The sequence below is a fragment of the Lithobates pipiens genome, unplaced genomic scaffold (genome assembly GCF_037356315.1).
Source record: "Lithobates pipiens isolate NorthernLeopardFrog02 unplaced genomic scaffold, aLitPip1_a1.2 Scaffold_8, whole genome shotgun sequence".
In the NCBI taxonomy this organism is placed as follows: domain Eukaryota; kingdom Metazoa; phylum Chordata; class Amphibia; order Anura; family Ranidae; genus Lithobates; species Lithobates pipiens.
This window is the reverse complement of record NW_027507903.1, coordinates 691,208,440-691,263,834: the sequence shown is the minus strand read 5'-3', so window position 1 is coordinate 691,263,834 and position 55,395 is coordinate 691,208,440. Positions and strand designations below refer to the sequence as shown.

The 55,395-nt window shown below is 47.3% G+C and overlaps 1 protein-coding gene across 2 annotated transcripts; it reads right to left on the bottom strand.

Moving 5' to 3' along the window:
- Window positions 1–306: 306 nt before the first annotated feature.
- Window positions 307–54,287, bottom strand: LOC143962386 (asialoglycoprotein receptor 1-like). Of its 2 annotated transcripts, none has more exons than XM_077471672.1 (10): window positions 54,100–54,287; window positions 48,932–49,032; window positions 46,951–47,064; window positions 41,264–41,359; window positions 41,127–41,183; window positions 40,836–40,907; window positions 38,697–38,771; window positions 30,060–30,211; window positions 1,517–1,623; window positions 307–871 (listed from the first exon to the last, which is right to left on the bottom strand). In XM_077471672.1, the coding sequence occupies exons 1-10, from the start codon at window positions 54,270–54,272 to the stop codon at window positions 724–726; spliced, it is 1,095 nt and encodes a 364-aa protein (XP_077327798.1). In that variant the 5' UTR covers window positions 54,273–54,287; the 3' UTR covers window positions 307–723. The 2 variants fall into 2 exon arrangements, with proteins under 2 accessions (XP_077327798.1, XP_077327799.1); XM_077471673.1 differs by having other exon boundaries at window positions 48,932–49,022; window positions 54,100–54,242.
- Between the last annotated feature and the right edge of the window lie 1,108 nt (window positions 54,288–55,395).

Sequence of the window (55,395 nt, the reverse complement as noted above, 5' to 3'; positions counted from 1 at the left end):
TTCCTCCAACAGCTCTCACTGCTGATTGGACAGTCTACCCTACCTGGAATGCAAAGGGGGGGGGGGGGGGATTGCCCAGAGTATTACCTGTCTTTTCAATAAAACAGTCCATGTTCAGCAACCAAACGAGTATTGTCTTGTTTTGTGGTTGTCAGTGGCTGGAATATCTGATATCTATATTCAGACTGGGAGGAAGCGGTATATGACGAAAGTACTCAAGCGGAGTGTGGGGACGTTTCGTTACAGGCTGTGATAGGTGCTCGCCAGAACATTAATATTAACAGAATGTTCAGCCCTTCCCAGACATCACCAGACAAATAACTTTATTAATACTCATCATCCACACATAAAGTGCTTTGCATATTGTTGCCACTATATAAATCCAGTATATTATTAATACAGAAAAACAACACATTTCCAATAAAAGAGGTAAGGGACGTTATCAAGAATCTCCACCCCCGAGGAGTTCAGCTCTGCTCAGAATATTCTCTGATATCCAGAAGGTGCAGCTGAACTGTTGCTGCAATAGAACGCATGACAAGAATCCCTCTACTTATTACTGTACTGTGATTGGACACCTGGAGATACTATTGATCGTCAGGCACTACAAGCTCCAGCATGTCCTGCATTTTAGTATTTTATTAGTAGAATCATCACTGTAATGTAGCAGAGGAGAAGAAGTGATTAGTAGATGAAGATGTCAGATGTTCTCCTCCGAGCAGGTCAAGGCATTTTCTTCTCGCAGATGTATGGAAAGATCCTGGAACAATGATCATCATTCCAACCATTTGAGTGTTTCACTTGAGCGCAATCTTCTCCTCCTTCGAGACCATGACCGAACCAATTATCAGGCTGATCAGGTTGCCAGAACCTGCAGGAACCAAGGGAAACAGTGACTGGGCCAAGCTCTTTACTGACCAGAACTGACGGCACGACCTATACAGAAATGAAGTCTAAGCCCTTATACACACGATCGGAGATTCCGACGACCAAATCCGTCGGATTTTGTGCGTCGGATTTTGTCCGAAACTGTTGTATACACACGGGTTGGACAAAGTTGTCGGAAAATCCGACGTGATGATGTTATTTCGTTACAACAGGACTACGTTCAGGCTAGTAGCCAATAGCTTTGGTGTAGGAGTTTGATCTGAGCATGCGTGGCACTTTGTCCGATCGGAATTCTCTACACATGACCGGAGTATGTCCGATCGGAGCATTTTGTTGGAAAATATTTCCGGCAAGTTGGAAAAATTTGTCAGACGGATATTCCGACAGAAACAGTCCGATGCAGACCACACACAGTCGGAATATCTGACAAAACGCTCTGATCGGACACATTCCGACTGAATCTCCGACCGTGTGTACAAGGGCTTAAAGAGCTTACTAACCTAAAGAGATCAACCAAGAATAATCCCAAAAAGAAAAACACATCTGATAAATAGTAAGAGCATTCCATTTACAGAGCAAAGTCTGGGGGGAATTTAATAACTGGTGGGGGGGTGGGTCAGTGTCTTACTTTGGAGTGACATCATAAGAAGTCCCGTCCACCCATTTCCAGGATCCTTCCGCATCTGTGAGACCGATCCACGCGGTCTGAGTTTGTGTAAAGTCATAAAGAAAATTCTGTGAAAAGATAAAATATACATAATGATACAGTGTTTATGTCTACTCTTATAGTATAGCTCTGACATGTTCTATAGTGTTGTACAGAGAACATTGGGCCAGTCACATCAGTCTCATAATCACAGGTGACCATACATGTTACCAATTTGTACACAGAAATGCTGCATGTTTCGCTACATGTTTCGCTCACTTGAGCTTCTTCAGGATGTTGCAGCGTTTACAGTTAAAAGACTGAAAAATAAATAAATAGAATAATCAAGTAAATAAATTACCAATTCATTTTTATGGATTCAATTTACTTGATTATTCTATTTATTTATTTTTCGGTAGAATAATCAAGTAAATAAATAGAATAATCAAGTAAATAAATTACCAATTCATTTTTGTGGATTCAATTTACTTGATTATTCTATTTATTTATTTTTCGGTAGAATAATCAAGTAAATAAATAGAATAATCAAGTAAATAAATTACCAATTCATTTTTATGGATTCAATTTACTTGATTATTCTATTTATTTATTTTTCGGTAGAATAATCAAGTAAATAAATAGAATAATCAAGTAAATAAATTACCAATTCATTTTTGTGGATTCAATTTACTTGATTATTCTATTTATTTATTTTTCGGTAGAATAATCAAGTAAATAATAGAATAATCAAGTAAATAAATTACCAATTCATTTTTATGGATTCAATTTACTTGATTATTCTATTTATTTATTTTTCGGTAGAATAATCAAGTAAATAAATAGAATAATCAAGTAAATAAATTACGAATTCATTTTTATGGATTCAATTTACTTGATTATTCTATTTATTTATTTTTCGGTAGAATAATCAAGTAAATAAATAGAATAATCAAGTAAATAAATTACCAATTCATTTTTATGGATTCAATTTACTTGATTATTCTATTTATTTATTTTTCAGTAGAATAATCAAGTAAATAAATAGAATAATCAAGTAAATAAATTACCAATTAATTTTTATGGATTCAATTTACTTGATTATTCTATTTATTTATTTTTCAGTCTTTTAACTGTAAACGCTGCAACATCCTGAAGAAGCTCAAGTGAGCGAAACATGTAGAGAAACATGCAGCATTTCTGTGTACAAATTGGTAACATGTATGGTCACCTGTGATTATGTACCACCTTTTGTACTCTAGTATTTGATGTATATATACATATTTTCATACAAAATTATTTTCTAATTATGTTGGTTTTTATTATGTATCTGTATTCCAAATAAAACTGTATTTGTTTTATCTTACTGTTGGCATGTGACTGTTTTGCCTCCATAATCGGTACGGTTTAAAAATCCCGGGGGATTGGTTACCCTCCGACCCCTTTATCCCTTTCCTCTTATCTTTAAAATTTATATTCTGGGATGTGGTAGCACTTTATCTCTGATCAATTCATCTATTCAATCAAGTGTACTCAAGATAAGTGTCTACAACCTAAGGTGAGAGACTCTGAGTTGAAACACGAATGGGGCTTTATTAGCACCTTGCATGGACAATTTAAAGAAGTAGAAGCTATAATTCAAAAACATTGGGATGTACTAAGATTGGATCGTTCACTTAGGGATGTAATTCCCGCAGAAGCCTCAGTTTATCTACAGACGGAATCCATCCTTTGGTGACAAAATTGTCAAGAAAGTATTAGATCCCTCCCCTCCCGACCACGCATGTTTTGGGATCGGGCCGGGCCGTAGGTCCAAATCTTGTAAGTCGGTACATACACATCTGATGAGGGGTATTGACCAATTTACTTCTACAGGGGAATGGCGGATCGTTCAAAATAGAACAGTTCATTGCATGTATAACGACTCATGTCGTGTATGTGCTTCAATGTCCCTGTGGGCTTCTGTATATTGGTAGGACCAAGAGAACGCTGTCTAAAAGAGTGTCAGAGCACATTTACAATATTTCTATAGGGTACAGAGACCATAGACGCAAACATAATTGTCATGGTAATGCAGTGATCTTCCTGTGTTTGCTTACCTCCCCTCATGTGTTCAGAATAAGAGGCCAGCCACTTCCACCTGGTGGTTTTTATAACCTCTCCTCTAAGCATGGCTCCACCCCAGGCCCTATCAGGGAGCCCTATATTAACCTGTGCACTGCAGGCCATCAGTGCTGATCAACCTTTGTGTATTGTGTGTTTAGGTTCCTGTTACCTGCCGTGTGCTCTTCTACTGTTTTCCGTTACCGACTTTGGCGTGTCTTTGACTATCCCTGTTTGCCTGTGATCCAGACCTTTTGGCGTGTCCCTGACTATTCTTGTCTGCTTGTGGCCCCCGACCTTGGCTTTGTCCCTCACCATCCCTATCCTCCTGTTGCCTACTGTGGGTGTGAGCTGGGGGACCCTGGGGGTCGCAACCTGGAGCCAGTTGCAGCCAAGTCCATCCTCACCACTCGAGGCTCTGGTGAACACCTGCTGGCTCTTAGCCCTTGTACACACAGTCGGAGAATCCGTCGGAATGTGTCCTATCGGACCGTGTTGTCGGATAATCCGACTGTGTGGGGTCTGCATCAGACTGATTCCGTCGGAATATCCGTCGGAACACAATTTTCCAACTTGTTGGAAATATTTTCCGAGCAACTGGTTCGATCGGACATACTCCGATCATGTGTAGAGAATTTTGATCGGACCAAGTGCCACGCATGCCCAGATCAAATTCCTACATCAAAGCTATTGGCTACTAGCCTGAACGTAGTCCCATTGTAAAGAAATGACGTCATCACGTTCTGAATGATCGGATTTTTCGTCAACTTAGTCCGACCCGTGTGTATGCAACAGTTTCGGACAAGATCCGACGGACAAAATCCGACGGGCAAAATCCGACGGATTTGGTTAGCAGAATGTCCGACCGTGTGTACAGGGGCTTAGACTCCGCACCCCCAGGGAATCCTACGCTCTAACCCCGGTGGGATCTGTCTCCCATCTGCAGCAGTCAGCCGTAGGGTCCACAACCTTGCGGTGCACTCCTGATCCCTACGGTGTGCATCTGTCACCTCGCCTCAAGGTGACCTGACAATAATAGGGACCCTAGTGGGCTTAAATTTTGGGGTTATAGACAGAATCTTCCCCTCATGGAGGGGGAGTAATCTGGTGCTTGAGGTATCCAAAACGTGAGACCAAATGGATTTTTCGGACCAATACTTTAAGCCCTAATGGCCTAAATATAGAATTAGACCTGAACTGCTTTATCAGTGACTACTGATGAATAGGTTCGGGACTTTTTGAAATTAGTCATGATTCACCACTGAGTTTTCCGCCATTTTGTCAATATATTTTATCCTTATTTTTATTAATTTTTTTTTGTTGTACGTGATTTCATTATTCAAGATTTTATCTATTTCGGTCCACAGGGGGACTTTGAGTCTTTTTGAGGGCTGTGTATCTATTACCATTTTGGTTTATTTGGATTAGTTTATCGGCTTATTTATCTGTATAAATTAATTTTATCAGGGATCGGAATTTTCTGCTGCATGGTGATGACGCATTCTCACAGACTACTGCATTTAATATACATTTGACGCTGGCGCGCGTTGGCGCTTTATGGCATATTATCAACTATTACTCGGGTGCATTTGAGTAATTTTTTTAAGTATGAGTATAGTTGAAGTAGGACTGACTGTTGGTCTGTTCAGGCTAGCAGGTCCTATTATAGGGTAATACAATCATCTCTGAGAAGCGTTACCGAGCGTTGACGATGTGGTAGTAATGATAATGGACCCCTGTTAGTTCGGGTACTTCTCTGCATATTAGACATGGGCGCCGTCAATAAATTTGTTTCAGAAATATTTTTATACGGGGACCGGCGCCACTGTTAATTGACTACAATGGGGTGTGTGTACAAAAAGTGAGTACACGCACACCACTGGCCTCCAGAAGAACACAATGGTTACCAAGGTAGGTATCAAGCCTGTCCAAAAAAGTATATAAATTGCAAGGGAGGAAAGGGGAAAATACAAAACAAAACCCTTAAAGTAACCTCTACTGATATAAATTACTAGTAAGGTACCAGTGTCACTGATGATGCACACCCGTACCTATAGTCAACCAGTAGGGTACCACAGATAATAGCTATACATACACAAATCTAGACACATACATAAACATTACCCAAAAACCTCAGGAGTTACTGCTAAAGTGCATAAAGTACAAAAATATATACATAAAGTGCAAAGGTGGTATACAAAGTATAATCATTAACCACTAGGTTAGTAAGTGTATTGTAAAGTGACCACAGTAGAGTTAATTGGAACTAAAAATACAGTAAAAATACAGTAGAAACAGTGCACAGTGCCCTCAAAGTAAACTAATTAATAAATACAAACGTAATAATAAAAGATGTGAAAAAATGTGAAAAATTCTGAAAAAATAAAAATTTATATGATAAACAATTCACAAAAAATTCATAGAAAAACCCCAAAAATAGTTCATGTATAGCCAAAATGGCAGTCTCCTACGCAGTGCAGTCCAAAAATCAGATAGAAGAAGAACAAAATTATTAATTGTCCACAGATTCTTCAAATAGGTGCAGTAGGTGAAAGTGACTGGTGCTCAAGAACATCAAATTCAGGTGACTTCCGTGCTCACCCCCTTAGCTCCCCACTCACCGGAACTATGAGCCCACGAAGGGCAATCAGGCCTGTAGAAATCACACAGCAAGCGTCGGTACGCAGAAGAAGGATTTGAAGAAGATTGTATTCCACTCTCTTCCTGATGTACAAAAATATTTCTGTTACCGGTTGCATCCCCTTTTGGGGCTGCGATTTATAGGGGTGGCGACACTGTTTGTGTGTCCTTCTATTTACGTCCTAGTCTCATCCTAGCCTCCGTAGCGCGGTCTGGGGTCTTTGAGACCTGAGTATTTTTTATTTTTTAATAAATTTGTTTCGTTCTGTTCCGTTTCGATTCGTAATAAAATGAATTTGTACTTCGTATTTCGTGTCCGAAATTCCGTTCTGTTTCGTACGAAATACGAATTGTCGTTAGGTTCGTTAACGTGTACGAACGTTCTTTACGATGAATTTAAAGGTAAAAATATATACCTCAATATGACAGCCGATGCTGATGGAAGTTTGGTTTTTATCCGAAATGCCGAAATTCCGTTGAAGAATTTCCTATCCGAAATATGAAGTTTCATTATATGAGAAAGAGATTGTCTGCCATGCACCGCTGGTCCAGTTTGCGCCTGCTCCTCCTGGGGCTGCTTATTATGAGGGGCTCCCACCATCCCTGTGCTGTGCTGACTTCCTCCTGGGGCTGTACCTCTGCTGTGCATATTATGAGGGGCCCCCACCATCCCTGTGCTATGCTTATTATGAGGGGCTCCCACCATCCCTGTACTGTGCTGACTTCCTCCTGGGGCTGCTTATTATGAGGGACTCCCACCATCCCTGTGCTATGCTTATTATGAGGGGCTCCCACCATCCCTGTGCTGTGCTGACTTCCTCCTGGGGCTGCTTATTATGAGGGACTCCCACCATCCCTGTGCTATGCTGACTTCCTCCTGGGGCTGCTTATTATGAGGGGCTCCCACCATCCCTGTGCTATGCTGACTTCCTCCTTGGGCTGTACCTCTGCTGTGCATATTATGAGGGGCTCCCACCATCCCTGTGCTATGCTGACTTCCTTCTGGGGCTGCTTATTATGAGGGGCTCCCACCATCCCTGTGCTGTGCTGACTTCCTCCTGGGGCTGCTTATTATGAGGGGCTCCCACCATCCCTGTGCCGTGCTGACTTCCTCCTGGGGCTGTACCTCTGCTGTGCTCAGTATGAGGGGTTTCCACCATTCCTGTGCTGTACTGACATACTGAGCACAGCAGAGGTACAGCCCCAGGAGGAAGTCAGCACAGCACAGGGATGGTGGGAGCCCCTCATAATGAGCACAGCAGAGGTACAGCCCCAGGAGGAAGTCAGCACAGCACAGGGATGGTGGGAGCACCTCATAATAAGCATAATGACTGAGTCGTCGTCGATTCGACGACAACTGATCCGAAATTCGTAAACAAAAGTTCGTATTGCGTACAGAATTCGGACGCACGGCAATTCGTATTTCGGATCCTCCCGAACTTACGAATTTTGGGAAATTCGTACGAATTTGAGATTCGTACGAAACGAATCGCACATGTCTACTGCATATTACGGTAACGGGTGTGGTAAATAATATGAATTAAATTGTTACTATAATGAGAGATTACGTGCTGGTTCTCTAGTAGAATGCTGGTGTCACCAATGCATTTTTTTATGCACATTTTAGTGTGTATATTTTTGTAATGATTTTAGTTCATTGTTTTTGTTCTGTGTTTTTTGGAATTTACATATACATGATATTTAGAGGTATCCTAATGTGTGGTAGGTTATAAAATGAAATATGCACGCAGATTATGTGGGCTTTTGGATTCGAGTTGTTTCGTAGTTATCCAGGACATTGACCTGGTGCACGAAACAGAGCGCCTGGATTTGATTAAGTGAGGAGGCCGGCGGGGTTGTTGATTCGTCCGCCGTCCTTCCTGCTTTTATAAAGGTTTATATGTAGAATATCCTCACCGTTCTGTTAATGTTTGGTATATATGTATAATGTATCCAAGCATAGCCTACGTATGTTTAATGATGAACATGCACGCCAAACGTGTGGGATTAAGGTTTTTTTTTTTCTCCATATCCCGCTTTGGAATAAGCAGGGTTAACGGAGCATTGGTTCCCTGAGCCGGCGTGATGTGATTGGTGAAGAGGTCTGCCGGGGGGGAGTGTTCCGCTGGCCGCCCTTCTCCCTATATATTGTGTATTAGCTGCGCCGCACGGCCACGCCCACAGACAAAGACGTAATGACGAAACGCATATGGGCGTGACCGTGCAGCTTTGCATCATCGCAGCAGAGAGAGCTTGTCTTCCCAGGACCCGCCACAGATACTGAGACCGTTTTTCAACATTGTGATCCGGACTGTGGTGAGATAAGACTAAGCACTGCTGGCGACATTTAATGCGATATGAGAGCTTTCTATTTTGTACGTATGTTTTTAACGAGTGTGTACGAGTTTGCCTATTAAAAACAGTTTGCACTATGCACTCCAGAGGAGCTTACACTCTAATGCCCCCTCCCCCCACAGTCACATCAGTCTCTGTATCATAGAAGCTTACACTCTATTGCCCCCCTCCCCCACAGTCACACACTATTATTATTATACATTTATATAGCTCTGACATATACCGCAGTGCTGTACAGAGATCACTGAGCCAGTCACATCAGTCTCTGCACCAGAGGAGCTTCTCCACCAGGTGGTGCTGTTTTGCAAGGTGCTGTTGGCTCACTCTACTTTAGTCTCAGCTAGAGGAAACATCAAGCCTGGGTCTGTCCTGCAGGCTTCTCCCCCAGTCCCCATGCAGTGGGTGGGGGGAGATGAAGGTGGAGGCTCTCCAGAGGCACTGAGGCCTACTTCATGTGCTCAAGCTGCAATGGATCCTGGGCCTGTTCTTATGCAAGAGGAATCCTTACCAGTCTTCTAGGATAGAGTGGTGAATAGACTTCGCCGCATTGCTAAGGAGGAACAGAAACTTGCTGTCATGAAAGGAGATCTCAGGAAAAAGAAATCCCTGCACAGTAAGTCTGGAAACAGTAAGAGGGAAGTCTCCAAGCTGAAGTCTCTGGCAGAGACATTGAAAAAGCAGGAGAAGTTAGTCACCTCTCTGAAGTAGAGCAGCGGTGTGTTCAGAGAAAAGTGTGAGAATGATGAGAGATTCCAACAGATGAATGAAAGTGTCTGAGCCAGTACCAGCCAGAGGGGGGATTCCAGAGCAATGGCAACAGTATGGATGAGGGGTAAGGAAGTGGCCTCACATGGTGGCCCCAGTGCTACCCCGTCTCAGGATCTGTCATGTCTGAGTCAGTATCCACCCCCCTCCCTCCTCAGCAGCCTGGGTCATCTCAGGAGGAGGTTGAGGAAAATGGCGGATTGCGGCAGGCCATTACAGAAAGTGAATCTCCCTTGAGAAGCACTGACTCGTCAGATGAGGATCATGATAATGGGGTGCTTGCTAAAAATCTCTCTCAGTGTGTGGAGGACTTTCCCGAGATTGCATCTGCCAACAGATCCTTACAATCAGCAGGGAATGCAGGAGGAGCTGGCTGTGAGGAGTCCCACATGGACTCTAACAGTGCAGACCAGGATTGTTGCATGAACATTGAAACTGCAGAGCAGGAGGGCCGTATGAACGCTGAAACAGCTGGTGTTTTTTCTAAACAGAAGACTTTACTTGATGACGGGGCTGCTGGTATCTGTGATTCTTCTGGGACTATGGTGAGCGGGACTATTGTGCTGGAATGGAGGAGGGAGAATCAAGTGGTGGGCAATTTACCAATCCAGATTTCAGAGGTTCCTATGCAGCCAGTTAATATTCCTATGCAACCAGTTAATGTGTCATCTGTCCCTGTTAGGAGTTATGCTAAGGCTGTGTCGGGACAAAGTCATGCTGCTGGTGGTGGAATGGAGCCAGTTGTGCGACTTTCACCTAACGCATCTTCTTCCATTAAACATAGGAATGTGGTACAGCTCAGGTGGGAAGGAGGAGGTATTCCACCTATCAGGAGGGTGTTGTGGATAAGATCCTAGCCATGGGATTTAAGACGGAGGATATTTATGCCCTTATCAGTCTGGCTGGTTCCTTTGTATATGATTTGTCATTTGTGTGTCCAGAGTCACTGGATCTGTTTTGGGAGCGGTATGAGCATGTATATGGGGGCCAGTCGGACTGGAAGGGGCTTGTCCCTAAAGTTGTCTCAATACAGCCCTTGATAAAAAATGTGACTATCCTGACAAGGAATGAGTCTATACCCCCCGAGAATTTATGAGAATTTATGGGTTTGGTTGAGGAGGTTTGGTGAAATGTTGTGTCCCCTAAAAACGATTGAGGATGATAGAGGAATCTGGACAGGTGGGTGGTCAGCCAGAATTGGTGGAGGAATTCTTCTGTCTGGATAGAGAAGAGTCTGGGTTGGCGGAGGTTGTACCAGGGAATCTTAGTGTCTCTCTCCCTTCAGAATCTGTGTCTGTGAGGACGTCTGTGGTGTCAGTGTCCCCCCACGTCTGTGGTCTCCCAGTCAGTGTCAGAAAATGTGGTTGTTAAGTCTGTAGCTGCACCTAATGTTTCTCCCCGTGTACAGTGAAGGCAGTGGAGGGTACTTGACCATAATGTATGGTGGTGCCAACCCCTCCTCCTCAGCGTGGCAGAAGTGTGGCTGGAGGTCGGCAGACACTGAGGGGTGGAGTGAGGGATGGATTGGATGATTGTGGAGGGGGAGGTAGGAAGGGGAAGGGAATGAGAGTGGCTGGTGCAGAATGTAAGGTGAATGATGTGGAAGTCGGGGTGAATGATGTGGGGGGAGGGGTTAATGGGGGTGGTTTTGGAATCGCATCCTGATGGCGATTAAATCTCAAAATGTTTCTTAGCCTGGATTGTGCTTAAGTTGAAGTTCGGGGTTTGTAGTCTCTCATTAAAATATATTTCTTCCTACGTTATCTTGTCAGGAAACGGTTTTCTTTACTTGCTAATGTAAGCACGCTTGTTTTTTGCTTAGTTATTTTTGTGTAAATATGTTTTTATTAATGAGCTGTATGTTTGTATGATTTTTTAATAAAAAAAATATTTACACTCTGTCACCTCCCCCACAGTCACACACTATTATTATTATACATTTATATAGCTATGACATATACCGCAGTGCTGTACAGAGAATACTGAGCCAGTCACATCAGTCTCTGCACCAGAGGAGCTTCCCCACCAGGTGGTGCTGTTCTGCAAGGTGCTGCTGGCTCACTCTGCTTTGTTCTCAGCTGGGAGAGGCATCAAGCCTGGGCCTCTCCTGTATTATGCAGAGTATTGCATTTAAGTGCAGGAAGCTTGTTGTATGCAGAGGATAGCTTTACTTTCATGGAGGATATCTTTACCATGAACAGGAACAAGGAGGATACAAGTACATACACTGAACATAGACAGAACATCCTGTTATTATATTACCACATAGAATACACATTATAGCACTGCAGTGCCACCTGCTGGATAGAAAGGTATAATGCATGCAGTACATACAGTATTGTCAGTTTATATAAGCAACTTTACATTACATGCTGTTGTTCTTTTCCAACACCGCTTCTCAACAGCGTCTGCTTGTGACAGGAGTCCCTTTGGGTGGGGGGCTGGTGGAACCTAACTTACCTTGGAGAGCTCTGGAATCTCCTTGTCCAGCTCCCTGGCCCCTCCTATGGGTAAGTCACACTGTGTCTATATATATATATATATATATGTGTGTGTGTATGTATATATATCTATATATATATATCTATATCTATATATATCTATATCTATATCTATATATAGATAGATATATAGATAGATATTTTGTATATTGTCTCATATACTGTTGTAGACTCTTTACTTTTTGTTTGAGGTGTGACTGTATTCCATTGTTCTATTGTGTCTGTGTGCTGTGGAAGAAAAGTATTATGGGATGTATATGCCTATGTGGATTAGCTGTGACAAGGGAGGGGGGAATCTAGGACAGGCTACTGATGAGAAGTTTGAATACACCTGTGTGCCTCTTGTTGCCCCACCTTTATGTGTCATTATGCAAAGGAGGGGGGATTGTCCGCTTTGCAGCCAAACAAGTCCTGCCTAGTTCATGGTTGTAATATGTGGCTCTAATATCTATATTCAGACTGGAGGATGTGGTATATGATGGAAGCACTCAAGCGGAGTGTGAGAAGCGATTCCGAGACAATGCTTTGTCAAATTATATTCAGCTTCTTCTGGAAATAACTCTGACATCCCTTCAACAAAGGCTTGGTGAGTGCAATCCACGGTCACCTCCTCTGATGGGCAGTATTGAATGTCAGTAATAGTGATGGCCGAACGGTTCGCCCGGCGGTCGTTTCGCGGCGAATTTCCGACATTCGCGGTCCGCACGTTCGAACGCCTTTTTCCGTCGTTCGCCGCGGCGGACTTACGTGTTTAATGTATACAAGAACTTTAACCTTTGGTGACACGTTTATCATGTGATACAGGACAACCAATTGAGACATGACAGCACATGGACACTTGTACATTCCCCCTAACCTATAAATACACCCGATCCGGTGGCCATTTTACATTCTTTCTTCTGTTAAGATAGGGACAGGTTCCTGTGTGGAGTAGGGAGAGATAAACCACTAGCTATTTGGTACACAAAAGTTCTTTTCAGGACTGGTATAGGTGTTAGGTGTTGATAGGTTTGCTGTGCTGCTGATTCTTGCAGCAGCCTGAGTGTCTTTTGTTAGTTTAGAGAAAGGGAAAGGACGGTGTATGCTACAGGGACAGCCAGATTAGTCTTTCATCATCATCATCATCATCATCATCATTAGCTGTTACTATCAAGGTCCACAAAAGAGCTGTTCCAGTAACCACTAATCGTTCTCTTTTTTTGCCAATTTGTATAGGGACAGGAAGGAAGCAGTGTTGTCAGGCAGTGAGGGTAATTTTAAAGACTTGCTGTTATTATTAGTTCCACAAAGGTTCTTTTCAGGACTGGTATCAGTGGTACAGTAATAGGCTTGTACATGTATAATATTCTTTCTTCCAAATATAGAAAGGATATTATACTTGACTGCTGCCCTTCTGCTGCAGTCTGCTAAACATTCACAACTCACTTGTTCCACAAAAGTTCTTATAAGGACTGGTAACTTGGTATAGGGTGCTACGGTACATAGGCTTGAGTGCGGTACAGTCTGCTGTTCTGTAAGGACCGCTATCGGTCCACAATAGATAGGGTTGACGTGCACCACTGCTGACCGCTGCCCTATACTGCAGCAGTCCTTCAGCGGTATAGGGACTGACGTACAGTCTGCTAATCACTAACACACAACCTGCTTGTTCCACAAAAGTTCTTATAAGGACTGGTAACTTGGTATAGGGTGCTACGGTACATAGGCTTGAGTGCGGTACAGTCTGCTGTTCTGTAAGGACCGCTATCGGTCCACAATAGATAGGGTTGACGTGCACCACTGCTGACCGCTGCCCTATACTGCAGCAGTCCTTCAGCGGTATAGGGACTGACGTACAGTCTGCTAAACACTAATACACAACCTGCTTGGTCCACAAAAGTTCTTATAAGGACTGGTAACTTGGTATAGGGTGCTACGGTACATAGGCTTGAGTGCGGTACAGTCTGCTGTTCTGTAAGGACCGCTATCGGTCCACAATAGATAGGGTTGACGTGCACCACTGCTGACCGCTGCCCTATACTGCAGCAGTCCTTCAGCGGTATAGGGACTGACGTACAGTCTGCTAAACACTAATACACAACCTGCTTGGTCCACAAAAGTTCTTATAAGGACTGGTAACTTGGTATAGGGTGCTACGGTACATAGGCTTGAGTGCGGTACAGTCTGCTGTTCTGTAAGGACCGCTATCGGTCCACAATAGATAGGGTTGACGTGCACCACTGCTGACCGCTCACCTATACTGCAGCAGTCCTTCAGCGGTATAGGGACTGACGTACAGTCTGCTAATCACTAACACACAACCTGCTTGTTCCACAAAAGTTCTTATAAGGACTGGTAACTTGGTATAGGGTGCTACGGTACATAGGCTTGAGTGCGGTACAGTCTGCTGTTCTGTAAGGACCGCTATCGGTCCACAATAGATAGGGTTGACGTGCACCACTGCTGACCGCTGCCCTATACTGCAGCAGTCCTTCAGCGGTATAGGGACTGACGTACAGTCTGCTAAACACTAACACACAACCTGCTTGGTCCACAAAAGTTCTTATAAGGACTGGTAACTTGGTATAGGGTGCTACGGTACATAGGCTTGAGTGCGGTACAGTCTGCTGTTCTGTAAGGACCGCTATCGGTCCACAATAGATAGGGTTGACGTGCACCACTGCTGACCGCTGCCCTATACTGCAGCAGTCCTTCAGCGGTATAGGGACTGACGTACAGTCTGCTAAACACTAATACACAACCTGCTTGGTCCACAAAAGTTCTTATAAGGACTGGTAACTTGGTATAGGGTGCTACGGTACATAGGCTTGAGTGCGGTACAGTCTGCTGTTCTGTAAGGACCGCTATCGGTCCACAATAGATAGGGTTGACGTGCACCACTGCTGACCGCTCACCTATACTGCAGCAGTCCTTCAGCGGTATAGGGACTGACGTACAGTCTGCTAATCACTAACACACAACCTGCTTGTTCCACAAAAGTTCTTATAAGGACTGGTAACTTGGTATAGGGTGCTACGGTACATAGGCTTGAGTGCGGTACAGTCTGCTGTTCTGTAAGGACCGCTATCGGTCCACAATAGATAGGGTTGACGTGCACCACTGCTGACCGCTGCCCTATACTGCAGCAGTCCTTCAGCGGTATAGGGACTGACGTACAGTCTGCTAAACACTAATACACAACCTGCTTGGTCCACAAAAGTTCTTATAAGGACTGGTAACTTGGTATAGGGTGCTACGGTACATAGGCTTGAGTGCGGTACAGTCTGCTGTTCTGTAAGGACCGCTATCGGTCCACAATAGATAGGGTTGACGTGCACCACTGCTGACCGCTCACCTATACTGCAGCAGTCCTTCAGCGGTATAGGGACTGACGTACAGTCTGCTAATCACTAACACACAACCTGCTTGTTCCACAAAAGTTCTTATAAGGACTGGTAACTTGGTATAGGGTGCTACGGTACATAGGCTTGAGTGCGGTACAGTCTGCTGTTCTGTAAGGACCGCTATCGGTCCACAATAGATAGGGTTGACGTGCACCACTGCTGACCGCTGCCCTATACTGCAGCAGTCCTTCAGCGGTATAGGGACTGACGTACAGTCTGCTAAACACTAATACACAACCTGCTTGGTCCACAAAAGTTCTTATAAGGACTGGTAACTTGGTATAGGGTGCTACGGTACATAGGCTTGAGTGCGGTACAGTCTGCTGTTCTGTAAGGACCGCTATCGGTCCACAATAGATAGGGTTGACGTGCACCACTGCTGACCGCTGCCCTATACTGCAGCAGTCCTTCAGCGGTATAGGGACTGACGTACAGTCTGCTAAACACTAATACACAACCTGCTTGGTCCACAAAAGTTCTTATAAGGACTGGTAACTTGGTATAGGGTGCTACGGTACATAGGCTTGAGTGCGGTACAGTCTGCTGTTCTGTAAGGACCGCTATAGGTCCACAATAGATAGGGTTGACGTGCACCACTGCTGACCGCTCACCTATACTGCAGCAGTCCTTCAGCGGTATAGGGACTAAGAGTTTTGTCACAGGGTCATTTAAAAAATGACATGCAGAGGAAGAGGCAGGCCCTTCCGCAGGGGTGGTAGGGGTAGGGCAGGAGCAACAGGCTTGAGCCAAAGTGGGAAGTTGCAGAAGGTGCGTTCAATTACTTTAAAGGATGCACCAGACTTGGTTGAGTGGCTCGCTCAGCCTTACTCTTCTGCACCCTCCTCATCCTCTCGATCTGCACCCTCTTCTTCACTCTCTGCTATGTGCACCCCCAAAGACACTACCACCAACAACACGACCACCACCACCACCACCACATACCTTCCGCTTGAGTCACTGGAATTATTTTCCGATCCATATCAAGAGGACATTTCTGATGCGCAGCCACTCTTGGTATTGGATCAGGAAGAGGAGGTAGCAACAAGCGCTACTCAGCAGTCTGACGCCAGTACCCAGATCAGCCCAAGGAGGAGGTTGGTCCCCGGTGTTGCTGCCTACTCTACTTATAGCGGTGGGGAAGGTGACGTTGATGATGACGTGTCTAGTGATGTCACGTGGGTGCCCACAAGAGAGGAAGAGGAGGGGAGTTCAGAGGGAGATATGGACCAGCAGATAGGGAGGAGAAGCAGCAATGACTTACATTGCACAGCAGGGACAAAGCAGACTGCAAATGTATCAGGAGCGAGTCATCGACCATGTACGGTCACATCTGGCGCTCCCAGGACACCGGCACATGGCTCCGCAGTGTGGGCTTTTTTTAACGTGTCCGCTGCTGACAATAGCGTTGCCATCTGCAATCTTTGCAGTCAACGCGTTAGTCGCGGTAAGCCCAATACTCACCTAGGGACGACCGCCTTAAGAAGGCACATGAGCAGCCATCACCGAGCCCAGTGGGAGCAACGGAACACACAAAGCCACACTGCAGGCTCTCACCGTCCAGCCTCGTCTTCTACTTCTCCTTCTCCTCTCTCCTCACAATTGTCCTCCACTCCACCTTCCATCACGCCAAGCTCACATTTTTCTGCAAAAAGGCAGGCTTCCGTGGGCCTAATGTTTGAGCGTAAAAAAATGATGACGCCGGATAACCCTCTTGCCCAACGGTTGGCGGCTGGCTTGTCAGAACTCATAGCCCGCCAACTACTGCCATATAAACTGGTGGACTCGGAGGCCTTTCGCAAATTTGTGGCCATTGGAACACCACAATGGAAGGTCCCAGGAAGGAAGTATTTCTCAGAGAAGGGCATCCCAGAGCTATATGGCCATGTTCAGCGGCAAGTGAATGTATCTCTGGCACACAGTGTCGGTGCCAAGATACATCTGACCACAGACACGTGGTCTAGCAAACACGGGCAGGGAAGGTATATCAGTTTTACTGCCCACTGGGTGAACCTTCTGACGGCCGTCAAGCATGTAACCCGTGGCACCCGTGTAGATTTGGTTTTACCGCCACGGATTGCATGCAGGCCTGACTCTTCTTCTCCTCCTCCTACTCCATCCTCCTCCCTCTCCTCCTCAGCTGCCTCCTCCTTTTCCGCTGCTAGCGTCTCTTCCACTGCACCGCCCAAGCTCCCCAGAACCTATTCCACATGCCAGGTGAGACGTTGCCATGCCGTGCTGCGTCTGTTGTGCCTGGAAGCAAAGAGCCACACTGGCCCGGCACTCCTTTCAGCTTTGCGTTCACAGGCAGATGAGTGGCTAACACCGCTCAATTTGACAGTTGGTAAAGTGGTGTGTGACAACGGTGCCAATCTGCTTAGCGCATTGAAACAGGGCAAAATCACGCACGTGCCGTGCATGGCACACGTCTTAAACTTGGTCGTGCAGCGATTCCTTGTCAAATACCCTGGGGTCCAGGACATCTTGCGGCAGGCAAGGAAAATCTCGGCCCATTTCAGAAGATCTTACACGGCCATGGCTCGCCTTGCTGACATTCAGCGGCGACACCATCTGCCGGTCAGACGTCTTATTTGCGATTGCCCGACGCGATGGAACTCAACCTTCTATATGCTTGATAGGCTGCTCCAGCAGAAACGTGCAGTTAACGTCTACCTGTATGAACTCTGCGAAAGAAACGGTTCTGGGGAGCTGGGTTTTTTTTCACCGCGCCAGTGGCTGCTCATGCGCGACACATGCAGACTTCTGCGGCCATTTGAGGAGATCACCAAACTGGTCAGTCGCAGCCATGGCGCCATCAGTGACATGGTACCTTATGCCTTCTTTCTGGAGCGTGCATTGCGTCGTGTCATTGATCAGGCTGTGGAGGAGCAGGAGCGGGAAGATGAGGAAGTCGCAATGCTGGATGAATTCCCAGGGGGGGCTACTCTATCTGAGACAAGTCAACAACAGGAGTCTGATGAGGAGTCAGAGGAGGATGGTGCCGGGGCGGATGAGCAGGAGCAAGAAGAGCATGCTTTAAACCTTTCTGGGATCCCTGTTGTGCGAGGATGGGGAGAGGAGAATGAAGAGGACGACATTATCCTGGATGATGAGCAGGAGCCAGGCCACCACACCGCTTCCACTTTAGTGCAAATGGGGGCCTTCATGCTCCAGTGTTTTAATAGGGACCCCCGTATAAAAAGCATGAGGGTCAAGGACCAGTACTGGGTGGCAACGTACTTAGACCCCCGGTACAAACACAAAATGGCGGAAATGTTACCGCCGTCGCAGAGGGCTGTCAGAATGCAGCACTTCCAGGCCTTGCTTCGAGAAATGCTGCATTCTGCTTTTGCGTGCGCTGGCAGAGGAGCAATTCCCACTCCCAGAGAAGGATTTGCGGGTACCAATCCAACAGCGCCTGCAAGAAGAGGCCGGTTTGAAGATGTGTTGGTGACTTCGGATATGAGGTCATTCTTTCAGCCGACCCATCGACAGGTGTCATCCGGATCCAGCATCAGGGAACGCCTAGACCGTCAGGTGTCCGACTACATTGGGTTAACGGCCGATGTGGACGCTCTGAGGAGTGATGAACCCCTAGACTACTGGGTGGGCAGGCTTGACCTCTGGCCAGAGCTTGCCCAATTTGCAATCGAACTGTTGGCTTGCCCCTCATCCAGTGTCCTGTCCGAAAGGACGTTCAGCGCAGCAGGGGGGATTGTGACCGATAAGCGTACTCGCCTAGCTCACCACAGTGTTAACTACCTCACATTTCTAAAAATGAATGAGGCATGGATCTCGGAGGAATTCAACACATGTGATCAGTAGACCATGTATATGTCTATAAACAATTTTTGGAATCAAGCACACAGACCTTCTTAATTCATTTGGCTCACTTCCCTGACCCAAAAAAGCACACCGTACTATATGCCCCTACCCTCCTCTTTGAAGAGGTTGAGCGGTGTCATATTTCTACTGGGGCTGCTTATTATGAGGGGTTCCCACCATCCCTGTGCTGTGCTGACTTCCTCCTGGGTGTTCTTATTATGAGGGGCTCCCACCATCCCTGTGCTGTGCTGACTTCCTCCTGGGGGTTCTTATTATGAGGGGATCACACCATCCCTGTGCTGTGCTGACTTCCTCCTGGGGCTGCTTACGGTGCTGCTGTCAGCGCTGTATGTCACGGAGCTGCTGTCAGCGCTGTATGTCACGGAGCTGCTGTCAGCGCTGTATGTCACGGAGCTGCTGTCAGCGCTGTATGTCACGGAGCTGCTGTCAGCGCTGTATGTCACGGAGCTGCTGTCAGCGCTGTATGTCACGGAGCTGCTGTCAGCGCTGTATGTCACGGAGCTGCTGTCAGCGCTGTATGTCACGGAGCTGCTGTCAGCGCTGTATGTCACGGAGCTGCTGTCAGCGCTGTATGTCACGGAGCTGCTGTCAGCGCTGTATGTCACGGTGCTGCTGTCAGCGCTGTATGTCACGGAGCTGCTGTCAGCGCTGTATGTCACGGAGCTGCTGTCAGTGCTGTATGTCACGGAGCTGCTGTCAGCGCTGTATGTCACGGAGCTGCTGTCAGCGCTGTATGTCACGGAGCTGCTGTCAGCGCTGTATGTCACGGTGCTGCTGTCAGCGCTGTATGTCACGGAGCTGCTGTCAGCGCTGTATGTCACGGAGCTGCTGTCAGCGCTGTATGTCACGGAGCTGCTGTCAGCGCTGTATGTCACGGAGCTGCTGTCAGCGCTGTATGTCACGGAGCTGCTGTCAGCGCTGTATGTCACGGTGCTGATGTCAGTGCTCTGTATTACGGTGCTGCTGTCAGTGCTCTGTATCTCCTGCACCCTCTTGTTTGCCTACCCTGGTCCCTGACCTTCCCTCTCCTCCATTGCCTTCATTAGCTCCATAGTCCTGAATTGTCAGAACAATTTCCCAAATAAAAAAAAAATGCTTGTAGTTATCGATCCCAAATTCACCTCATACATGTATTATGCTATTGTCCAGGTGGTGGGACTACGTGCTACCCCCTAATAATTACCCCGTGGCCGCAAATTCGACCTAAAGGTTTGCGAAATTCGCCTCCCATTGAAGTCAATGGAGCCCGCGGCGAACGGTCGTTTTCGCGAACGTTTGTGTCCGTTCGCGTTTCGCGTTCGCGAAACGTCCCGTCGGAAGTTCGTCCATCACTAGTCAGTAACACCTTGTTCTTGTTCTTCAGTAGGTGATACTTCGTCGATGTGTTTGGTCCTAGGATTGACCCTTTCTGATTGGGTAAGCTTTATACATCCCTGGTTGTCTTCAAAAATGGGAATTGGTTTTGACATGTCTATCCCAATGTCACCACAAAACCATATAGACTCATGACAAGCGTGTGCTGCTGCAATGTACTCTGCTTCAGTTGAAGATAGAGCGACAGTTGCTTGCTTTCGACTAGACCACCTATGATCCCTTCTCCATACTGGAAGATGAATCCACTTGTGGATTTGTAGTCTGTGCAATCCCTGGCCCAATCAGCATCCACATATCCAACCATTTTTGGATTTGATGTTGCCGGTTACCGTAACTTCACATTGATAGATTAATTTGCCTTTGACATATTCCAGCATCAGCTCCTGCTCGGGTCTGGTTTCTAAAGCATTAATAAGAGCAGTATATGTCTCTGGAAGGCTGCAGATGAGCAGGGCAACAATATGGTTATCTTTGATGTCCTCTACGATGGCGCATAACTGCTCTATGATCTCTAGTAGGGATGAGCCGAACACCCCCCGGTTCGGTTTGTACCAGAACTTTCGAACGGACCCCCACGTTCGTTACGAACGTTAGAACCCCATTGAAGTCTATGGGACTCGAACGTTCGAAATGAAAAGTGCTAATTTTAATGGCTAATATGCAAGATACTGTCCTAAAAAGGGTTTGGGGACCTGGCTCCTGCCCCAGGGGACATGGGTCAATGCCTAAAATGTTTTTAAAAATGGCCGTTTTGGCGGGAGCACTGATTTTAATGATGATTAAAGTGAAAAAAAAAGTTAAATATTCCTGTAAATATGGTGCCTGGGGGGTGTCTGTAGTATGCCTGTGAAGTGCCACGTGTTTCCCGTGTTTAGAACAGTCCCTGCACAAAATGACATTAAACGGAAATAACACCATTTAAAACTGCTTGTGGTTTTAATGTTATATCTGGTTCCTGCAATATGGTTGAAAATCATTCAGAAAAATGGCATGGGTAGCCCTCCCTGCCCATTACCAGCCTATTTGGGTCTTGTACGCATATTAAGGGGAACCCCGTACCCATATTACAAAAAGGAAATGCGTGTGGCCCCCAGGCCCTATATACTCGGAACAGCAGTATACAGGCGGTGCAAACAAGACAGGGACTGTGTAGGTTTGTTGTGTTAAGTTGAATCTGTTTGTCATTTTCAACTGGTACATTTTTAAAGTTAGCTCCAGTCAAAAAAACTATTTTTAAGCTTTTTGGAAAACATAGGGAAGGGTTATCACCCCTGTATAATTTGTTTTGTCGTCCATCTTTTTTCATCTCACTTGCCGTTGTCTCCTTCCGTTTGCAAGTAGGAGATGTTTGTAAATTGGATGTTTGAAAATAGGGGCCTGCCCTATATGCTCTGCAGAAATGGTGGAACAAGGTGTTGGTTTTGCCACAACATTGTAAGCCCTCAAAGTGACTCTTGGTGGGCGCTGGAGCGCCCTGCTGTGAACGATTATATCAAGAATTGTAATTACATGCCATTGTTGAACAGTGGTAGAAAAATTGACCTTTGGTGGTTGTGGTGCTGGTGCCACAACACTATAAGTCCTCACAGTTACTCTGGGTGGGCACAGGAAGGGGCCCTCCTGTGAAATATTATATCAAGAATTGTAATCACATGTCCCTGTTAAACAGGGGCTGAAAAATTTGGCCTTAGGCACTGCTGCTGGTGCCACAACACTGCAACCTCTTCCATATACTCTAGTTTTTTTTGCTGGAATTAGCCCTGCTGCAAAGCATTGCATCAAAAATTGTACTTAAACGCCCCTGTTAAACAGGGGCAGAAAAATTGGGCTGCTGGCATCACCCAGAACCAAAAATGTTCTTCCAACATATCAGCGGAGGAGGAAGAGGATAGACAATCAACATAACAGGACAGTCACTCAGCATCAGCATAGGCAGTCTTGAAGGGATGTGGTATTTCAAAAAAAATTATTCGGTTACATCAGCTTCAGGTGCTTGGTAGCTGTGGGTGATCCAAGACTGATTCATCTTGATGAAGGTCAGTCGATCAACTGATTCGGTGGACAGGCGCACCCTGTGATCGGTAACAAAGTCACCAGCAGCACTGAAGGTGCGTTCCGAAAGAACGCTGGATGCAGGACAGGCCAGTAGCTCAATTGCATACTGTGCAAGCTCTGGCCAGTGATCCATCCTCAAGACCCAGTAAGCCAGAGGATTTTCGGTGGGAAAGGTGTCCAAGTCTGACCTTGCCCCTAGGTATTCCTGCACCATGTAAATCAGACGCTGGCGATGGTTGCTGGAACCAATCATACCTTGGGGCTGCGGACTAAAAAATTGTCTGAAAGCATCAGTCAGACGGCCACCTTCTCCACCGCTCCTTCTGACCGATGCCTCAGCAACACGTTGTCCAGGACCAGGAGTTTGTGATCTCCCAGTCTCTGGGAACGTGTTGCACAGACCTTTCTGCAAGGCCTCCCGGAGATGTCTCATCCTCTGCTTCCTCTGCGATGGCAAGATAAGGTCAGCAACCTTACCCTTGTACCGTGGATCAAGGAGAGTGGCCAGCCAGTAATGGTCCGTCTCCTTGATCCGAAGAATACGAGGATCCTTCCGCAGGCTTTGCAGGATCAGGGAGGCCATGCAGGGTAGGTTAGCTGAGGCATTCGGTCCGGAGTCCTCTGGGTCACTAAGGACAACATGATCTGCAGCTACCTCCTCCCAGCCACGTACAAGTCCACGTGTTTCTTGGGACTGTAAATCATCCCTATAAGACTGCTGCTGCTGCTGCTGCTGATGCTGAGGGCCAGCCTCCACCTCCATGCTGACGCAATCATCCTCCTCCTCCTCTTCCTCCTCCTCATCCTCTTCCTGTGTGATGGGTGGCACAGCAGGAACACTGTCTGGATAAAGGGGGCCTTGAGAGGCAAGGAAGTCCTCCTCTTCCTGCCTCTGTTCTGCCTCAAGTGCCCTGTCCATTATTCCACGCAGCGTATGCTCCAAGAGGTGGACAAGAGGTACAGTGTCACTGATGCATGCACTGTCACTGCTTACCATCCTTGTGGCCTCCTCAAACGGTGACAGGACAGTGCATGCATCCCTGATCATGCCCCACTGCCGTGGTGAGAAAAAACCAAGCTCCCCTGACCCTGTCCTGGTGCCGTAGTCGCACAGGTACTCATTGATGGCCCTCTGCTGCGTGTGCAGCCGCTGCAGCATGGCCAATGTTGAGTTCCATCTGGTGGGCATGTCACATATAAGGCGGTTCTTGGGCAGGTTCAACTCCTTTTGGAGCTCAGCCAGCCGAGCACAGGCATTAAATGATCGGTGGAAATGCACACAGACTTTCCTGGCCTGCTTCAGGACATCCTGTAAGCCCGGGTACCTGCCGAAGAACCGCTGCACCACCAGGTTAAGGACGTGAGCTACACAGCGCACATGGGTCAGTTGTCCCTGTCGGAGGGCGGAGAGGAGGTTGGTGTCATTGTCGCAAACCACCATTCCTGGCTTAAGCTGGCGTGGCGTCAACCACCTCTCGGCCTGCCCCTGCAGAGCTGACAAAACATCCGCCCCAGTGTGGCTCCTGTCCCCCAAACAAACCAGCGCAAGCACGGCATGGCATTGTTTTGCCTGCGTACTTGCGTAGCCCCTGGAACGCCTATGGAGCACCGCTGGTTCTGAGGACAGAGCACTGGAAGAGGCCATGGAGGAAGAAGAAGAGGAGGGGGTGGAGGAGAGAGGTGTGTCACAACCAATAGTAGCATTTTGGAGGCGTGGTGGCGGAACAACCTCCAACACTACTTCACCTTGTCCTGCATCCTTCCCAGCAGCCAGAAGAGTGACCCAATGGGCCGTGAAAGACAGGTAACGTCCCAGTCCATGCCTGCTGGACCATGAATCAGCGGTAATATGCACCTTACCGCTGACCGCCCTGTCCAGCGAGGCAAGGACATTGCCTTCCACATGCCGGTAGAGAGCCGGAATCGCCTTCCGTGAGAAAAAGTGGCGTTTGGGGACCTACCACTAAGGAACCGCACATTGTACAAACTCATGGAAGGGGGCCGAGTCTACCAACTGAAAAGGCAGCAGTTGAAGCAGAGTTCCCGGAAGCACTTGGCTGTGACACACCTAATTCTACACCTTCATTCCTCTCAGAGCAGGTTTCAGAGAGGACTGAAGGTCTAGTGGGGTTGGAGATGCCAGCTGATGAGGAGCAAGGAGAGGTCCGCTTTGTTCTTTGGTGTGGGTCTTTGAGGTACGCTTGCCAACGAGCTGCATGGCAGGTAAACATATGTCTGGTCAAGCATGTGGTGCCCAAGCGGCTGATGTTTTGGCCACGTGAGATACGCTTGAGACATATGTTGCAAATAGCAGCGGTGCGATCTGATGCGCTCGTCTCAAAAAAGGCCCACACCAAAGAACTTTTAGAATAACGCGCAGAGGCAGCGCTCTGCACAGGCGGAGCTCTGCGGTGTGATTCAGTCGGTGTGCTGCCCCTAAGCTGGCCCCCGGAGGGCATCCTGCCTCGTTGGACATGTGCCTCCTCCTCCTCCTCCTCCTCCCTCCTTCCAGGCACCCACGTGGAGTCAGTGCCCTCATCATCCCCTCCCTCTTCATCGCTGTAGCAAACCTGACAGTATGCTGCAGCTTGTGGAACATAACTGCCAGATTGCTGTCCTTCTTGAGCATTCCCTCTCTCTGCGCTCACGCTACTGCTTTCCTCTAGCTGAGTGTCATCATCAGAGCCCACCAAACACTGGGCATCCTCCTGGAGCATGTACCCAACACTGTGCTCAAAGAGTTCAGGAGACTCCTCAGGAGGACGTGGTGGGTCTAGGGAAGGAGTCACTGATGATGACATTGAGAGGAGGGAAGACGATGCGTTGGCAGCTGCTTTCCTACTACCCTGAGACTGGGTGAGAGAGGATGAGGAGGATGAAGAGGGCTTGGTCATCCACTCTACCAAGTCGTTGGCATGTTGCGGTTCAACATGTCCAGCTGCCGAAAAGAAGGACAAGCGTGTCCCATGGCCACGTGCTGATGACAATGCACCGCGTCCACGACCAGCACTGTTGTCTCTAGACACAGAGCCTGCTTGCCCTCTTTTATCGGCTCGCGCCTGTCTGCCTCTCCTTGCTGGCCTTCCAGACATGGTAATGGCCTGAAGGTAGTTGGGTAAAACAGCAGTTGGGTAGTTTATATTGTGCTGGAGGCACACAACACCCACTAACTCCTGCAGATGCCTTTTTTATAGAACAGCAGAGATAAAGGGGTATATACAGATGTATACTGTGCTGTGCTGGAAGCACACACAACTTCCAATAACTCCTGCAGATGGCAATTGGGCCCAAATAGAGAACAGCTATGTAGGTGGATTATAGCGGTATGTACTGGGTACAGAGCACGCACACAGCACGCACTATCTCCTGACACTACTGACTGCAAGCTCTATTATTAAAGATGGACCACTAGCTATATAGGTGAGGTGAATATCACGGTGTATACTGCGCTCAGGGCACGCAGACAATAACCAGAAAACAGCAGAGATAAAGGGGTATATACAGATGTATACTGTGCTGTGCTGGAGGCACACACAACTTCCAATAATTCCTGCAGATGACAATTGGGCTCAAATAGAGAACAGCTATGTAGGTGCATTATAGCGGTATGTACTGGGTACAGAGCACGCAGACAGCACGCACTATCTCCTGACACTACTGACTGCAAGCTCTATTATTAAAGATAGATCACTAGCTATATAGGTGAGGTGAATATAGTGGTATGTACTGGGTACAGAGCACGCAGACAGCACGCACTATCTCCTGACACTACTGACTGCAAGCGCTATTATTAAAGATGGACCACTAGCTATATAGGTGAGGTGAATATAGTGGTGTATACTGCGGTCAGGGCACAGACAATAACCACTACACAACAGCAAGATAGGAAATCAGCCAAAAACGATCGGTGTGTACTGTGTTGAAGGTACACAGAACACCCACTGCTTCAGATACCAACACACTACACGAGGCCGCCTTAAAGCGGGATTCCGCTCTTTTTTTTTTTCTTTCTTACCTGTGTTACAGGTGGGCGACTGCTACCTTCGCTTAGCATCCACGTCCGGCGTTTTTTTGACCCCCGGCGCGACGATTCTTTTCCTCGGGATGACTTTTAAAAAAGTGCTCTGGCATTTTCCATTTTAAGTGTGGGCGTCTGAAGCCCACAGGCATTTACTTCCTGTATATCGATGACGCTCGGCTCCCAGCATGCTCCGCTCCATCTCGCACATGCTCAGTGTGCAATGGTGGTAATGGCAGATACAGCTGCCTGCCCACTTTAAAAATGGTAAATTCGGACACGCCCTCGTCACGTGACCAGCATCCTAACGAAATCTCACGAGATTTCGCAATTTCATTGTCCCCCCATGGATTCTTGGGAAATTTCCCAGGGACCATTGCGAGGACGATAACCACACCTACTCCCACGGGAGGACAACCAGGAAGTCAGCAGAAACATCTGAAATAAAAGGTAAGTAAAGAATATTTTTTTTTTTCAGGGTTCATTTAGGTAAGTATTCTATCTTGTGATTTTAATAATATGAAGTTTAATTTTTAGGTACCAAACCGCTTTAATGGCGGCCTTATATAGTGTGGGGCGTGCACTACACAGCCTGAGCTATGATTGGCCACAGGCATCCTGCCTGTGGCCAATCATGGCTCTCCTCGCTGCTGGCGCTGCGATTGGCCAAGCATGCGGGGTCACAGTGCATGCTTGGCCAATCATGAGCCAGCAATGCACTGCGCCATCGCAGTGCATTGTGGGCCGTGAGCGCCATGCGAATTTTGACACGAACGGACCAAGTGTTCGAATTTCGCCGAACGGACGAACAGCCAATGTTCGAGTCGAACGTACGTTCGACTCGAACACGAAGCTCATCCCTAATCTCTAGTATAGCATTCAAGTGGTCACACATTTGCTGGCCTTTTTCTAGTTTCATCTTATATAGCTTTCTTAACAAAAACAGTTTGTACTGTTTGAACACTTATGTCGTTTCTGTAATGAAGTCCACATACCTTTGGCCGTTTTCTCTGTTCTTATGTGGATAAGCTGATCATCTTCCACTAGTAAGCTTATAATACAAGCTTTTAGTCAAACACAGACCCTCCCTCATAACAGGGCCTGGGCAATCCCTCAAGGCCAGTGGCTAACTAAAGTCAGATTCAACAACCCCCCCTCTCCTGGGCCTTCAGATGGTAATTGCCATTGTTCAGCTTTGCAATTGCCCATGTTGAGGGCATGTGGCCTGGGATGGCACTCACTCCCCCCCCCCATCCTGACCTGTCAGGTTGCATGCTCGGATAAGGGTCTGGTATTGATTTTAGGGAGGACCCCCACACCATTTATTTTTTACATTTTGGAGCGGGGTTCCCCTTAAAATCCATACCAGACCTGAAGGGCCTGGTATGGATTTTGGGGGGACCCACACGCCATTTTTTTTTAAAAATGTCGGCACAGCATTCCCCTTAATATCATACCAGACCCAAAGGGCCTGGTAATGGACTGGGGGGGGGGGGGGGGAACCCATGCCATTTTTATCAATGATTTTTTATGTATATTGCCAAGACCCAACAATACATTGCAACGGCAAGCAATTTTAAATGACATTTTTTCCTTTAGATGAGAGAGAGCCACACATAGCCTGACGAGTGTGTTTTTAACTTATGTTTGTTAGTAGACATCCTTATGATTTTATTCATATCTTTTAATAAATCTGTTGGATAATGCACTAGGCCAGTGCACCCTCTTTTCTTTTTCTATCCTCCCAGCACTGTCAGAATGACCCCAGTCCTAGAGGGCAGCAAGGTATCTATGAGATTATCCATGATTTCACCAGCCACCTATGACACTACACAGTCAGCTGACTCTAGTGCAGGAGTGTGTAGTTCCTTACAAGATGCCGATGCCAAGGTTGCCAGCTGGAAGGAATGGAAACTCTCTTACAGGGAAAGAATTTACCGAATTAAAACCTACCTTGTCCCCGTATTTCTGTATGTCAACTTTGTCTGCGTTTTGCCTGTGTCTCTCTATGCGAAGCTCTACAGCTGTTTCTTCCAGTTGTTATGGGAGAACAAACTGAACCACATTAAGAGGTCTGTAACCTACCTTCCCAGGCAGATGGGTGGCCTACATATGGTCAACCCGTTGGTATTTTTTTCTCTGATGTTTTAAAAAAAATAATTTTGCTAACATGCTGGCAGAGGAAGCGCCTGGGTGGGTTGATATTTTTCAGTTCTGGTTTAGGCCTTTTCTGTAAAGCTGAGAGAATGTTGGGCCAGTGAAAAGCCTGAGGGTCCGACATGGTGAGCTCCCGCATTATGTTGCCCCGCGCCTGAAAATGCTTCGGTAGTGGCGAGTGACGGCGAAGGAAATGAAGTCTCTTCCTAGGAAGGCCCAGGAGAAGGGAGGGTTGTTGAATCTGACTTTAGCGAGCCACTGGCCTTGAGGGATTGCCCAGGCCCTGTTATGAGGGAGGGTCTGTGTTTGATTAATCTGGAGAGAATCCCTTTAAAGTTTTGGGATTTGGCCTGGTCCTCGTTCCATGGCATACTCTATGTGAAGGTCAACTTGGAGCATCACTCTGCAGAGAACCGTGGTTGTCCAAGATTGGAATGTGGTGGGGTGGAGGAGACAATGGACCATTTCTTACTTCAGTGCCCCTTCAATATAGAAGTCTATAAGCTTGTGGGTGGGGCTCTGGGTATCCCTTTTCTTTCCCGCTTGAGTTATTGGGAGTGGTCGCACGGGTCTTTTGAGTCATATCGGGATTTTGAGAGATTTTTCCTAATTAGCTTAGTAGTCTGTTTCTTCACGTGGAATGCACGGTGTCAGGTATCCACTCGGTAAAAAGTCCTTCCTGTGGAGGTGGTGGTGCCCGACATTCTAGGTGAGGTTGGGAAGATTTGGGGTCTTGAGAAGGACAGGTGGTGGGCGGGGACCTGGACAAAGGCGCGGAGGAATGTCGGGTCTCCGTAGCCGCTGTCTGTCAGTCTCTGGGGTGTGCGGCTTTCTTTCTGTCCTTTCACGTCACCTAGATTTTTATACAAGATTGTATTTTTGAAAGAAGGCCGCATGCATGGGTTACATGTGTCATGGTTCCTTAGCCTGAGACTGTGTTTAGGTGGAGGTAATGGCTTTGTCCAGGTTGGTATATTTAGTTTTTCTTTATGTTTTTGCTTTTCTGATGTAAGCTATTTTTGTTTGTATAGTTGTATTTATTTTGTATATATATAAAAATATGTTTTTATTATGTTGGTAAGATTTGTAATAAACAAAAATGTCCCCTCCCCCACAGTCACACACTATTATCATTATACATTTATATAGCTCTGACATATACCGCGGTGCTGTACTGAGAACACCGAGCCAGTTACAACCTTCTGTAGACGTGTGCACACAGAGAACATCTACAGTAGATCTAAATCTGATCCTTCCTTGGAGATATGGCTCACCCAAGGGTCACTTTTGGGAGGAGATACAGGCAGGCCATACGGGGCTAATGAAATACTCACATTTTCTTGCTCGCCATTAATGACCACCAAATGAGCCTTCCTCTTCTCGCAGTCTTTTTTCGCATTCTCCCACGACCGCCCACGCTGGGAAAAATAGTAGCAGCTGAGGCCGTAGTGTCTCCAGCCAATCTCACACAATGGATCAGCAGAGCCTGAAGAAAAGGAAAAGACAACGGTCTAGTCATTTGGTAATTACACTGAAGGCCACACCTACCTCCACCCAGAATGAAGAATTGTTTGCAGAGACTCAGAAACCAGATAAGCCTTGTGTGCCATGTGGAGACAGCTTTACCAACTTATACCCCGTACACACGATTGGATATTCCCCCAGCAAAAGTCCGATGTGAGCTTTTGGTCGGAAATTCCGACCGTGTGTATGCTCCATCAGACTTTTGCTGGCGGAATTCCCGTCGTCTGTACCAATTCCGACGTGAAAAATTCCTATGCATGCTCGGAAAGAATTTGACACATCGCTCGGAAGCATTCATTTTTTCGGCTCGTCGTAGTGTTGTACATCACCACATTCTTGGCGGTCAAAAGTTTAGAGAGCTTTTCCTTCAAAATTTAGTTCAAAATGGGCCTGTTGGATCCACTTCAAAACTACCCCAATTTACACTAATCTCTTGAATGGTCGTCCTTGAACCCTGAAAGTTCAATAGACACAAAAGACGTTCTGCCTTCCCTGTGATAGTTAGACCTACAACTCCCCCCTCACGAAACAATTGGCTACTTGAAGCAATCCCGGGGGGCAAACTCACTTACTTTACCTTCATTTCTCCTATATGTGCTATTTCTCTCCCACTCTTTCTATGTCCCCTAGCTATCCTCTCTTACCTTCCCTGCCCCCCTTCTCCTGATCCCTCTCTTCTGAACATATGACTTCCTCTTTATACACATTCATAATCCTCACCAGCCATTATCTTTCATAGGACCCCAAATTCCATGATGGACTACATTGCAATTTAAGCCGGGTCCGATCTGTACAATCCACACTTGCTTGTGATAATTTTGGCAAAGTCGTTTGGGTTTTTGATGACTCTATTTTTTATTCTCTTTTCTTTTACATTTTGCTTCTCTGTATTACCAATGCTCGCTAACTGGACAAACTCGGAAGAGATCTGTTTGTACTTATTGTTTTTCTCCTGTATTGAAATAAACTTCAATAAAAATTTTCTTTAAAAAAAAAAAAAAGTTTAGAGAGCTTTTGTGTGATCGTGTGTATGCAAGCCAAGCTTGAGCAAAATTCCATTGGAAAAAAACATCCACATTTTTTCCGAGGGAAAATCCGCTCGTGTGTACGGGGGCATTACACCAACTGCTCCCAAAAACTTGTTGTCATGGACCTCTGTACTCAAAGTGAGTCTGTCCACCGTCTACTCTTAATTTGTCTGGTACCAACAGGAGCCAAGGTCCCTTAGCCCACCCATTCACTTGTTGGGACAGCAGTGTAGGGTGGAAAACTTCAGACTCTTTATTCAAACACATGTACAGAGAGGTAACACTCAGGGGGACAACCCCCCCCTCTTTGCACACGGCGGGGTAAACTTTACCTCCTCCAGTAGCATGACAAACAGGTATTCAAACATTTCAAGAGTAGACCCTCTTTGGGAGGGGCTGCTGGAGAAACCCCCTCCCCCGCCTCTCTCCCAGCTAATCCACATACACATATACATCCCATAATAGGTTGCTCCCAAGGCAGATAGAAACAATGTAACAATGGGATACAGCCACACCTCAAATGATCTAGCAGTATGAAAGGTGAAATTATTTATCTTCATATTTTCTTAAGGGATATTGTTGAGAAATATTACTGTCCCAAGTGAAAGAGCCCCTTCATTTATTCTGGACAAACCACACATATAAGACCCGGGATAACAGGGGTAAAAGGAAATTCTGCGTGTAGTGTGGTTGTACGGTGAGTTGGGTTAGGCAGTAGGGATGAGTCGAACACCCTCCTGTTCGGTTTGCAGCAGAACATGCGAACAGGCAAAAGCACAGAACACATGAACGGCGTGATAATTTGTGAGGGGTAATTCCTGGAAGTGTTTGGTGTACAGAGAGCTGGTTGGTTGTTGAGGATTAGGGACGGGCCGAACACCCCCCAGTTTGGTTCGCATCCAGAACATGTGAACAGGCAAAAAATTTGTTCGAACACATGAACATTGTTAAAGTTTATGGGACACGAACATGAATAATCAAAAGTGTTAATTTTAAAGGCTTATATGCAAGTTATTGTCATAAAAAGTGTTTGGGGACCCGGGTATCAATGCATTTTTTTTTTTGGGAGCAGTGATTTCCTTAATGCTTCAAGTGAAACAATAAAAATGAAATATTCCTTTAAATATTGTGCCTGGGGGGTGTCTATAGTATGTCTGTAAAGTGGGGCATTTTTCCCATGTTTAGAACAATACCGCAGCAAAATTACATTTCTAAAGGAAAAATTGTCATTTAAAACTGCTCGCGGCTGTAATGAATTGTCGGGTCTCTGCAATATAGATAAAACTCATTGAAAAGAGCATGGGATCCCCCCCCCCAGTCCATTACCAGGCCCTTTGGGTCTGGTATGAATAATAAAGGGAACCCTGAACCAAAATTTAAAAAAAAAATTGCGTGGGGGTCCCCCTAAAATCCATACCAGACCTTTATCCGAGCATGTAACCTGGCAGGCCGCAGGAAAAGAGGAGGGGACTTGAGAGTGCCCTCCTCCTGAACTGTACCAGGCCACATGCCCTCAACATGGGGAGGGTGCCTTAGGGTAGCCACCCAAAGCACCTTTTTCCCCATGTTGATGGGGACAAGGGCCTCATCCCTACAACCTTTTCCGGGTGGTTGTGGGGGTATGCGGGCGGGGGGCTTATCTGAATCTGGAAGCCCCCCTTAACAAGGGGACTCCCAGATCCTGGCCTCCCCCTGTGTGAAATGGTAACAAGGTACAAATGTACCCCTACCATTTCACAAAAAAGTGTCAAAATGTTAAAAAATGACAAGACACAGCTTGGGGGCAAGTACTTTATTTAAAAAAAAATTAAAAATAAATGTCCCACGATGTCCATTCATCTTCTTCTCCCCGCGATGGACTGAAAAAGAAAAAAAAGACCGATCCACCTCAATGGGAGGCTCCTGTCATGTGATGCTTCTTTGCTTGTGATAGTTCTTATATAACTGAGTGCGGGGCCACCACGTGACATACCCGGGTGACCCCGCCCCCTTCTGACACCACGAGAACTTCCCCATGGCTTCCTCGTGGCGTCAGAGGGGGTGAGCCCATCCATTTACATAAACGGGTGACCCCACCCCCCTTTGACGGCACGGGGAAGCCATAGGGAAGTCCCCATGTCGTCAGAGGGGGTGGGGTCACCCACGTACGTCACCGGGTGGCCCCGCTCTCAGTTATATAAGAACTGTCACAAGCAAAGAAGCATCAATCACACGGCAGGAGCCTCCAATTGAGGCGGATCGATCTCTGTTTTTTTTTTCTTTTTCAGTCCGTCGCAGGGAGATAGAAGAAGAAGATGAAGGGACATTTTTTTTTTTTTTTAATAAAGTACTTGTCCCCGATCTGTGTCTTGTCATTTTAAACATTTTGACACTTTTTTTTGTGGAATGGTAGGGGTACATTTGTACCCCGTTACCATATCACACAGGGGGATTGCAGGATCTGGGGGTCCCCTTGTTAAAGGAGGCTTACAGATTCTGATAAGCCCCCTGCCCGCATACCCCCACAACCACTGGGCAAGGGTTTGTGGGGATGAGCCACTTTGGGGGCTACCCCAAAGCACCCTCCCCATGTGGAGGGCATGTGGCCTGGTACGGTTCAGGAGGGGGGGCACTCTCCCATCCCCCCTCTTTTCCTGCCAGGTTGCATGCTCGGATAAGGATCTGGTATGAATTTTGGGGGGGAACCATGCCATTTTTTTTAAAACTTGGAGCAGAGTTCCCCTTAATCTCCATATCAGACCCGAAGGCCCTGGTATGGATTTTAGGGGGCCCCACGCAATTTTTCTTTTTTACATTTTGGTTCAGGATTCCCCTTAATATTCATACCATGCCTAAAGGGCCTTGTAATGGACTGGGGGGATCCCATACTCTTTTTTTCAATGAGTTTTATCTATATTGCTGAGACCCGACAATTCATTACAGCCGCAATCAGTTTTAGATGACAATTTTTCCTTTAGAAATTTAATTTTGCTGCGGTATTGTTCTAAACACGGGGAAAATGTACCACTTTACAGGCATACTATAGACACCCCCCAGGAACGATACTTAAAGGAATATTTCATTTCTATTGTTTCACTTTAAGCATAAAAAAATCACTGCTCCCGAAAAAACAGCCATTTAAAAAAATAATTTCATTGATACATGTCCCCCGGGGCAGGACCCGGGTCCCCAAACACTTTTTGTGACAATAACTTGCATATAAGCCTTTAAAATGAACACTTTTGATTTTTCATGTTAGTGTCCTATAGACTTTAACGGCTTTCAAATTTACCCAAACACCACACATTGATCGGTGTTCGCAGAACATCCGAACAACCAAAGTTTGGCCCGAACTTATGCTCGGGCCGAACCGTTCGCCCATCCCTATTAGGCAGACCCGACAGGGGTTCTCGTCACCCTGTGCCCCTAAAAGACACAGGGTGACATACACATAGGAGGGGCCGGGGGAGCTGGACAAGGAGTTTCCAGAGCTCTCTAAGGTAAGCTGGGCTCCACAAGCCCCCTGCCCAAAGTGACTCCCATCACACTCATTCACCCAACAATCCATCAACACCCCATCCATCCACTACTCCCAGCAGCTTCTCAGACCCCCTGTCCATCCAATAATCCCAACAACCCATCAGTACTCGATCCACCCAACACATCAAATATTTAATTGGCACCCCATCTATCTACAAGTCCCATAAACCAGTCAGCACCTTGTCCATCCAACATTCCTGGCAACCCATCAGTACGCCTTAGAACCAACGCTGCCAACAACTCATCAATAACACCCCATCCATCCAACACTCCCAACAATGAAGTGTATAGTTATTCCTGCGCTACCATATAAGGATGGTAATGGAACTTCTGCAGGCACCAAATAAGGGTCAAACCCTACCCGTAGTAAATAGAATCGAAGAAAGGTGGTGCTGCGCTGTTCCCAACTCATCAACACCCCATCTATCCAATTCTTCTGGCAACCCATCAGTACTCCATCCACACAGCACTCATTTTAATACACCAGTACCCCCAACAATTCCAAAAAACCTCCAGAACCTGATCAACTAAACATGATGAAGACAACCCATCAGCACTCCATGCACCAAACACTTCCAGCAACCCATAAGCACCCCATTTATTCAAATACTTCAGATAACCCATTCACACCCCTTCCACCAAACATTCCCAAAAATGATTTAGTATCCTTATAGCCAACATTCACATCATATCATCAACACCCTTTTCACCCAACACTCTCGACAATCCATCGTCACCCTATCCACCCAATACACCAACGTTTCCAATAAGCCATCAGCACCTCATCTATTCAACACTTCAAACAACCCATCCATATCCATTCCACCAAACATTTACAAAAGCCCTTTAGTACCCTTGCACCCAACATTACCGTCATACCATCAACACCCAATTCACCCAACATCCTCAACAAGGATGGGCTGTCTGTTCGAGTCAAACATGAGTTCGACTCGAACATTGGCTGTTCACTGAATGGCGAACAATTTGGGGAGTTTGCTGCAAATTCAAAAGCCGCAGAACACTCTTTAAAAAGTCTATGGGAGAAAGTGCTAATTTTAAAGGCTTATATGCAAGGTATTGTCATAAAAAGTGTTTGGGGACCCGGGTCCTGCCCCAGGGGACATGTATCAATGCAAAAAAAAGTTTTAAAAACTGCAGTTTTTTCAGGAGCAGTGATTTTAATAATGATTAAAGTGAAACAATATAAGTGAAATATTCCTTTGAATTACATACCTGGGGGTGTCTTTAGTATGCCTGTAAAGAGGGAGCATGTTTCCCTTGTTTAAAAAAGTCCCTGCACAAAATGTAATTTCTAAAGGAAAAAAAGTCATTTAAAAGTACTATTAATGAATTGTCGGGTCTCTGCAATACAGATAAAAGTCATTGAAAAAAATGGCATGGGATTCCTCCCAGTCCATTACCAGGCCCTTTGGGTCTGGTATGAATATTAAGAGGAACCCCAAACCAAAATTAAAAAAAAAATTTGCATGGGGGTCCCCCCAAATTCCTTACCAGGCCCTTCAGCTCTGTTATGGATATTAAGGGGAAACCTGCACCAATTTTTTTTTTTTAATGGAGTAGTGGTCCCCCTCAAAATCCATACCAGACCCTTCTGGCCTGGTATGGATTTTAAAGGGAACCCCGTGCCAAAAGTTAAAAAAAATGGAGTGGGGTTCCCCCCAAAAATCCATACCAGACCCTTTTCTGAGCATGCAACCTGGCAGGCCGCAGGAAAAGAGGGGGGATGGGAGAGCGCCCCCCCTCCTGAACCGTACCAGGCCACATGCCCTCAACATTGGGAGGGTGCTTTGGTGTAGCCCCCCAAAGTACCCTGTCCCCATGTTGATGGGGAGAAGGGCCTCATCCCCACAACCCTTGCCGGTGGTTGAGGGGGTCTGCGGATGGGGGTTTCTCGTGATATGTCAGAGGGGGCGGGTCACCCATACATGTCACTGGGTAGCCCCGGCATTTCCCCTTGCGTCAGAGGGGAGAGGGGTTACCTGTCCACGTCACGGGTGGCCCCGCCCTCGGTTATTTAAGAACTGTCACCCGAGTCATTCTGCCGGGCATCTCCTATGGAGGAGGCTGTATCGTTCGTGGATTGTAGAAGGATTACATCGCTGGAATGTTTTATATTTTTTTATTAAAGGACTTGTGCCAAGCTGTGTGTGTGTTTTTGTTTTACCTTTTTGTCACTTTTTTGGGTGAAATGGTAGGAGTACAATGTACCCTATTACCATTTCACATGGGGGTGCGGGATCTGGGATTCCCCTTTGTTAAAGGGGGCTTCCAGATTCCAATAAGCCCCCCACCCACAGACTCCCACAACCACCGGGCAAGGGTTGTGGTGATGAGGCCCTTCTCCTCATCAACATGGGGAAAAGGTGTTTTAGGCAGGGGCTACCCCAAAGCACCATCCCAAATGTTGAGGGCATGTGGCCTGGTACGGTTCGGGAGGGGGGGCGCCCTCTCACCCCCCCTTTTCCTGCAGCCTGCTAGGTTGCATGCTCGGATAAGAGTCTGATGTGGATTTTTGGGGGGAACCCAATGCCATTTTTTTTTTATTTTGGTTCGGGGGTTCCCCTTAATATTCATACCAGACCCAAAGGGCCTGGTAATGGACTGGGAGGAATCCCATGGCGTTTTTTTCAATGACTTTCATCTGTATTGCGGGACCCGACAATTCATTAATAGCCGCGAGTACTTTTAAATTACTTTTTTTCCTTTAGAAATTACATTTTGTGCAGGGACTTTTCTAAACATGTGAAACATGCGCCTCTTTACAGGCATACTATAGACACCCCCCAGGTACGAAATTTAAAGGAATATTACACTTTTATTGTATCACTTTAAGCATTATTAAAATCACTGCTCCCGAAAAAACGGTTGTTTTTAAAAGTTTTTGTTTTGCATTGATACATGTCCCCTGGGGCAGGACCCGGGTCCCCAAACACTTTTTATGACAATAACTTGCATATAAGCCTTTAAAATTAGCACTTTTGATTTTTCACGTTTCGAGTCCCATAGAACTTAACGGTGTTCGTGTGTTGGAACAAATTTTTTGCCTGTTCGCATTTTCTGGATGCGAACCGAACAGGGGGGGGTGTTCGGCCCATTCCTAATCCTCAACAACCAATCAGCTCTCTGTACACCCAACACTTCCAGCAATTACCCATCACAAATGATCACAGGGAATTAATAATAGGCCAGTCTAAAGACAAAAATGTCAGTGAATAGAGGAATGAAATAAACTCCCAAAGAGTAACCTATTACCCATTACTTCATATGCCCCGTACACACGAGAGGACTTATGTCCGACAGACTTCCAAAGGAGTTCCGCCGGAGTTCCGACAGACTTTTCGGCCGAACGGACTTGGCCACACACGATCACACTAAACTCCGACGGATTCGAACGTGATGACGTACGACCCGACTTGAATAAGGAAGTTCATAGCCAGTAGCCAATAGCTGCCCTAGCGTCGGTTTTAGTCCGTCGGAGTAGCATACACACGAGCGGAGTTTTCGAAGGGGACCGGGTCCGGCGGAGTTCCTTCGGGAAAATTTGAATCATGCTTCATTTCTAAAGTCCGTCAGACTTTGGCGAATCAAAAGTCCGTTGCAGCCCACACACGATCGGATAGTCTGACGGACTCGGTCTTTCGGACTTTGGATGTTGAAAAGTCCGCTCGTGTGTACGGGGCAATAGAGTCGCTACAGACTGGCCACGTGACTGGAATTGTTACCAAACTCCAAAGACACATCCGAAGGCTGAATAGACTCAGCACCCATATCAGGGCCCCCAGTGGATACGACTAATTATAGAACAAGAACCAATCAGAGCTCTGGGAAATGAAAGCTTGGTGAGTAAATGTTCTGATTCCTGAAATGAAATAAACTTACCGTTCCCTTTCCGGATCTCCTCTGTCAGCCTCGCCAAGCCTCCCAGAATCCTCTGGATCTCATCGGAAATAGAACCTGTAATATAAAGAATGTCATTTCAGTGTGCTATATACATGCCCCTCAGACCCCTCTATAGAATGGTACACATACTGTACATAGAGACTTTCATTTTCTGCAGAATAACATTTTCCCTGGTAGTTTTGGGTGCACCAATTCCACCACCACTGAATGTTCACACCCGAAAAAAAAATAACTTTTATTCCTAAAAAGTACTTAATCTTACCCTTAAACCCTGGAATTAAAAATGTAAACCTTCACCCGAGCTCTAATCTTGATATAACTAGTGTGGGAGTTCTGTGCCCTGGACAGGGTGTGAAAAGAATTAATGACCCAGGATTCTCATCCAGGCAGGTTGAGGAGCTCCAGGGAATTTGTTATCATTCAGAGGAAATTGACTTTTCAGTTTCCTCATCAGTAGATAAAAGCTGGTTTGGGACCTGGAGCCTTTCTTAGAGGTCTGGGTGGGATGAAATCTCCAATCCTGGGTCCATGCTTTAAGAACCACCAGCATACTAATTGGTCAGATGTGTGCTGGGCTTTAGGAGAGACCTGACTAGGGTTCTGAGCAAACAAAGTCATTGCCTAGGAGTCCAGAGGGCTCCACCCCGGCAGACAGGAGGTTGTTGTCCAGGAGTCCAGATGGCTCCACCCTGGCAGACAAGGGTATTGCCCAGGAGTCTGGAGGGCTCCACCCCGGCAGACAGGAGGTCATTGCCCAGGAGTCCTGAGGGCTCCACCCCGGCAGACAGGAGGTCATTGCCCAGGAGTCTGGAGGGCTCCACCCTGGCAGACAGGGGTATTGCCCAGAAGTCTGGAGGGCTCTACCCCGGCAGACAGGAGGTCATTGCCCAGGAGTCCAGAGGGCTCCACCCTGGCAGACAGGGGTATTGCCCAGGAGTCTGGAGGGCTCAACCCCGGCAGACAGGGGTTCATTGCTCAGGAGTCTGGAGGGCTTCACCCTGGCATACAGGGGTTCATTGCTCAGGAGTCTGGAGGGCTTCATCCTGGCAGACAGGACTTCATTGCCCAGGATTTCGGAGGGCTCAACCCCAAAAGACAGGAGGTTGTTGCCCAGGAGTCCACAGGCCTACACCCTGGCAGACAGGCGGTTGTTTCCCAGAAGTCAGGAGGGATTCACCTTGGAGAGAGGTAATTCTGAAGGTGTAAGCCATGAAGTTGAATGTCTTGTTTTTTTTGGGGGGGGGGGAGTTTATGAAAGAGAAAGGCTTAACACCTCTACAAGGGAAACTCATGTTTTGTGTTTTTGTGGAGCTTTCTTTTAATAAAATTGGGCAAGATAAAGGCCTTAAAAAAGAAAAGTGAGTGGCTATGTCCTTCAAAAAAGTCTCGACCTAGGACGTCCTCCTTTGATGCATTTCACCCACAAAGCTTGGCTTTATCACTGGGACAACTGCTTCTGCCTTCCCTTCCACAAATGAGTCAAACTTCTGGACCACCTAACTATATTCTCCACCTAACTATATTCTCCACCTAACTATATTCTCCACCTAACTATATTCTCCACTTACCTATATTCTCCACCTAACTATATTCTCCACCTAACTATATTCTCCCCCTAACTATATTCTCCCCCTAACTATATTCCCCACCTAACTATATTCTCCCCCTAACTATATTCTCCACCTAACTATATTCTCCCCCTAACTATATTCTCCACCTAACTATATTCTCCACCTAACTATATTCTCCACCTAACTATATTCTCCCCCTAACTATATTCTCCCCCTAACTATATTCTCCCCCTAACTATATTCTCCACCTAACTATATTCTCCCCCTAACTATATTCTCCTCCTAACTATATTCTCCACCTAACTATATTCTCCACCATTCTGCTGTCTCCATTCAGAAAAGCTTAGCCCTCTGTACTGAGAAATTCCAAGCAAAGCCCAAAAGTACCCAAACGCACCCATATTCCAGAAAACCCCTCCCAGTCCCGTGTAATTCCCACCCCTTTTAGAGTCCAAAGTTGGGTCAATGGTTGGAGATTTATCCGTAATAATGATCTACTTGCCCCCCAAATACATATGTCAGGTCTGATCTTGGAGCGTATGATTACCTGCTACATCATCAGATAGAATTCGGTTCACAGAAGCCTCCATCCTATTTATTTTAGTGATTACACTGGCGGCTGTGAAGAGAGGAAAACCATGATAAACATTTCCTGTACATTCATTCACCAACATTGCTGAACGCTCATCCTTACTAAACACATCCCTTTCATCCTGATTGCGTGTAATTATCTTCGTAGATCACATTGTACAATCTCTCAATATGAATTATGTTTATAATATGTTTTCTCACCTTTAGGAGTGTGTACCGTACACTTTCCAATCCTGCCCCAACTCACCTCTCATGTCCTTTATGAAGGTTTCGGTGTTGGTCAGTTTCTCCGTCAACCTGGAAACTAAAGGAGAAGAATATTGATAAGGTGAGGAAACCAGACCCCCCCGTCACATAGTGTCACTCCTCAGAGGTCCATCTTACCATCCTGGGACAGTTTCTGAACTTGGATGTCCACTCCTAGACTCAGATTCCTCAGCTTCACCTCCATGTTCCGCTCTGTCTGATCCACCCCCTGACCTGCCAAAGTCAGAGAACCAAAATTTAGGAGGTAGGAGATGTTCAAGGAAAGATAGTGTAGACAGTGGAGGGGGGGGGGGGGCTGGGAGAGTTTACAGAGAATGTAGATTGGATGGAGAACTTTCAGAGAATATAGTGTAGACAGTGGGGGATGGGGAGCATCTATAGAATGTAGTGTGGACATTGGGGGGAGGGGGGGGGGCTTCTAGAGAATGTAGTGTGGATGGTGGGGGGAGATCTTCCAGAGAATGTAGTGTGGACAGTGGGGGGAGATCTTCCAGAGAATGAAGTGTGGATGGTGGGGGGAGATCTTCCAGAGAATGTAGTGTGGACAGTGGGGGGAGATCTTCCAGAGAATGTAGTGTGGACAGTGGGGGGAGATCTTCCAGAGAATGTAGTGTGGATGGTGGGGGGAGATCTTCCAGAGAATGTAGTGTGGACAGTGGGGGGAGATCTTCCAGAGAATGTAGTGTGGACAGTAGGGGGAGATCTTCTAGAGAATGTAGTGTGGACAGTGGGGGGAGATCTTCCAGAGAATGTAGTGTGGACAGTGGGGGGAGATCTTCCAGAGAATGAAGTGTGGATGGTGGGGGGAGATCTTCCAGAGAATGTAGTGTGGACAGTGGGGGGAGATCTTCCAGAGAATGAAGTGTGGATGGTGGGGGGGAGATCTTCCAGAGAATGTAGTGTGGACAGTGGGGGGAGATCTTCCAGAGAATGTAGTGTGGACAGTGGGGGGAGATCTTCCAGAGAATGTAGTGTGGATGGTGGGGGGAGATCTTCCAGAGAATGTAGTGTGGACAGTGGGGGGAGATCTTCTAGAGAATGTAGTGTGGACAGTAGGGGGAGATCTTCCAGAGAATGTAGTGTGGACAGTGGGGGGAGATCTTCCAGAGAATGTAGTGTGGACAGTGGGGGGAGATCTTCCAGAGAATGTAGTGTGGACAGTGGGGGGAGATCTTCCAGAGAATGTAGTGTGGACAGTGGGGGGAGATCTTCCAGAGAATGAAGTGTGGATGGTGGGGGGAGATCTTCCAGAGAATGTAGTGTGGACAGTGGGGGGAGATCTTCCAGAGAATGTAGTGTGGACAGTGGGGGGAGATCTTCCAGAGAATGTAGTGTGGATGGTGGGGGGAGATCTTCCAGAGAATGTAGTGTGGACAGTGGGGGGAGATCTTCCAGAGAATGTAGTGTGGACAGTAGGGGGAGATCTTCCAGAGAATGTAGTGTGGACAGTGGGGGGAGATCTTCCAGAGAATGTAGTGTGGACAGTGGGGGGAGATCTTCCAGAGAATGTAGTGTGGATGGTGGGGGGAGATCTTCCAGAGAATGTAGTGTGGATGGTGGGGGGAGATCTTCCAGAGAATGTAGTGTGGACAGTGGGGGGAGATCTTCCATAGAATGTAATGTGGACAGTGGGGGGAGATCTTCCAGAGAATGTAGTGTGGACAGTAGGGGGGATCTTCCAGAGAATGTAGTGTGGATAGTGGGGGGAGATCTTCCAGAGAATGTAGTGTGGACAGTGGGGGGGAGATCTTCCAGAGAATGTAGTGTGGACAGTGGGGGGAGATCTTCCAGAGAATGTAGTGTGGACAGTGGGGGGAGATCTTCCAGAGAATGTAATGTGGACAGTGGGGGGAGATCTTCCAGAGAATGTAGTGTGGATGGTGGGGGGGGGATCTTCCAGAGAATGTAGTGTGGACAGTGGGGGGAGATCTTCCAGAGAATGTAGTGTGGACAGTGGGGGAGATCTTCCAGAGAATGTAGTGTGGACAGTAGGGGGAGATCTTCCAGAGAATGTAGTGTGGACAGTGGGGGGAGATCTTCCAGAGAATGTAGTGTGGACAGTGGGGGGAGATCTTCCAGAGAATGTAATGTGGACAGTGGGGGGAGATCTTCCAGAGAATGTAGTGTGGATGGTGGGGGGGGGATCTTCCAGAGAATGTAGTGTGGACAGTGGGGGGAGATCTTCCAGAGAATGTAGTGTGGACAGTGGGGGAGATCTTCCAGAGAATGTAGTGTGGACAGTGGGGGGAGATCTTCCAGAGAATGGAGTGTGGACAGTAGGGGGAGATCTTCCAGAGAATGTAGTGTGGACAGTGGGGGAGATCTTCCAGAGAATGTAGTGTGGACAGTAGGGGGAGATCTTCCAGAGAATGTAGTGTGGATGGTGGGGGGAGATCTTCCAGAGAATGTAGTGTGGACAGTGGGGGGAGATCTTCCAGAGAATGTAGTGTGGACAGTGGGGGGAGATCTTCCAGAGAATGTAGTGTGGACAGTGGGGGAGATCTTCCAGAGAATGTAGTGTGGACAGTGGGGGGAGATCTTCCAGAAAATGTAGTGTGGACAGTGGAGGGAGATCTTCCAGAGAATGTAGTGTGGACAGTGGGGGGAGATCTTCCAGAGAATGTAGTGTGGACAGTAGGGGGAGATCTTCCAGAGAATGTAGTGTGGACAGTGGGGGGAGATCTTCCAGAGAATGTAGTGTGGATGGTGGGGGGAGATCTTCCAGAGAATGTAGTGTGGATGGTGGGGGAGATCTTCCAGAGAATGTAGTGTGGACAGTAGGGGGAGATCTTCCAGAGAATGTAGTGTGGACAGTGGGGGGAGATCTTCCAGAGAATGTAGTGTGGACAGTGGGGGAGATCTTCCAGAGAATGTAGTGTGGACAGTGGGGGGAGATCTTCCAGAAAATGTAGTGTGGACAGTGGAGGGAGATCTTCCAGAGAATGTAGTGTGGACAGTGGGGGGAGATCTTCCAGAGAATGTAGTGTGGACAGTGGGGGGAGATCTTCCAGAGAATGTAGTGTGGACAGTGGGGGGAGATCTTCCAGAGAATGTAGTGTGGATGGTGGGGGGAGATCTTCCAGAGAATGTAGTGTGGATGGTGGGGGGAGATCTTCCAGAGAATGTAGTGTGGACAGTGGGGGGAGATCTTCCAGAGAATGTAGTGTGGACAGTAGGGGGGGGATCTTCCAGAGAATGTAGTGTGGACAGTGGGGGGAGATCTTCCAGAGAATGTAGTGTGGATGGTGGTGGGAGATCTTCCAGAGAATGTAGTGTGGACAGTAGGGAGAGATCTTCCAGAGAATGTAGTGTGGACAGTGGGGGGAGATCTTCCAGAGAATGTAGTGTGGACGGTGGGGGGAGATCTTCCAGAGAATGTAGTGTGGACAGTGGGGGGAGATCTTCCAGAGAATGTAGTGTGGACAGTAGGGGGAGATCTTCCAGAGAATGTAGTGTGGACAGTGGGGGGAGATCTTCCAGAGAATGTAGTGTGGACAGTAGGGGGAGATCTTCCAGAGAATGTAGTGTGGACAGTAGGGAGAGATCTTCCAGAGAATGTAGTGTGGACAGTGGGGGAGATCTTCCAGAGAATGTAGTGTGGACAGTAGGGGGAGATCTTCCAGAGAATGTAGTGTGGACAGTGGGGGGAGATCTTCCAGAGAATGTAGTGTGGACAGTGGGGGGGAGATCTTCCAGAGAATGTAGTGTGGACAGTGGGGGGAGATCTTCCAGAGAATGTAGTGTGGATGGTGGGGGGGGGGAGATCTTCCAGAGAATGTAGTGTGGACAGTGGGGGGAGATCTTCCATAGAATGTAATGTGGACAGTGGGGGGAGATCTTCCAGAGAATGTAGTGTGGACAGTAGGGGGGATCTTCCAGAGAATGTAGTGTGGATAGTGGGGGGAGATCTTCCAGAGAATGTAGTGTGGACAGTGGGGGGGAGATCTTCCAGAGAATGTAGTGTGGACAGTGGGGGGAGATCTTCCAGAGAATGTAGTGTGGACAGTGGGGGGAGATCTTCCAGAGAATGTTAGTGTGGACAGTGGGGGAGATCTTCCAGAGAATGTAATGTGGACAGTGGGGGGAGATCTTCCAGAGAATGTAGTGTGGACAGTAGGGGGGATCTTCCAGAGAATGTAGTGTGGATAGTGGGGGGAGATCTTCCAGAGAATGTAGTGTGGACAGTGGGGGGAGATCTTCCAGAGAATGTAGTGTGGACAGTGGGGGGAGATCTTCCAGAGAATGTAGTGTGGACAGTGGGGGGAGATCTTCCAGAGAATGTAATGTGGACAGTGGGGGGAGATCTTCCAGAGAATGTAGTGTGGACAGTGGGGGAGATCTTCCAGAGAATGTAGTGTGGACAGTGGGGGGAGATCTTCCAGAGAATGTAGTGTGGACAGTGGGGGGGATCTTCCAGAGAATGTAATGTGGACAGTGGGGGGAGATCTTCCAGAGAATGTAGTGTGGACAGTAGGGGGGATCTTCCAGAGAATGTAGTGTGGATAGTGGGGGGAGATCTTCCAGAGAATGTAGTGTGGACAGTGGGGGGGAGATCTTCCAGAGAATGTAGTGTGGACAGTGGGGGGAGATCTTCCAGAGAATGTAGTGTGGACAGTGGGGGGAGATCTTCCAGAGAATGTAATGTGGACAGTGGGGGGAGATCTTCCAGAGAATGTAGTGTGGACAGTGGGGGAGATCTTCCAGAGAATGTAGTGTGGACAGTGGGGGGAGATCTTCCAGAGAATGTAGTGTGGACAGTGGGGGAGATCTTCCAGAGAATGTAGTGTGGACAGTGGGGGGAGATCTTCCAGAGAATGTAGTGTGGACAGTGGGGGAGATCTTCCAGAGAATGTAGTGTGAACAGTGGGGGGGAGATCTTCCAGAGAATGTAGTGTGGACAGTGGTGGGAGATCTTCCAGAGAATGTAGTGTGGACAGTGGGGGGAGATCTTCCAGAGAATGTAGTGTGGACAGTGGGGGGAGATCTTCCAGAGAATGTAGTGTGGATGGTGGTGGGAGATCTTCCAGAGAATGTAGTGTGGACAGTGGGGGGAGATCTTCCAGAGAATGTAGTGTGGACAGTGGGGGGAGATCTTCCAGAGAATGTAGTGTGGACAGTAGGGGGAGATCTTCCAGAGAATGTAGTGTGGACAGTGGGGGGAGATCTTCCAGAGAATGTAGTGTGGACAGTGGGGGGAGATCTTCCAGAGAATGTAGTGTGGACGGTGGGGGGAGATCTTCCAGAGAATGTAGTGTGGACAGTGGGGGGAGATCTTCCAGAGAATGTAGTGTGGACAGTAGGGGGAGATCTTCCAGAGAATGTAGTGTGGATGGGGGGGGGGAGATCTTCCAGAGAATGTAGTGTGGACAGTGGGGGAAGATCTTCCAGAGAATGTAGTGTGGACAGTAGGGGGAGAACTTCCAGAGAATGTAGTGTGGACAGTGGGGGGGAGATCTTCCAGAGAATGTAGTGTGGATGGTGGGGGTGGGGGGTTTTCCAAAGTTATGTAGTGTGGATGGTCGGGGGAAACTACAGAGAATGTAGTGCAGATGGGGGGAGGGCTTGCAGAGAACGGAGTGTGGATGGTAAAGGGAGCTTCTAGAGAAAGTAGTGTGGACCATTGGGGGAGATCTTCCAGGAAATATAGTGTGCATGGTGGAGGGGAGAACTTTAAGAGAATTTAGTAAGGATGGAAGGGGGAGAGCATCTACAGAATGTAGTGTGAATGGTGGGGGGGTGAGTTTTTATGATGAATGGATGGAATGTGAGGTGTGCATGAGGAGGGACAGTGAGGTTGAACTCACGTGTGATGGTGACGATGAGGATGATGATGATGAAGAGGAGACCAGTGCAAAGTGCCGACAGAGAGCAGATCAGGCCGGAGGAGGGTTGGGGGATCCACCTGTTCATGGTGATTCCTGAAAGAGAGAATTGCATTGGACTCCTTTGTGAATGTTCTTAATTCTCCATGTCGGGTGTAATTCTTAGAATATGATTATGTAAGGATGTAAAAGACGAAATCTATAAGTCATTACAATAATTGAGTTCTCTTCTAGGTGTCTATAGGTTGGTGGCCTGCATTCTACACTTACTGTATAACATACAAAACTAATTGTGATATGGACACCAATAGGAGTATTCTTCCAAAACTGCACTTAATTGACCACCAAAGATTTTTTTCCTGAAAAACATTTAAATCCCACCCCTTAAAATCAGGACAACTCTGTCCCATTCCAGACGCAGACCTCACAACCCTGTCTATCCTAACTACCTACGAGGGCAAGTGAAAAATAAAAAATGCAAAATTCCTTCAAATTCATATTCTCTGTGTATCACCCTTTAGGTTAGGTAGATTTTTATTTCTTGTAGCTTTCCTGTAATCAGTTGAACATGTGATTTTGGCGCGGAGTTCCCCTTAAAATCCATACCAGACCTGAAGAAGGGTCTGGTATGGATTCTGGGGGGACTCCCACACCATTTAAAAAAAAACAAATTGGCGTGGGGTTCCCCTTAAAATACATATCAGACCTGAAGGGCCTGGTATGGATTTTAGGGGGGACCCCCATTCCATATTTTTTTTTTTGGCACGGGGTTCCCATTAATATCCATATTAGACCTGAAGGGCCTGTAATGGACTGGGGTGGGGGAACTCACGCCATTTTTCCAATGATTTTTATGTATATTGCCGGGCTCCGGCAATACATTACAGCAGCGAGCAGTTTTAAATGACATTTTTTCCTTTAGACATGTAATGTTGCTTCTCTCATTCATTACACTATGTACAGCCACTGTGTAAGCAGCCTTACATAGTGTGGGGCATGGACTTAGCCCCCTGAGCCATGATTGGCCAAAGGCACAATCGCTGTGATTGGCCAAAGCATGCAGGTCAGGTGCATGCTTTGGCCAATCATAGGTCACCAATGCACTCTCGAAGTGCATTATGGGGCACTCAAATTTGCTGAGAACCCCCCATAATGTTCTAAATTTGGTGAATGGGCGAACACTCAATCTTCAAGTCAAAAAGTATGTTTGACTCGAAACATCAGGCTCATCCCTAATATTCAGGTGTGTTGGGCGGGAGGTGCAAGGGAGGGCTCCATAATGTTCAAGTATTCACCAGGTAGGTTATAATAAGGCATTGAGGAGAAGAAGTTCCCAGCCTGAAGGGCTGCTGGTCTTCAGGGCAGTTCAGCTGAAGATTCTACTTGTGTTTATCGAGGTCTCAGCTGTGATGACCTAGGGGGGCTATTCTGCTACAATTCTCTGGAGCTATCAGAGGGGGTTTCACTGGGGATCCAGTCTGGAAGATTCACTGAGAAACCGTCTGCCTGAGGCTGGAGAGCGGCATCCAGGTATCCAGGGTCACTGTGTGTAGAGACCTGAGTGCTGGATCTGGGTGGCTGTTGCTGCTGCTAACCCCCTGGGGCACTAATACCCCCATGGGGCACTAATACTAAGGCTTGCCTGGCCTGTGGAACATTGCTTACGGTGCCCCAGTGCTGCCCATTCCCTGCTACAGGGGCTGTTCTAAGAAGAAGTCACACGGAAAAAAGTGTCTTCTCATTACTGTCTGGTGTTCTGGAGTATATTCCACGGCACCACTGAGCCCCATCCGGGTTAATCAGCAATAAAGTTTGAAAAAAGCAACCGCTAGACCGTTTACTGAGCCAGAAGAGCCAATGTTGTTGTTTGCCCGGCTGGCGCTACACTGGTGGGAGAAGATCCTGGGACACAAATCAGCGGCCCTTTCCGGGGTGAGGGCTACCTCTGTATGGTGGTTCATACCTTGGTAAGTTGAATAGATTCCAGCGGGACTCTTGGTGGGTGTTGGGTCTTCTTGAATAAACTGTATGTCCTTATAGCGCACCGACATGTCCTGTAGAAGACTTTGTTATAGACAGACAGATCCATAAATAACCAGGCAGACCCCATCCTTTCCCCAATCATCAATGACCCTACACAGGATTAAGGATGAGCCGAACAGCCCCCCCCCCCCCCCCCCCGTTTCGCACCAGAACATACCGAACAGGCATAAAATACAGATGAACACCATTAAAGTCTATGAGACACTAACATAAAAAACCAAAAGTGCTAATTTTAAAGGCTTATATGCAAGTTATTGTCATAACAAATGTTTGGGGACCCGGGTCCGGCCCCACGGGACATGTATCAATGCAAAACATTTTTTTCTTTTGGGAGCAGTGATTTTAATAATGCTTAAAGTGAAACGATAAAAATAAAATATTCCTTTAAATTTCGTACCTGGAGGGGTCCTTAGTATGCCTGTAAATTGGATAATTTTTTCCGTGTTTAGAACAGTCCGAGAGCAAAATGACATTTCTAAAGGAAAAAAGTCATTTAAAACTGATTGTGGCTATAATGAATTGTCGGGTCTCAGCAATATGGATAAAACTCAGGCCGCGTACACACGCGCGGACTGTTGGCCCAACCTTGTCCGCTGAACAGTGTTTGGGCGGACAGTCCGCTCGTGTGTGGGCTTTCAGCGGACAGTTTCAGCGGACAGTTGGACGGACAAGGTTTTACGGAAATTCCGAAAAACTGTCCGCTGAAACCTTGTTTCAACGAACAGTCCGCCCGTGTGTAGGCTTGTTCGTCAAACTAAGTTCCGCGCATGCTCAGAAAGGATTTTCAAGCCGAAAGTTATAATGCAGTGTATAGGACGTCATATTTTGCGTCCCGTCGTACGTGCCGTTCACGTCATCGCGCACGGTTTCAGCAAACTGTTCGTTCGACATGTGTGGCCATGTCCATCCATGCTAAGTTTGAGCGGACTGTTCGCTCAAACTGTTGGACGGACAAAGTTGGGCCAACAGTCCGCGCGTGTGTACGCGGCCTCATTGAAAAAAAGAGCATGGGTTCCCCCCCCCCAGTCCATTACCAGGTCCTTCAGGTCGTGTATGGATTTTAAGGGAAACCCTGCGCCAAATTAAAAAAATAAATGGCGTAGGGGTCCTCCCCAAAATACCCTTATCCGAGCATGCAACCTGGCAGGCCGCAGGAAAAGAGAGAGGGGATGAGAAAAACATCTTGTCTCCATGTTGATCGGAACAAGGGCCTCATCCCCACAACCCTTGCCTGGTGGTTGTGGGGGTCTGCGGGCGAGGGGGGTTTATCGGAATATGGAAGCCCCCTTTAACAAGGGGACCCCCAGATCCCAGCCCCCCATGTGAATTGGTACCATTTCACAAAAAAAGTGTAAAAAAGACACGAGACACATTGGGACAAGTCCTTTATTAAATGATAAAAAATAAAAATGTCCCACGAAAAAGAACGAAAAAAAATGCAACAGCTCTGCCTCCATGGGAGGCTCCCGCCGAGTGACATTTCTTCTTGGTGACAGCTGTTATATAACTGAGGGTGGGGCCACTCGGTGACGTAACCGGTGACCCCACCTTCCTCTGATGTCACATTGCATCAGAGGGGGGCGGGGTCACCCGTTTATGTCACTGTGTGGCCCCACCCTCAGCTATATAACAGCTGTCACTGAGAAGCAGCGTCACTCGGCGGGAGCCTCGCAAAAAGGCGGAGGTGTTGCGGCTTTTCTTTTTTCAGTCCGTCGGGCGGCGTGAGATGGATCTACATTACGGGGACATTTTTCTTTTTTCTCTTTTTTAATAAAGGATTTGTCCCTAATTGTCTCCTGTCTTTTTTACTATTTTTGACACTTTGTTTGTGAAGTGGGAGGGGTACAATGTACCCATTACCAATTCACATAGGGGGGCAGGATCTGGGGGTCCCCTTGTTAAAGGGGCTTCCAGATTCTGATAAGCCCCCTGCCCTCATACCCCCACAACCACCGGGCAAGGGTTGTGGGGATGAGGCCCTTGTCCCCATCAACATTGGGACAAGATGTTTTGAGAGGCTACTCCAAAGCACCCTCCCCATGTTGAGGGCATGTGGCCTGGTACGGTTCAGGAGGAGGCGCTGGGTTCCCCTTAATATCCATACCAGACCTAAATGGCCTTGTATGGATTTTGGGGGGACCCCCACTAATTTTTTTTTAAATTTTAGGTTCGGGGTTCCCCTTAATATTTATACCAGACCCAAAGGGCCTGGTAATGGACTGGGGGGGGATCCCATGCTCTTTTTTTCAATCAGTTTCATCTATATTGCTGAGACCCGACAATTCATTACAGCCGCGATCAGTTTTAAATGACAAATTTTCCTTTAGAAATGTCATTTTTGCTGTGGTACTGTTCTAAACACGGGAAACATGCGCCACTTTACAGGCATACTATAGACACCCCCCCGGCATGATATTTAAAGGAATATTTCACTTTTAGCATTATTAAAATCACTACTCCCAAAAGAACTGCCATATTTAAAACTTTTTTTTGCATTGATCCATGTCCCCTGGGGCAGGACCCGGGTCCCCAAACACTTTTTATGACAATAACTTGCATAAAAGCCTTTAAAATTAGCAATTTTGATTTTCCATGTTAATGTCCCATAGACTTTAACGGGGTTCCGCGGCTTTCAAATTTTCCCCCCGAACACCGCATAATGTTCGCTGTCCGCCCGATCGTCCGAACAACCAAAGTTCGGCCCAAACTTAATCTCTGGGCCAAACCGTTCGCGCATCCCAACACAGGATACAACTTGGATGGACTCTGAGACAGATCTATATTAGAACCAGTACTGAACTCCTCTCATGGAGGAACCCTCACTTCTCCTCACTTCTCCTCACTTCTCCTCACTTCTCCTCCCCTCTAACCCCTCGCTTCCCCTTAATACGCTCTCCTCCTCACTTCTCCTCCCTTCTCCTCCCTCGCTTCCCTTTAATACCCTTCTCCTCCTCCCTTCTCCTCCCTCGCTTCCCTTTAATACCTTCTCCTCCTCACTTCTCCTCACTTCTCCTCACTTCTCCTCACTTCTCCTCACTTCTCCTCACTTCTCCTCACTTCTCCTCCCCTCTAACCCCTCGCTTCCCCTTAATACGCTCTCCTCCTCACTTCTCCTCCCTTCTCCTCCCTCGCTTCCCCTTTAATACCCTTCTCCTCCTCCCTTCTCCTCCCTCGCTTCCCTTTAATACCTTCTCCTCCTCACTTCTCCTCACTTCTCCTCCTTTCTCCTGCCTCATTTCCCTTTAATACCTTCTCCTCCTCACTTCTCCTCCCTTCTCCTTCCTCGTTTCCCCTTAATACCTTCTCCTCCTCACTTCTCTTCCCTTCTCCTCCCTCACTTCCCTTTAATACCTCCTCCTCCTCCCCTTTTCCCTTTACTCTTTCATCTCCCTCTCTCTGCCCCCCTTTACTTTTCACCCCCTCTCTCTCTTCTCTCCTTCCCCCTCTCCCACTCTTCACTTCCCACCTTCTATCCATCTTCTCTCTCCCCCCTCCTACTCCTGCCCTGTCTCTCTCCCCCCTCTCCTTCTCCCCCACTATCCTCTCTTTTTTCTGCTCCCTTCTTCTTTCCCACCCTCCTCCCCATTCTCTCTCCTCTCCTTCTTCTCATCTCTTTCTGCCCCCCCATCCCTCCCTTCTCCCTTCTTTCATCTCCCCTTCTCTCTCCCTTTTTCTCATCTCTCTCTCCAATCCTCCTCCTGCTCCATTTCATCCTATTTTTTCCTCCCTCTTTCCTCCTTCCCTTGATTTCTCTCCCTCCTTCTTCTTCTCTTACACTTCTTCACATTCCCTACACTCTTTCTCCCCCTGATCCCGTCTTCCCCTTTCTCCACTCCTCTATCCTTCTCTCCTGTCTCTTTCTCATTCTACCCCACTCTTTCCCCCCTCCTTCTTACCCCCATTTCTCTCTATCCATCTCTCTTCCTCCCCCTCTTCCCCTTTTCCTTTCCTTCTATCACTCCCCCTCTTTCTCTCCCCAGCTCTCTCCCCTTCTGCCCCATCTTTCCCTTCCATATCACCCCTCTCTCCCTTCTCTTTCTCCCTTCTCCTCTTTCTCTCCCGCCCTTCTCTCTCATTCCCTCTCTTCTACCCCGCTCTCTCCTCCTCCTTCTCACCCCCATTTCTCTCTACTCATCTATCTTCCTCCCCCTTTCTTCTCCTCCTATCTCTGCCCCCCCCCCCCCAAGCTCTCCTACTCTTTCTCTCCCCTCACTATCTCCCGTACCTTTCTCCCCTTCTGCCCCATCTTTCCCTCCCTCTCCCCCCCCTCTCTTTCCTTCTTCCCCTATCTATCACCCCCCCCTTTTTTTACCACTCTCTAACTTCCCTTTCTTCTTCTTCTTCCACTTCTTCCACCTCCTCCCCTCTAACTTTTTCTCTCCCAGTTCTTGCACCCCCCCATCTTCCCTTTCCTCACCCCACCTCTCTTTCCCTCCATTTTCTCCCCTTCCCCCCCTCGACTGCATTCTCACCTCATTTTTTTCCCTCTCCTCTCCGCCTTCTCTTCCCCCTTTCCATTCCTCTCGGATTCATCTACTTTTTTTAACCCCCCCCCCTCTCTCTCTCTATTTTTCTCCCCTCTCCCTTCTCCTCCCCCCTGTCTCTCCTCTTCCTTTTTGCTCCCCCTCTCTCTCTCTCTTTTTCCCCCCATCTTCCTCCTTTCTCCTCTCCCTTTCTACCCCTGTCTTTCTTCTCTTCCTTTTAACCCCCCCTCTTTCTACCTTTTTTCCCCCTTCTTCTACCCCCTTATTCCTCCTTCTCTCCCACTCTCCTTTCTCTTCCCCTCCTCCCCCTCCTTCTCTTCATCCTCTTCTCCCCCACTCTACCCCTCCTTCCTCCCCCCTTTCTCTCTATACATCTCTCTTCCTCTCCCTTCCTTTTTCCCCTTCTTCTTGCCTTTTCCCCCTTTATTCTCCCCCTGTCTCTGCCCCCCCCCTTAATCTGCCCTCACACTCTCTTCCCCTCCTCCCCCTTTTTCTCCCTTTATTTCTGCACACTTACTTCTCCCCCCTCTTTCTCCCCATTACTCTCTCTCTGCTCTCTCCCCTCCCCTTCTCTTACTCCCCCCATGGCCTCCCTCGGTCTTACCTTGTAGTCTCGGTGTTGTCCTCTCGGTATCTGGCAGTGGTTTGGAGCTCTCTCTGGTTGGGATGATACACAAATTGTTTCTTTGTGATTCTCTTATCTATATCAGGTTCTACTTCCATCCTGACCCCCTTACCTCCTGACCTCACTTCATCCCGGCCAGAGAACATCTTCATCCTGGAGGAAATCTGCCAAGTTCTAAAATCATTCTTCGAAAATTTCATCCACTACCAAAAAAACTATTAATAATAGTGCTGATCACAATGTGGGGGGGGGGGATTTTTTTCCTCCACCGGACTGAATATTGGCCAATCCCTGACATATCTGGGTACATTTGCTGCCTTTGGTGTCAACCACTCTGAAAATAAAATGGAAATGTGCAACAGATGTGGGACTGGAGGAGGGGGGTGGTGGCAAGTCCTCCAGAGTAGGCACGAGCTCCTGGCTCAGTCCAAATTTGGCTTATTCTGGCATATATATATATATATATACTGTATACTGTGTATATAGTAGCATTTTCTGCTCCCTCTACTATATATCACAGGTAGGGATGAGCTTCGAGTGTCAAACCCCTTGTCAAATTTAAAAATATCTGATATGGATATTAAGGGGAACCCCGCATCAAATTAAAAAGAAAATTGACGTGGGGGTCCCCCTAAAAATCCATACCAGACCCTTTATCCGAGCACGCAACCTAGCAGGCCGCAGGAAAAGAGGGGGGGCGCTCTCTCCCTCCTGAACCGTACCAGGCCACATACCCTCAACATTGGGAGGATGCTTTGGGGGTTTGTGACCCCTCAAAGCACCTTGTCCCCATGTTGATGAGGACAAGGGCCTCATCCTCACAACCCTGGCTGGTGGTTGTGAGGGTCTGCGGGCAGGGGGCTTATCAGAATCTGGAAGTCCCCTTTAACAAGGGGACCCCCAGATCCCGCCCCCCCCTGTTTGAAATGGTAAGGGGGTACAAAAGTACCCCTACCATTTCACAAATAAAGTGTAAAAATGGTTAAATAAGACAAACACACTTTTGAAAAATTCCTTTATTAAAAATAAAAAAAAAGATTCCATCGTTGCTAATCCACTCTTGCTATCCAGCGACGAATCTCCGGGGTCCAGCGATGGATGATCATATCCAGCGACGGGGGATCACTCAGTCCAGCGCTGTCCATACATCCGTCTTCTGTCTCCATTGCGGACATCCCAGCGCTGACGTTTCTTATATTAGGAGGGCGGGGCCACCCGTCACCTGACCCCGCCCCCTCTGACGCTGGTGAAGGGAGCCAGGGGTTCCCCAGTGAC

Coding starts and splice junctions, on each gene's coding strand:
- LOC143962386 (XM_077471672.1), bottom strand. CDS start 54,272: ATGAAGATGTTCTCTGGCCGGGATGAAGTGAGGTCAGGAGGTAAGGGG. Junction 41,184..41,263: donor TCAGAAACTGTCCCAGGATG/GTAAGATGGACC, acceptor CTTCTCCTTTAG/TTTCCAGGTTGACGGAGAAA. Junction 38,772..40,835: donor TCTATCTGATGATGTAGCAG/GTAATCATACGC, acceptor TTTATATTACAG/GTTCTATTTCCGATGAGATC.